The sequence below is a fragment of the Schistocerca piceifrons genome, chromosome 5, assembly GCF_021461385.2.
Source record: "Schistocerca piceifrons isolate TAMUIC-IGC-003096 chromosome 5, iqSchPice1.1, whole genome shotgun sequence".
Lineage (NCBI taxonomy): Eukaryota > Metazoa > Arthropoda > Insecta > Orthoptera > Acrididae > Schistocerca > Schistocerca piceifrons.
Window position 1 is genome coordinate 344,216,732 of NC_060142.1, and position 72,089 is coordinate 344,288,820.

The following is a 72,089-nucleotide window of genomic DNA, read 5'->3' on the forward strand; positions in this document are numbered from 1 at the left end:
AATCAAAAGCCCTGCAAGTAGGCACTTGTGAGAAAGCATGCTTTCTACCAAAATAATTACTGTGAGCCAATGATAGACCCACTTACTCAGATTTAAACCAACATGCCTGCACTGCATCGCAGCGTCCAACATCTGGCCACATAGTCTGAGGCTCTGTGTTCTTGAATTAGCTTTCAAATGTTATCTAGCCAAAAAGGATCCCTTTTAACATCTCGCACAATGCTTTTTTTTAATGGAACGCAGTCCGCCCTCTCCTACGACTCTGCTTAGTGGACATGGGAGGCTGCTATTTCCTGTGACGTGACCTGTGCAGTGATGGCTTAGAGTGCCAAACAAGTTGATGTCACTCGGGTATTTCTAAATTATCTACCCTGGCATGAGTCGGCTAAAGAAAGTCCCGAAGGCTGCAGAAAATAATAGGTCTTCCTCTCTGTAAAGAAGCGAAAGCAGAAAAAGAAGTAATTAGCAGAACATTTATTGGAAGTAGTGAATATTATCTGCCGTTTTCATGCAGTGATTGAGAATTTACTATACAGACATTTGGGATCTGCATATTAGACTGCTAAAATAGGTTGTGTGACAGTTTGGGCATTAAAAGCCATGAAACAAGCGTAATTTTGGAAGTACCCACTGGAATTGCGAAGAGACTTTCCACAATGTATATAAATGGTCTAGTACAAAGCGTCAGCAGCCCTTTAAGGCTGTTAGGAGATGATACCATTGTGTATTGGAAGTTAAGAATACCAGAAGAAAGAAAAAACTACCAGAAAGGGCTTCTCAGGACTGATGAAGAGTAATGGACTGCCAATTAACGCTGAACATAAATAAATGTAAAATATTGTGCACATGGCCATAGGAAAAGAAATCCACTATATTACAACTGCACTGTTGATTATCAACTGCTGTAAACAGAAAATAAAATATCTAAAAGTGTCTATCTAGAACAGCCCTGAAGTAGATTGACCATATAAAGCAAATAGCGGATGCCAGTCTGAGATTCATACTGTGATGTGACCATTTCTTCTCAACTATCCAGTGATTTATGTTGAACTCATAAGAAGGAGTCAACTCTCATCGGAATAAATTAATGCCCCATGGGTAATGAAATGTGAATCAGTATTTTTCATCAGTGTAGGTCCCCTACCAGAGAGGACTGATTGAGGAGGTAGAGAAGACCCAACGTAGAGAGGAAAGTTTCGTTACGGGATCCATCAGTCTGGTCGAGAGTGTTACAGAAGTGTTCAGCAAATTTCAGTGGAGGAACTACAAGAGAAGCGTTGGCATCACGGAGACATTTACTACGGAATACTTCGGGAGAGTACTTTCTGGGATGAGTTGGACAACAAACTACTTCCTGCTACTTACATCTCCCGAAATGGTCACAACGGGGAAGTTCAAAAATTAGACTTAATACACAGACATGCTGACAATCATTCTCCCGCCTTGCCATTCGCAAATGGGACAAGGAAAGGAGGTTCTATTAGTGGTGCCAGGAGTGTAATCTGCGTCATACCGTCAGGCGCCTAGCGGAACAGTGAAGTAAATGTAGATGTGCAAAGTGGAAAGCCCCCCATATCGTGTACTCATGCGTGGAGGTCAAGACTTTGTCGTGTACTCGTGATTTCATCGACCTTCAGGAATGAATACATATACGCTCGTGACAGCAGGACGTGGAAAGCTAACTAATTCCACAGTTTCCGATATGCTGGTTCTCAGATGCAGGCCACAATATGAAAATCGCTTGTGTAAGGAGATTTCTTCACTGTGGCCCGTATCGCGTAAGTACATGAATAACTACAGCAAAATAGCTGGGAGCAACTTTCGAAGTTGTATGACCATATAACACAAAAAAAGGCAAAAGCAGATGCCTCTGAAGGAAATGTAATTTATCCTTGAAAGAGTGGCTTGAAAAACACTTGTTCGACCGATTGTTGTGTAATGTTCATCAGTATGCGTCACTTATCAAGTGGGATTAATAAAAGACGAATAGCTATGTGTATAGGGAAATGGATTAATAATTGCTTGAATAACTGGAAAAATTGATTGGGAATAACAGTCGGAAAGAAACTTTGAAGGTAGTTTATGAATCTGTGCACAATTTTGGTTGAACTTTATTTGATACCAATATCAACAGACCTTTAATATCATTACATTCATGATTTTCAATACGTACTGCTGCTTCCAGTATCGTGCGGTACCACATAATCGCCTCACATATGGAAATTGTTGATCTGACAGATGAAGCACAATATTTTTTGTATACTTAAACCAAGTTCAATAGGTGCCGGTCAAGTCTGAGTCATTACCTTCACATTAATTCCATTATGTTCAGTCTTGATTGTGACAATGTAGATGCTGGAAGGCTCTTCCGGATACCCCGTAAATGATTCTTGTCTTCGCCTGTTGATGCAGGGTCTCGGCGGCGAGTGAAATGATGAACAGATAGGAGTTGACCTTATAACCATACGAATAAATATTCCTTTTCTAAAAACTTTTTTACAATACTTTTGATGAACGGATCCAAGCATACGTCCGTACGCTATCACTTCCCGAAACAAAAGGGGTGAAGATACATGAATTAAGAAATTGAAGAGCGCATTTCTTACTTTGTTTCACGCAGATAGATAACAGTGTATCAAAACATTATCCTTGCCACAAAACAACTCTCTAACTTACGATTGGCGGTGTCTGTAACTCTTTCAGTTTACATATAGCTTACATATAAGAAAAGAACGAAAAAAATATGATTCAATACAAAGAGATACAGAAGACCAACGAAAAGCGGCCCCCTTTCGTCACAGGATCGTTTGCTTGACGCGAGAGTGTTACACATATGCTCAAAACCCTCCAGGAACAGACGCAACAAGAAAGGCGTCACCCTGAGGTTTGCCGTACAAACTTCGAGAGCGTATCCTCCAAGAACAGTCTTCCCATGCCCCTTTCTTGAATCGAACGGGACCGGAGGATAAACGATTCTTGTACAAGAAGTACTCTAGGCCATACAGGGTAAGGTGGCTTATGGAGTAAAGTTGTTCATATAGACAGGCAGACTGGTGGAAATATAGAGCGAGCATCACGAAGGTGGGTCACTGTCTAGATCGAAATACGAAAAACGAATTGTTTAAAACTGACACGAGTAGTTTAATTCTGAATAACCGGTATTATCGGTATTTGTTTCTTCTCGCGGTTACACTAGTTTTTTTTTTTTTTTTTTTTTTTTTTTTTTGCTAGTAACCAGGCAAGAAAGCAGGTAGTGATTCTGACGTAGCAGCAGCGTTAAAGTTTTTAAACAAAACTTCTTTCGCAAACTAATAAGATTTATTCATAAAATTTCCAATGCTTTGAAATATTGGGTCATTACAGAAAATTGGTAAAACGACCATTGCTATTTTATTAACAACGCCAATAGTTAAAAATAGCAATAAGAACGTGACATAAGAATCGGTACAGCACTACTAACAGAATAATGTGCCTATTGCCATTTGGCATGGTCTAGCAGACGATATGTGTGTACGTACAATGTGCTAACCCTGCCCCCACTTGGTATATATGGTAGTTTCTCGCAATCGTCCTGCATAATCACTCCATTCCTTGGGTGGAACTATTTTACGAAATGTGGTAGCAACGAAGTAAATGCTCCATTTGCTGCATAAGATTAAAAAGGAGAGGAGGCACAACGAATTTGCGACACCTTATAAGGTGTCCTTGCAAGTGAAGGCAAATTTGATCGGTGTATCTGTAATTTTATTGATGCTCTGTAAACTTGAAATAAAAATGAACTTTTAATTTTGTGGTTGCATGAGGGCGAAAAATTGATACCATACGAATGTGACGATGCAAGAAAGTCATCAACTTGTGAGCTTTGGCTCTCGCCATCGAAGTCCTCGTCTCGTTCATCTTCCCCGTTTTTACTACAGAAACTGACACCGATTTCTGCCACAGCCTTCACTTCGCATCCATCGAGATCTTCTACCCTTTCACTTTCGTTTGGAAGTGTTTAGTCTTTCTTCGAAGTCTAGGATTATTGCTGGAAATAACAGCAATAAGGAAAACCGAAAATGGGTTATTTCAGAAACCGGTATTTTGAGCGGTTTTAAGAGGCAGGTTAAACTGGAGAAAAAAAAATCGGTATTACTGGAAAGCCGTTGTCTCAGCTGGAACGCTATCCCTATGCCAAAATATACGTAGTGCAAAAGTGAAATCAACTCGGCCTCGAGCTTGGAAATCTGTGAGTAGATTAGTTCCAATCAGATGTGTTATCACGCACCGAGTGCCACATACTGATACGGTTCGTTGGCTGACACGCACTGCTCCCCTATTCAATCTCCCTTATGACTGTGGATGTCGTTTCATACGCTTCGCTTCCTCCGGCTGCAGGAGATAAGAAAGCCAGTTAATTGTTTCAAATAGCCAGGTAGGTGAGGTTTCCGTAACAAAGGACACCCATTTCTAGTGTATCAGGGCGGCGCGCTCGGACACGCACCGCTTTATCGCCGACCAGGAGGGTGGGATCTGCCCCCTACCCCGTGCCCGGTCCCTAGGGTGGGGGAAGGGAGGCTGTTTACTCGTCATTACTGAGGGGACAGACGCCCAGCGCACGCACCTGCGCCGCCCGCTGCACGCCCCAGCCGGCTTCCCCGAGAAGGCAGTCCAGTCTTATCACGAATAATGGCCACTGCACTGCTACACGCGCTCTGATGGAGTTCCCGTGTCGGCAAGCTGTATAGCTATTCGTCGCGAAGCGTGACGCACGGTCACATAGAGGAAACCGCCTATACCTTCACGCTAAAGTAGTATCTAAACGAGGCACTGTGGAATATTAATACTGTATGGTGTCAAGTGATTATCAGCAATTGCAATGATTTGTAGAAGCGGCTTCAAATTTGTTATAAGGAAGGGTTCGTTATGTATGACAAACCGTGCGAGTTAATACATGTTAGTACATGTTACACGAGGTACAAATTACCTACAAAACATGTGAGAAAAGTAATGTGACTTACAACACTGGAGCGATCTGGAAACGCTATGTGTTCATCACTTCCAGGTGCTCAGACCGAGGTCCAATTCCGTACGGTCCTCACGTGTTGTTTGTGAGCGCCATCAGTGAAATTGTCATTCTGTTTCGTGTTAAGGAAATGGAACAGCGGAATTTAGAGCAACGTTATGCCATCAAGTTTTGTGTTAAACTTGGGGAATCCGCGAGTGTGAACTTTGGGAAGTTGAAACAGGCCTATGGGGAAAATTCCTTACCAAGAACACAAGTTTTTCGCTGGCACAAATCATTTTTGGAAGGCCGGGAATACGTTGATGACAAACCTTGCTCAAGAGGACCTTCAACTTCAAGAATTCAAGAAACGAGAAAACGTCGAACGTGTGCATGCTCTCGTGACATCAGACCGACATTCAACAATAAGGATGATGAGTGACCTGTTAAACACTTTCGCCGTTCCTCAAATTGTGACCGCAGTTTTGCACATGCGAGAAGTTTATGCCAGAATGGTACCAGGAAAGCCACACAAAAGAGCTGAAGGACAATCGAAAAAGGGTGTGTGTTTATCTTCTTGAGCGGATTGCAATGATCACGAATGTTTTAGTCGTATGATCACAGGCTCAGGGAAAGAGTGAATGGAGTGAGACTGGACATTGCAGACAAGTGGATGCTGCAACATGACGCCTGTTTCACCACGGAATTTTTGACCTCAAAAGGCATTCCTGTTGTTCCACAGGCCAACTATTCACCTAATCTGAGTATTTAAGTCTTTTTCTTTTCCTGAAATTGGATAATGTCTTAAAAGGACGTCATTTTGAGTCTCTGGAGAACAATGGAAAGAATGTGACCTACATGTTAAATGCCCTAGCAATTGAAAACTTTCAGTGCTGCTATCAAGACTGGGAACAAGAACTACTCCGGTATATAGCTGCCGAAGGAAACTACTTTGAATGGACAATATTATTGTTTGAAGAATAAACTTTGATAGATAAAAAATGAGTCCCGTTACGTTTCTCACCCATGTTGTATGCCTAGTTAAAGTTATGGTTGCAAAATAGTGTTACGAATTGCTTATAGAATAATGGCGATACTGCTAGAAGCCGACCTCGTGGAACGTTTGGAACTTCCTGACAGATTAAAACTGTGTGCTGAACCCAAACTCGAATTCCGGACCTTTGCCTTTCGCGGGCAAGTGCTCTACCGTCTGAGCTATCTGACAGGTAGTTTGATATCAGCTCACACTCCGCTGCACGGTGAAAATCTCATTATGGAAACATTCTCCAGGCTGTCACTATGCCATGTCTGCGCAATATCCTTCCTTCCAGGGGTGCCAGTTCTGCAAGATTGGCAGGAGAACTTCTGTGAAGTTTGGAACGTAGCAGACGACGTACTGGCAAACGTAAATCTGTGAAGATAGGATGTGGGTCGCGCTTGGGTAGCTCAGCCGGTAGAGCACGTGCGTCCGACAAGTGAAAATTGAATTAAAGAAAGATGTGCCATCCTACTTAGTCATAGGTGGCTGTCGAGCAATAGTAATGTACGACGGACAACCTCGTAAATGCTCTGGTTGCGGCTAGGAGAGTCATGTGGGCTCGGCGTGTATTTAACGTCGGGTTACACAAATTCCATTACATGACACGGCACCAGCTCCTGCGGACACGGCCCTCCCCCTCAATTATGCAGAGGTGACACGATCGACCGTCATGACAGACGACAAACCACTTGGAAGACAGGAAGCGTTATAATGTACACCTGTCGCCAGTCCTGGATTGACCAACAACATTACGGTGTCCGCAGAGATTGAAGAACGCCGCCCATCAACTCCACATGAAGATTCGGACGAGAGAATGCAACTCAACGCTAGGGTTGTACCGACCTCTGCCTTTCTCCCTGAGGGGGATGCGATACGGGAACCACAAACTCTTTCGGACACAGAAACCCAAGTCTGCAAATAAAGGTCACCGAGAAAACACAAAAAACGACGTCGCATACCCTCAGACGATTGCCTCTAGCGGACGTCTTCTCCAGTTGACGACCGGACGACCGATGAAACGACGAGGAAAATGGTTGACACAGGATCGCCCTCACCTGTCACTTTGTCTGATTTTAACAAACCCAATTCCGCAATCTCGGGCAAACAGATGGCAAGCACAGCGCCCGCCGTTGGTACACAACCAGAAACAACTGCGGATTCACCCTTAGTCACTCAGCCACAAGTGTTCTGCCGCAGCCACCGTTAACTTACGGACCTTGGGCGGATGACAGTCAAGATAATTCTACGCCCGCTGTGGCGGATGAGGAGAGGGGTCTCTCCTCCCACACCTCGGCCCCTCCCGAGTAGCAACAGATGACGGCGCGGACGTGGCCAGCAGATTACAGGCCCCATCTTTTACGACGACACTGACGGCGGCCCCCACCGCAGGAGACGATCTACAGACCTATCGCTTAACGACCATCAACATTAACACCATTCGGACACGTACGAAGTTGTCGCTGCTCCAAGACATGCTCAATGTAGCAGACGTTGACATTGTCTTCCTCCAAGAAGTCTTCGTCGCTGATTTCCCGGGTATTTATGGTTATACGGCTCATGCGTCCCATGCCTCGCCAACTAACAGTGGAGTCACAGTCCTCCTCAGAGAGGGCCTCGAGGCGGACGAAGTCCGACATCTCCCCGACGCTAGAGGAATGGCCGTAATGGTGCAAGATGTCCTGTTTATCAATGTGTACGCCCCTTCCGGGACGAATCGCCGTCGTGATCGATCGCTCTTCTTCGCAGAAGGAATAGCACCGCTTTTTCAGGGCAGGCACAATGACTTGATATTAGGGGGCGATTTCAATTGCACCCAAGCACCTAAAGATCAGCTGTCCGAGGAAATAGACCGGGATACACCCATTTCACGAGTCACTCGTCTAGTCGCATCGATAGGATTTACGTCTCCCTTTCTCTCGCGGCAACGGTGAGTGACGCTATGGTGTGACCAGTAGCCTTTTCTGATCACGAGGCCTATACATGTGCCGTCACCCTTCGTCGCCAACGGGTGTGGCGCAGCCGACATCCCTGGAAATTAAACCTTGCTCATCTCGCTCCTCCGGATTGTCGACTCTCCATCGAAGACAAGTGGAGTTTGTGCGTCCGCCGCCTCTCGACGTATCCTACGTCGACTAGTTGGTGGTTAAACTGCGCCAAGCCGGCCCTACGGAGAACCTTTATTGCGTATGGTCGTGAGATTGCTGCTTGGAGGCGGCAGACCTTCGATTTTTATTTCACCGTCCTTTGCGAATGTGCCTCCTTGCCACCCACACCGGAACGACAGTTGACAGTTCAGCGTCCGAAGGCACAGATCGTAGCCCATATGCGCCGACACCTCGAAGGGACGATCGTCCGAGCGCGAACACAAGACAGACTCGCAACGGAACGACCCACCATGTACCACGTCATCCGAGAACGTACACTGCGAAGACGGGCGCTGATACATGCCATCACCACTGAGGACGGCCGTCATCACACCACACAACTCGATATTGCTGCAGCCTTCTTCGACCATTGCGCACGACTTTATTCTGCCCAATGTTCCGACCCGACGACGGTGACAGCAGTCTCACAACTGCTTTACGGCATTGTCCCACAGGATTTACAAACTGAATTATTAACGACATTACGGAGGACGAAGTTATCGCCGCCATAGGTAAAGGAGCGGCGAATAAGTCTCCTGGCCCCGACGGGCTCTATGTGGAGTTTTATAGAACTTTCCAGTATTTAATGGCTCCCAAGTTGACAGGCATCTGTCGGGAGCTTATGTCCCCCGCGGTGACGCTCCCTGCGACCTTCGTAGAAGGAATAATTATACCGGTTCACAAACCTAAAGGTGGGGCTCGAATACAACATTACCGCCCGCTAAATTAGCCAACCGACTACGACCTACCCTGCCTTACGTCATCTCACCAGATCTGACTTCCCTAGGGGGTATCAACAACATCCACTCAGCACTGTGCCGATACCGTGACTGAATAGCACTAGCCAGGGCACAATGCATCCCGGGAGCGCTGGCATCACTAGATTTTAGCCAAGCTTTTGATCGAGTGGATCACGCGTACCTAACGTCCGTTCTCCAGCACATGCAGTACCCACAGCAATTCACAGCCGTCGTGATGCGCCTCCTCTGAGGGCGACTTCCAAGGTGCTCGTTAACGGGCGTCTCTCGCAGTCACTCCCGATTTTCCACTCCGTGTGTCAAGGCAGCCCCTTGTCGACGTTACTATATGCTCTGACACTGGAACCGCTGCTCTATGGCCTCCATCATCGCCTCACCGGTCTTACCTTAGGTGACGTACATTTCGCTGTACAGCATATGCAGACGACCTGTTTCTCGTTTTCCGCAAGCGAAACGATGTCATCAGAGCACTAGAATGGATTACTACGTACGGTGTGGCTTCCGGCAGCTGTCTCAACGTCGCCAAATCGGTCGCCATGGCCATGGGAGACGGGTTGACCCCAGCGTGTGTCGAACCCCTACAGCTTCGTGGCACTATCAAATATTTCGGAATAGAGTTTCACGACGACATACGGCGCAATGCGGCTCGTAACTACCGCCGCTTATTACAACAAATTCGGGTCCAGATCTTCAACCTTCGTCTGCGGACCCTCGACACTCTACAAAGGACCCACTTTGTCAATGTTTACCTCGCATCGCGCCTTCCACATATAGCGCGTGTTCTTCCAATACCGTTACTGATGGCTCGACGTCTATTAGCGGCATTCGGAGCCTACGTCAGTACAGGCATGCTCTTCAAAGTCTGTTATGAGTCGCTGACCTTCCCCCAGAAAGTGGAGGTCTTGGTCTAGTCCATGTCCACGACAGAGCTGTGGCCCTGTATGTCAGCTCACACATCAAGCTGTGGCGCCACCACCCGGACAGTTTGACAGGTTTGCTGTCGGAGTCCTTAGCTCCGCCCTTCCTTATGCCCCCACTGACGGCGCAAGACATACCCCCACCCTTCTACTACTTCGGGAACTTTTACATTGAACACAGCTATGTCCGTATCACAGTACAATCGACGAAACAGGCATCGGCGCGGGATGTATATCATGTCCTACAGCTGAGGCGCCCACCAAACGTTGTGGAGACCGAAAGCCCTCAGGATAATTGGAATGTGGTGTGGAAGACGATTCACGCGGTTACACTGGACACAGACGTCCGATCCACATGATACATCTCAGTCAATGGTAAACAGATCACCCGATAACGCCTCCACAAGATAAACATGGCGGAATCGCGTCTATGTGTAGACTGCGGGATGCCAGACATGGACGAACACCGTTTCACATGTGGTGCGACAGAAGACGTATGGCGGTTGGTGCGACAAATTCTGTCGTATTTTCTACGAGTGACTCCGGAACACATTACACCTCGGTTTCTACTATTTCCGGATCAGCAGTATTTCCCGCGCACCAAGACCAACGCCGTCACGTGGATCCGTGCGCATGCGGTACACTACTTATTTCACGATGGACCTAAAGATGTATTCGACTTTTGGAACTACCCACAAGAACGTCATTGCAAGATCGTACGGAACCCAAAATACAGACAGTATTTTTCTAATTACTTAGGGAGTGCACTACGCGACCCTCCACGCAGCTGGATCATCAACAGGTAGGAAAAGACACCCATTGTGTGAGCTGACAAGACTACGTTCGATTCTCGGTGGAATAACATATGACATACGTGAAGACGTACCTGGGTGATGAAGCGTAAGGAGAGTAGCGACACACCCTTCTGCATCATGTACGCAGTACTTTTTTTTTCGTTTTCTCCATATACATTACCTCGGTGTAGGAAAGTGCCGAGATATTGTTTTCTTTACTCAGAGCACGATGCGGCGCTAGGTACATTTATTTTTGTTGTGGTATAAAGTAAAACCAAATTAAGAATATATTAAAAACAGTAAATATAAATAAATAAATAAATAAAAATTTCCACAAAAGATTTCCCCTTACCATCCCTGATTCCTTGACGGGCGAGGGGACACTGTGACCAGGCCTCGGGTTACGACCCCTGATTGCTCTGCCCTCCCCGCCCTCCCCACCCTCCTTAAAAAAAAAGAAGAAGATGGATAGAGCGTCTGCCATGCAAGCAGGAGCTCCACGGTTCGAGTTCTCGTCGGGGCACACATTTTCAGCTGTCCCCATCGAGGTGTATCAACAACACCTGTGGGCAGCTGAGGGTTTCAATTAATTATCATTTAACGTAGAAAATATTGTCATAAAGGTTAACCAAAGTCTGCGTTTTATTGGCAGGACTCTTAGAAAATGTAACAGATCTACTAAGGAGACTGCCTACACTACGCCTGTCCGTCCTCTTTTAGAATACCGCCGCGAGGTGTGGGATCCTTACCAGATACAACTTACGGAGTACATCGAAAAAGTTCAAAGAAAGGCAGCACGTTTTGTATTATCGCGAAATATGGGGTTAGTGTCACAGAAATGATACACGATTTGGTCTGGGAATCATTAAAAGAAAGGCGTTTTTCGTTGCGACGGAATATTCTCATGAAATTCCGATCACCAACTTTCTCCTCCGAATGAGAAAATATTTTGTTGACACCGACCTACATAGCGAGGAACGATCACCACGATAAAATAAGGGAAATCAGAGCTCGTACGGAAAGATATAGGTGTTCATTCTTTACGCGAGCTATGAGAGATTAGAATAATAGAGAATTGTGAAAGTGACTCGATGAATCCTCTGCCCGGCACTTGAATGTGATTTGCAGTTTTTCCATGTAGATGTAGAGGCGTCGTATAGCATTTACCGGCGTGATGTGTGGCTTATGAGCAGCCGCTCGATCAAAAATGGTTCAAATGGCTCTAAGCACTATGGGACTTAACAACTGAGGTCATCAGTCCCGTAGACTTGGAACTACTTAAACCTAAGGACACTACACACTCCATGCCCGAGGCAGAATTCGAACCTGCGACCGTAGCAGCAGCGCGGTTCCGGACTGAAGCGCCTAGAACCGCTCGGCTACAGAGGCCGGCCGCTGGATCATGAAATCCAAGTTTTATCATCTCCCGCCTAACTGCCATAGTACTTCCAGTGGATCTTGATGCAGTTTAGTATTCCTGTGTGGTGGTCTGGATAGATGTCTGCCTATTACACATTACGATCCTCTTCAACTGTCGGCGGTCTCTGTCAGTCAAATTAGCCGAGCGGTCTAAGGCGCTGCAGTCATGGACTGCGCGGCTGTTCCTGGCGGAGGTTCGAGTCCTCCCTCGGGCATGGGTGTGTGTGTTTGTCCTTAGGATAATTTAGGTTAATTAGAGTGTAAGCTTAGGGACTGATGACCTTAGCAGATAAGTCCCATAAGATCTCACACACATTTGAACATTTTTTTCTGTCAGTCAACAGAACAGGTCGGCCCGTACGCTTTTGTGCTGCACATGTCCCTTCACGTATCCACTTCACTATCACGTCGGAAACAGTGAACGCAGGGATGTTAGGAGTGTGGAAATGACACAGACGTATGACACAAGTGACACTCAATCACCAGAGCACATTCGAAGTCCGTGTGTTCCGCGGAGCGCCTCATTGTGCTCTCTCACGATGTCTAATGACAACTGAGTTCGATGATATGGAGTACCTGATAGTAAGTGGCAGCACACTGCACCTAATATGAAAAACGTATGTTTTTGGGGTGTCCGGATATTTTTGATCACATAGTGTTCCATCAGGACTTAGTGGAGGACCTCTGTGCCTTTTAGGTATTTTGACCACAAGAATCGCACGGTCCCGCGTCCTTCAGTTTTGGATTACGTTTTCCATAGCCGTACCATTTCATTCTCTCACTGTGATGAACCTGTTATACCTACCGCAGCAGAACTACGGTTGGTGAAAACCCAAAACATTTTCAGTCTGCAGACAATGGGCCACTCTCGGCAAATTGGTCTTACCGTGGGACGGACATAGTAACTTACTTTTTGAAGTGCTTTCATTGTTGTACACTGAAGCGTCAGAATTGAAGAAACTGGTATAGGCATGCATTTTCAAATACAGACATATGTAAACAGGAAGAATACGGCGCTGCCGCCAGCAACGCCTATATGAAACACCAAGTGTCTGGCGCAGCTGTTAGATCGGTTACTGCTGCTACAGTGCCTGGATATCAAGACTGAAGTGAGTTTGAACGTGATGTTATGGTCAGCGTACGAGCGATGAGACACAGCATCTCCAAGATAGCGATGAATTGGGGTTTATCCCGTACGAGCATTTCACGAGTGTACTGTGAATATCAGGAATCCTGTAAAATATTAAATCCCTGACATGAGCTGCGGCTGGGAAAAGACCCTGCAAGAACGAGACTGACGACGACTAAATAGAATCGTTCAACGTGACAGAAGTGCAACCCTGCTACAAATTGCTGCAGATTTCAATGCTGGACCATCAACAAGTGTCAGCGTCCGAACTATTCAACGAAACATCATCGACGTGGGATTTCGGAGCCGAAGGCCCACTCGTGATCCTTGATGACCGCACAACACAAAAGTTTATGCCTCGCCTGGACCCGTCAACACCGACATTGGACTGTTGCAGACTGGAAACATGTTGCCTGGTTGGACGAGTCTCGTTTTAAATTGTATCGAGCGGATGGACGTCTACGGGTATGGAGACAACCACATGATTCCATGGACTGTGCATGTCTGCCTCTACAGCTTGAAGAAGCCTGTAGTGGCCCTGTAATGATATGGTGTGCAGTTGGAGTGACATGGGACCCGTGATAAGTCTAGATACGATTCTAACAAGTGACAAGTACGTAAGCACCCTGTCTGATCACCTGCATCCATGCATGACCACTGTGCATTCCGACGCATTTGGGCAATTCTAGCAGGACAATGCGACACCCAACACGTCCAGATTTTCTACAGAGTGGCTCCAGGAACACCTTTCTGAGTTTAAACACTTCCGCTGGCCACCAAACTCTCCCGGCATGAACATTATTGATCATATCTGGGATGCCTTGTAACATTCTGTTCGGAAGAGATCTCCACCTTCTCGTACTCTTACGGATTTATGGACTGCACTGCAGTATTCATGGTGTCTTTTCCCTCTAGCGCTACTTCAGACATTAGTTGAGTCCATGCCACGTCATGCTGCGGGCACTTCTGCGTACTCTTGGGGCTCTACAAGATATTAGGCTGATGTACCAATCGTTTTGGCTCTTCAATGTATGTCACAAAGGTTGTTTCACGGAACTCTTACTTCCGGCGGCAAGCGCAAATCCAGTTAGCTTGACTTTTTTCCTGATTAGGTGCAGCAGGCAGAAGACTTGCTTTGTTTGTGTTGTACGTTTTTCTCGTATCTGACTGAGATAAACTCGCGCTGCAGTGTTCTTCTTCTGTACGTCAGCGCAGAAATTGTCACAAAAATAGTGTAATTCATACGTTTATTTATACGTGATAGCCTATTTGATATTTCCTTTTATGACAAACCAATTTGTTATTCTAGATCCACATATTTTACGGTTCTTGACGTTTCTGCATGATCTTTCATTGACTGTATTAATACCCCTTTGTGACATTTTTTGAAATTTCTAACATTCGCGAGTGCCGGGATAGACTCCCACTCTTATCGTCCATTGGTGGCTTGAACTTATTTGTGCAATTTTGAAATTTTTGAGAACAGTAGGCCTATCCTCATTCAAATCAGAGTTCTCTAATTTTATTGTGTACTCACATGGGAAATAGGTTATTTTCGAGAGTTTTCCGAAGCTTACAAAATTGTATTGTCGTAAGTTACCGGTACGTGTGTTTTTTCATAACTTACTTCGTAGCATATCAGCGTTTGTAATTCACAGCTACTGCCAAAGAATAGATCACCCCAAATTCCACTGTATATGAATGTAACTAAACGAGCAATTTCGAGAACTTTTGGAAGTTGCCGTTGTCTTGTGCATAATCTAATTGGTAGTAAACTGGCATTTGGGATTGGGATTTAGTAACTGTAGCAGATGTTCTAACTAACATATTGTTTTCGATCTAAAGAGAAGTATACATTTATCTTCATTTGTCGGAAATTAACTCTATTTTCTAGTTTGCTAATAACTAAAATCAACCTCAAAACAATTTGGAAATTAGTTGTTTTACAACGGGTTTTTCTGTTGCTTCAATAGAAATTTCGTTTTGCGCATTTGCTTCAATTCTTATAGGGAATTAGTAATTTTTTTAGCTCAGCGGGTAGAAAAAATAATATCAGGTTTTTTTATGTTATTTATTCGCTAACCGATAATACATTACACCAGCCAAAAATCAGTCTTAGGGTGAATACTGTTCTCGAACACTGAAAAGTTGGTAAACGTTCGTAAGCAGCTGGTAATCGCCCTGTATACTGTCAAACGTTTGGCAGCTGCGGCAAATCGGTGTATTGTGAAACACGTATGTATTCATTACCAGCGATGGCGAGGCATGACAGAATCTCTGACCAGAGAGTTATTTATCGTTGCTAGTCTGCGCTTGACCGCGCGAGTGTTCAGTTGCGAGTTGCACTCTGTCTGCAGTAGTAGTCAGTCGGCAGTTGTGTGTGGCGAGTGGGCAGAGAGAGTAGTCAGTTGGAGAGTAGTAGCAGTCTGGTGTAGTAGTCGGTGCTAGTCTGCGGGAGTCGGCATGCGTCGACGGCGTGCTGTTCTTCCGAATCTAGTCAGGATTGTGGTGGACGATGTGTATTATTGTAGAAGGTAATGAAGCAGCATTGCGCTCAGCTAATAATGTACGGTGATTGTAATTAATTTGTTCAAGAAATGCCCAATAATAATTTTTTATAAAGTAAATCTTTTAAAGAAAAGTAATCATTTCAATTTAAAGAATTTTTCCTATGCATTTCCTCCAAGAACCAGAATTAAATATACGCCAGCATTGCACGAAGCTGTGCCAAAAAATAAGAGCAGATATAGATGCAGTTTTACTGAGGTAAGAATTTATCAGGTTTAATTATTTCACAGGGCCGAAGGTCAGCGCTGCTGCCCTTATAAAATTTATCAGGTTTAATTATTTCTGTTCAGATGTTACATTCGGTTCGTGCTTCATTATTTAATTAACATTATTGTGGGTTTAATGATCAATCATCATTCCTTAATTTTTGTGTGGAGTTTACATTTGGGCCATTGTTATTCTTTAATTTTTCAAAGAGGTTACGCTTGGATCATTATTACTGATTTATTTCATGCGTGGAGGCTACAATTGGAAGAGCTCCCGAGGGTCATGCCCCTGTGGTACCGGTACCAAAGGTACATCAAGTACTATCCTCTCCTGTGGATCCTGTCTCCTCTGTAGAAAGTACGGGATCTGGCATTACTCTTCGACTTGACAGCGAGTGGCCTTTCAGTGGTAGATCTAGGCATACTGTACAGTGTGAATGGGAACTATGGAGCGGCCACGTCGTTACACGATCCCCCTAACCAACAAGTTCGAGATGCTGTCTTCCACTGAAACTGAGACTGAGTCTGTCAGACTCACGTCACTGGTTGTGGGGAAATGTGTTACGTCCGGTGTCAAGAGGAGACAAACGCAAAAGGGTAGGGGATCTATAATTGTCTGCAGTACGGGAACCGCAGCGAGGGACAGGAAAAGATACTGAGTGAACGCAGTGTATATGGCTAGGTAGGTACCGCATTCATCATGCTCAAGAGGCTATTCCGGCAGCCATTGAAGGAACAGGATACAGGCAGCTGCAGATTGTGGCGCCCGTTGGAATAAATAATGCCTGTAGTTGGGATCCGAGCGACTGGTACAGAAGACGGAGAAGACCAGCCCTGCGTCCGATGCTTCAGATCACAATTTACAGCATTGTTCCCAAAACTGCTCGTTGCACCTGGCTTCTGAGACGAGCGGGAGGACTGAACCAGAAACTTGGAGAGTTCTATGATCAGCTCGACTGCTACTTCTTGGATTTGCGTCATAGGACTGAGAAATGTAGGGTATCTCGAAATGGGTCAGGTGTGCACTGCAATTCAGAGGTAGCTTACTGTGTGCGGGGTCCACGCAGGGGTTCTTTTGGATCAGGCGACTTTCCATCCAGTTCAGATAAAGACAGCTGTAGGGAACAAAGAAATACCAGTGTAAGATCGAAAGAAATGCTTCCCATAGGTGGGAGCATTAAAATCCTAAAGTGTCGCAGCATTTGCAACGAAGTGCCAGAGTTTGAAGCGCTCATGAGAAGCAGTTAAGCTCACATGATACTAGGTATAGAAAGTTGTTTGAAACCTGAAACTGACAGCAGTGACATCTTTGGGGATTATTTCAGTGTATATCACAAGGATAGGCTAATGGGAAATGGATCTGGTGTATTTGTCGTAGTAGATAAGAAACTCAAATTCACCGAGATAGACATGGAAGCTGTATGTGAGATTGTTTGGGCCAGACTCATTAAATGGTGATTGGGTCTCCCGCCTACCAGACACATATCTTGATGTAACCGAAAACTTAAGAGGAGACCTGAGTTCGCTTGTTCCGAAGGTCCCCAGGCACACTGTAATCATCGATGGGCACTTTAGTCATCCAACAATCGACTGGAAAAACTATAGTTTTGTTAGTAGTGGGCGTGATAAGACAACCTGTGGAACATAACTAAATGACTTTTCTGAAAACTGCCTAGAACAGACAGTTTGGAGCCCCACTCATCACGAAAATATATTGGAGCTAACGGCAACAATTAGACCTGACTACTTTGAGGATGTTCACATCGAAAATGGTACCAGTGATAATTTATGCGGATGTGGCAACAATGATTACCAAGGTGCAAAGAGCAACTAAAACAATCAGACAGATATATATATGTTCAGTAAACTAGATAAAAAACAAAATTAGCGTCATATCTCAATGGGAACTTGGAACTTCAGCACAGGGCAGGAGCATGTAGAAAAACTATGTATCATATTTGAAAGAATAGCTGACCATGCACTGTATAGGTATGTACCCAGTAGAACAGTTCATAGTGGGACGGACCCTCCATGGTATACAGAAATTTCTAAGGGAACAAAGACTACTGCAAAGTAGGTATAAAAGAAAACGTAGCACAACAGATACAGAGAAGCTGAGTTAAACGAGTTTGGTTGTTAAGAGGACAATACGTGAAGCCCTCAGTGACTACCGTAGCAGAAGGCTGTCAAAACATCTTTTACAAAATCCAAAAATTCTGATAATATGTAAAGACTGTTTTTGACATAAAAGTTAGTTGTTCAGTCCCTAGCGAATGTGACAGGAATTGAAACCGAGGGTAACAAAGCAACAGTTGAAACTCTTAACACAGTTTTCAAATGTTGCTTCACAAAGAAAAACCCAGGAGAAGTGTCCCAATGTAATCCTCGTACCACTGAATACATGAGTGGAATCAGTATGAGTTAATGATGTCTAAAAACATCTGAAATCGTTAGAACTGAACCGAACTCTAGCACCCGATGGAATTCCTATCACATTCTACAGTGCATTTTGTAGCTGAGGTAACCCCTCTTCTAACTATAATCTGTCGTAGAACTCTCGAACAAAAAAGCAGTGCTCAAAAGTTGGATGAAAACACACGTAACACCGGTCTGCAACAAGGGTAGTAGAAGTTATCCACAAAACTACCGTCAAATGCACTAAAAATCGATTAGTTGCAAAACCGTAGAGCTTATTCTGAGTTCAGACATAATGATGTATCTTGAACAGAATGACCTCCTCCACGCCAAACAGCATGGACTCCGGAAACATCGGTCATTCTTTCATGACATACTGAATGCTCAGGATCAAGATAGTCAGGTAGTTGCAGTATTTCTCTATTTCTGAAAATCATTTGACTCAGTACCATACGTAAACTAACTGTCAAAAATTCGATCTTATTAGGTACTAAGCGAAACCTGTAACTAGTTTGAAGATTTTTTTTCTTCTTTGTGTGTGTGTGTTGGGGGACACAGCATATTATCTTGGCTGGAGAGTCATCGTCAGAATTAGAAGTAATTTCGGATGAGATGCGCCCCAGGGAAGTGTGTTGGGACCCTTACTGTTCATGTTGTGAATTAATTACCGTGCTGACTGTATTAGTAGTAACCTCAGACTGTTTGCTGATGATACTGTTGTCTGTAATGAAGTACAGTAAGAAAGAAGATTCATAAATATTCAGTCAGATCGGGATAAGATTTCAAAGTAGTGAAAAGATTAGTAACTTGCTGTAAATGTTCAGAAAAGTAAAGATGTGTACTTCACAAAACGAAAAACTTATTTTCCTACGATTATAATAGCAATGAACCACAGTTGGAATCGGCTAGCTCATACAATATCAGGCTGTAATACTTCGTAGGGCTATAAAATGGACTAATCACGTAGGTTCAGTTGCGGGTAAAGCAGATGGTAAACTTCGGTTTATTGGTAGAATACTTGGAAATTCCTATCAGTCTACAAAGGAGATTGCTGAGAAATCACTAGTGCGACCTATTCTAGAATATTTCTGATGCGTGTGGAACCTGTATCAGATGGTCTGACAGGGAATAGTGAACGTATACGGAGAAGGGCAGCACGAATGGTCACAGGTTTGTTTGACCCGTAAAGGAGAGTTACAGTGATGCTGAAGATATTCAACTGGCAGACTTAATAAGATAGACGTAAACTATCCCGAAAAGTCTACTAACAAAGTTTCAAGAACCGGCTTTAAATGGCGACTCTAGGAACGTACTACAACCACGTAACTATCGCTCACACAGCGATCGTGAGGACAAGATTAGAATAATGACAGCACGCACACAGGCATTCAGACAATCATCCTCCCCGCGCTCTATATGTGACTGGAACTGGAAGAAACCCTAATAACTGCTACAATGAGACACAAACTCTGCATGCAATTCACTGTGGTTTGCATGATAAGGATGCAGATGTAAATGCACGTTTCTTCCTTAGCATACTGTGGTATTCTTTTCATACACACACAAGCACAAGCGCACACACACACACACACACACACACACACACACACACACAAACACTCACTCACTCACTCCCTCACGCACAAACAAACACACATATACATTGGAAATAATACCACTTTATGTATATCGTCTTTCTAAAACACCATATTTAAAAAGTTTCCTGTTTTGTCATCTCCATTTTTCCAACGACGCTCTAAATTCATGTAATGCTGTGAACTAGAAGTATAAATTCAGAAATATATTCCTCAGTTTCAGTTCATTAATTTATACAAATCGCTCTGAGCACTATGGGACTTAACATCTTAGGTCATCAGTCCCCTAGAACGTAGAACTACTTAAACCTAACCAACCTAAAGACATCACACACATCCACGCCCGAAGCAGGACTCGAACCTGCGACCGTAGCGGTCACGCGGTTCCAGACTGAAGCGCCCAGAACCGCACGGCCACACTGGCGGGCTTAATTTATACAATTACTTCTTTAAAAACTATTTCAACCCATGTACAGGGTGTTACAAAAGGGTACGGCCAAACTTTTAGTAAACATTCCTCACGCACAAAGAAAGAAAATATGTTATGTGCACATGTGTCCGTAAACGCTTACTTTCCATGTTAGGCTCATTTTATTACTTCTCTTCGAATTACATTAATCATGGAATGGAAACACACAGCAACAGAACCTACCAGCGTGACTTCAAACACTTTGTTACAGGAAATGTTCAAAATGTCCTCCGTTAGCGAGGATACATGCATCCACCCTCCGTCGCATGGAATTCCTGATGCGCTGATGCAGCCCTGGAGAATGGCGTATTGTACCACAGCCGTCCACAATACGAGCACGAAGAGTCTCTACATTTGGTACCGGGGTTGCGTAGACAAGAGCTTTCAAATGCCCCCATAAATGAAAGTCAAGAGGGTTGAGGTCAGGAGAGCGTGGAGGCCGTGGAATTGGTCCGCCTCTGCCAATCCATCGGTCACCGAATCTGTTGTTGAGAAGCGTACGAACTCTTCGACTGAAATGTGCAGGAGCTCCATCGTGCATGAACCACATGTTGTGTCGTACTTGTAAAGACACATGTTCTAGCAGCACAGGTAGAGTATCCCGTATGAAATCATGATAATGTGCTCCATTGAGCGTAGGTGGAAGAACAGGGGGCCCAATCAAGATATCACCAACAATGCCTGCCCAAACGTTCACAGAAAATCTGTGTTGATGACGTGATTGCACGATTGCGTGCGGATTCTCGTTAGCCCACACATGTTGATTGTGAAAATTCACAATTTGATCACGTTGGAATGAAGCCTCATCCGTGAAGAGAACATTTGCACTGAAATGAGGATTGACACATTGTTGGATGAACCATTCGCAGAAGTGTACCCGTGGAGGCCAATCAGCTGCTGATAGTGCCTGCACATGCTCTACATGGTACGGAAACAACTGGTTCTCCCGTAGCACTCTCCATACAGTGACGTGGTCAACGTTACCTTGTACAGCAGCAACTTCTCTGACGCTGACATTAGGGTTATCGTCAACTGCTCGAGGAATTGCCTCGTCCTTTGCAGGTGTCCTCGTCGTTCTAGGTCTTCCCGAGTCGCGAGCCATGGGCTGAAATGTTCCGTGCTCCCTAAGACGCCGATCAATTGCTTCGAACGTCTTCCTGTCGGGACACCTTCGTTCTGGAAATCTGTCTCGATACGAACGTACCGCGCCACGGCTATTGCCCCGTGCTGATCCATTCACCAAATGGGCATCTGCCAACTCCGCATTTGTAAACATTGCACTGACTGCAAAAGCACGTTCATGATGAACACTAACCTGTTGATGCTACGTACTGATGTGCTTGATGCTAGTACTGTAGAACACAAGCACCGAAGTCGACATTACCTTCCTTCAATTGGGCCAACTGGCGGTGAATCGAGGGATTACAGCACATACTGATGAAACTAAAATGAGCTCTAACATGGAAATTAAGCGTTTCCGGACACATGTCCACATAACATCTTTTCTTTATTTGTGTGTGAGAAATGTTTCCTGAAAGTTTGGCCATACCTTTTTGTAACACACTGTATGTATGTGACATATATCACATTTACTTCACCAATTTGTTACTAACTATTTAATTAGGAAAAATACAAGCTAAATTAAAACTAAAATAGTATGAAGCTGATTTCAATGTGCCAATGAAATGTTTATTTTAAGATAAGGATCAGAGGTTGTCATTTGGTGAAGACAACTAGCGTCGCCCGTGGTTCCCAGAACCGATCGTCGTCCTCTGGTTTATAGCAGAGTGTAAGATCTAAGCCAGAGGCTCCGACGATTCTGCGGAGGTAACGGATGCGTGTTTCTCGACCTTCGCTATCAGATGGAGAACTGTAGGAGTCCGCTTAATAGGTTCGAAGTGCACTACACGCAGGAAGCGCCTACTAGCATAGCAGAGTACCTGTGTAGTGCAGATTTTGTTTTTTTAAGATAGAGAAATCCTTCCACAAGCCCAATAAAATTCCTTCTGTGTCCAGATAGGGCAGCATTCGTCACAGCAGATTGTAGAAAGGAAATATTAATACAGTATTAGTTAACTGTAGGAACATCTATGGAAACACCCCGGAACAAATATCGCTTGAGAACAGTAGTAATGCCCACATAGTACCAGGAACAGAAAGCTGGCTGGAACCAGTTGTCAATAGCGATGAAATTCTAAATTCCGATTGGAATGCATATTGCAAAGATAGACTGCACGCTGTTGGTGGAGGCTTCCTTATTGCCATATAAAACACCATAATATCTAGTTAGGTAGGTACAGATTCCGAAATATTTTGGATGAAGACAAGTGTTAGAGGTGGGTCATACCTGGTCATTGGTTGAGTTTCTAGACCCCTGCTCAGCAGCAGAGTGGTTGATGTTGATGGGAGAATTTGGAAAATATCTCTCATAAATTTCCTCATCAGGTAATAGATTTATTTGAATGTTTTAGCTTATCAGCTGTAATCTCTGAGCCTCAAGTGATTAGGACGGGTAGTAGGGTCAAAGACTCTTGTGATATTGTTCTAAGTGCCCTACCTCAATATTCCCTTCAGCAGTTAAACAGAGAACCGTCTCGTGAAGACAAAATTCTTAGGCCTGCTGTGAATAACAGACACAAACAAGTAGTCAGTGATCATAAAGCCATTACAGCATCACTGAATACGGGTGTAAATCGGAAAACAAAGGCAGGAAGGTCCTTCTGCTTAGAAATAGTGCAAAAGACAGATTACAGATTACCTGAGCGGTCAGCACGGAAATTTCATCTGAAACACTAATAGCGTCGAGCACAAAGTGCTAGAGCATTGTACAATATGATTTATACAGGTATGTGCCGAGAAAATAGTATGGGTTTGGAGAGACCTGCGGTAATTCGGCAGCCTTGTTGGAAAGCTACTACGAAATCAAAGACATCTTCACTGCAAATGTAAATGTTGCTGAAGTCTCACACATAAATAAAAACCAAAAGAAACTAAAATCAGCGTAAAGAGAGTTGTGCGTGAACCGTTCAACGAATACTGTAGGTCGTTAGAGGAGCGAAGTGTTCCTGATGATCGAAAATAAGCTGGTCACTCCCATTTTCAAGAAGGCTCGTCTAACAAACGCACAAAACTATAGGCCTATCTCTCCGACGATGGTCATTTGCTGAATTTTGGGAGACGTTTTATGCTCGCATATTATGACATTTCGGGAAGACATCTCTGTAGGAATCAATATGACTTCACAAAACAACCACTGTGTAAAAACCTGCTTGCTCTGTTCGTCCTTGAGGGTAAGACAGCAATATATACAGGCGACCAGGTAGATGCCGTGCTCTTTGACTTCCGTGAGGCATTCGGTACAGTTCCGCATTGCCGCCTAATATAAACATTTACGAGCTCATGGAGTACCAGACCTATCGTCGATTTTACTTAAGAGTTTCTAGCAAACGGAACATAGCTTGGCATTCCGAACGGAGAGAAGTTTTCATAAGTAACAGTAACTTCAGGTCTGCCCCAGGACAGTGTTACAGGAACATTGCTTTTTACTTTATATATATATATATATATATATATGTATATGACCTAGTAGATAACGTCCTCATTTCCATGAGGCATTTCGAGGAGGATACTGTTGTATACAGAGAAGTCGAGATGCTACAAAACTGTAGCGAAATGAGGAAAGACTTGAAGAGGAAGGTGTGGAAATTGACCCTCAACTTAAACAAATGTAACTTATTTTTAATACAAAGAGAGAAAGACCCTTTCTTGTATGATTTCATTACTGTAGAACAATCGCTGGAAGCAGTTACTTTCATAAAATATGTAGGAGTATGGTGCGGAACGATTTGAAGTCTAGCGACCACATAAAATTACTCACGAGTACGGCGGATACGAGGCTGAGATTATTTGGAAGTATCCTCAGGAAATGTAGTCTGTCAACAAAGGAAGTGGCTTATAAAACATTCGTTCGACCAGTACTTGAATGTTGCTTGTCAGTATGGGATCCGTACCACATAAACCTCATAGAGGAAATACTGGAGATATAAAGAAGAGCAGCGCGTTTCCGTATAGGGTCATTTAGTAAGCACGAAAGCGTCACAGAGATGATCAACCAAATCCAGTGGCAGACGCTGCAAGAGTGGAGTTCTGCATCATGATGCGGTTTCTTCTTAAAGTTTGTGAGCGTATGTTCCTAGAGCATCCTACAAACATATTGCTTAATCCTACGTGTATCTCGTGGAAAGACCACGAAGATTAAATCAGAGAGATTCGAGCCCACACGAAGGGTTACCCGCAATCGTTCTTCCCGCCAACTATCCGCCACTGGTACAAGAAACAGGGGAAGGTGACAGCGGTACACGAAGTACCCTCCACCACTCACTGGAAAGTGGCTTCCTGAGTGTAGATGTGGACTTCTTTCAACTTATTTTGTTCAAAAAATGATGAACCACTATGTGGCTGAAACATTTCCCAGAAATTAAGCAACAATATCTCCCAAGTTATAAATTTAAGTTTGTAAATGATTTCAAATTTATGAAAAATGCATAGTCGTGGATAGAAAATAGTTTGAGGGTATTTGTGGGAAATGCAAATGCAACACAGGCACAAATGCACACAGTTTCTTATTACTAATCAACATAGTAGTAGCCACGGGAAATGACCAAATCTTCTGCGTTAGAAACATAACAGATGTCATGTTACTAGAAGACAGATACCGGTCGCCTATGTGTGACAACAGGCAAACCTTAGAGGTGCGTTATATAAAATTCCAGAGGCTCACAAACGCTGTGAGGAAAATACTGGCAGAAACACCAAAGTGGCGACGGTCGCGTATAGCAATAACACTATAATCTTTAAAACCAAGAGTGACATAACTGCAGACAAGCAGTGTGGGTAAGAGAGGGATAGTGAGAGAGAGAAAGGTCATCTGTACGTCATGAAAGACCTATAGCAGGCCTAAGACAAGATTTAACAACAGACTCCTCCCACTTTCCGTTCAGCCTCCGAAGAATAACACACATTTAGAACGAATGAGATGATAAGGGCCCTTCAACATGTCCGGTAATGGCGGGCGCGGAGGGGAAAACTGAATGAAACTCAGAGGCAGGACGCTGTGAGAGGTCTATTTAAGTCAGAGTAGGAAGTTGGTAGTAGTGTCAGCAGAGAGCCAGCAAGCCAGGCAGGGCCAAGGCGAGTTACCTGCAGTAGTTTCAATGCAGCAGATGAACTCCTAGTCATTTAGCTAAGGAATTCGGTGTGTCGTGTCATAGGTACGGGCTCAGTACAGACAGATTCGCTTTAAGCAGACAGAATGGTGCTAGTCAGTCGACGTCTTTCTGTAAGGACTTGATCTTCTCCTTTATAGCGAGTACACCAGGAATGGATACAGCTTTCTGAATAACGTTGGAAGTTGTAAGACACTCATAATGTTTGTTGTTTCAGAATTTATTCCAAGGCTTATCTTTCGTAGTAAGGGAATATTAACAATATATTCACTTAGGGCAAATATTAACAATATGTTCACTTAGGGCAACCGACAATTTTCCTTCTTCCCGAACCATGTCACCCAATCCCACGCAATGCTCACGTCTGGAACGTGACAGCACGGATTCTGCAAACAATTCTGGTGTGGGAGCCAGCTGTCTCTGGTCGTCCTCGAGTCACAGAAGGCAGTACATATCGTGGCAAGAAGTATGAGGAAACAAAAGGTTAAACAGAAGGTTTATTGAGTAAGATTTCTACAGTGACAGTGGCAAAGAGCAGGAAATTGTGGCGACTCGCAGGTTTCACATAAATAGAAATTCGCTCCACGATAGCAGAGTCCGAACCTAAGTCCTAGCAGGTTACTTGGCAACGTATGGCGATGGCAGCACGAGGCAGAAGTGTAAGAGACAGCATGCCTGACAAGCGAATGTCTGTGAGTTCGACACTGAGGGACCGGTGGCGGCCAAAGAGACGCCATCTCAGGCGAGCTGCAGAGGTCAGGCGCAAGACCACGCCTTCACAAGTCCAAGGCGAGTGTCCAGACACACAAAGCAGTAGTCACAGGATCGACACGATGTTGTCGACTTGTTGCAGGGCATCTCAAGAAATCTGTACTTATTCAACCGATTTGTAGCCATCGTAATTTTAATTCTAAAACTCTTCTTCATGTTATTTTAAAATCTCAGGATGCCCCTAGCAAATCAAGTTCATCAAAGAACAGTACAATAAATACTAAAGGAACATTGTGTATTATGAGGTAACTTTTCAACAGTAACAAGAGGGAGTTAATGGAATATATTGATAATTTAGTTTCCGCATTTGGGTTGCTGAAGCCAGAAGAACGTGAAGCCCTGTTTAAATTTGGTAAAGCAAAAATTACGGGTGTTGGAAGATCGGGACTGTAAGTACGTAAGGGAACGAGTATGTGGGACGAGATAAAACTTGGTTAAGAAGAGAGTCACCTAAGAAAGTGGGCGACAGGCTATTATGTTTGCAGGATATTTTAGGCAAAGTGAGACCACTGGGAACCAATCTCCTCATGGGCAAACAACACTGACGAAGTGCAGGAACACTTTCGGGGAAGCCGTTGCCAGGGTCACAAGTAAAAAGAAGAGGAAAGGTGCCATAGAGCTGCTAGATTCTTTAGGAAGAGAGCTGAGCAACGATCGAGTACTAATAATACTGAGATGTCACAGTGACGAAATGGGATTACCTGTAATAATGGAATTAGCATTATAGCAAGAATATGCTCTATTGTCAATGAGAGAAACAAGAATAGCACGCAAACGAAACGGTGAAGTCGAATGAGGTCACCTTGGTTAACGAGAGTGTGCGGGTAACCGCGGCGTATCATGCACCAAGATAAAAAGTGTGACATGTTTCAAGTGTAAACGAACAGGGCACAACGCTAAGGATTGTCATGAAGCGCCTTGGCGTGTATGGAGAAACGGAAGAGTGCCAATGCCAAATAAGACGGGAAAAGCGCTGGAAAGTAAATGGTGAAGAAGCCGCACAGTCGGGCATTGTCACGTTAAACAAGCCCATAGTTAGGGTAATAGTTTATGCTACAAAACTATGTGCTAGTGTTATACGGCGTAGAGTTGAAGAGGAAATTAAAGCGGTTAACGGATACGATAGCACATATGTGTTCGTTAAAGAAAAGGAGTATTCCTGTAAACTGTGCCGTTACAATATATGAAGTGGAAGGCTGGCTGAATGGTGTCACTGGTGAAGCCGTCAGTACATAAAGTGCGGTGAAAATAGACCTAAGTGTGGAAGGTGCTGGAGCAGTCGGATACAAGATTCATGTATGTGGGTAAGGGTTAGACATCACATGTGACAGTTTGATCGTTAGAGATTTATTAGCACAGCATCAAGTTAGATAAAGCAGGAAAAGTGTTACGATTACAAGGGCGATATACAGGGGATAGGCAAAATAATGTGCACAGTGGTACTAATGGGATGGTTGTATTTGGCAGTCAACAACTATTTAAGCCAAGTGTCGTGCTGGACTGTGCTTATTCAGTACGGACTAGGCACCAGTGCAGGTTGTTTACGAGTAGTGCACACTTCGTGTTGGCATTCAGAGGCCGAGGTCGACGTGCAATGAAAGACCTAACAGAGTTCCAAAGAGCACAGATTGTAGGGGCCCGATTAGCTGGAGCCTCAGTAACCAAGACAGCCAACTCATTGAATGTTTCAGGTGCAACTGTTTCAACAGTCATGACAGCCTACACAAAACATGGAAAGATATCATCACGTAAGCGGAATAGAGGGCGCAAATCAAAACGAGATGAGCGATATTGTCGTACGATAAAACGAATTGTGTCAAAACAGCACGAAACTCCGGGAGCTAAAATTACTGCAGAGCTCAATAGCCGTCTTCGAGACCTCGTATCTATCGACACTGTCCGCCGAGAACTCCATAAAGCGAATATTGATAGACGAGCTGCTATACCGAAAGCATTTGTGAGAAGAACCAACGCAAAGAAGCCTAAAAGATTGCGTCAAGAGCATAAATTCTGGACGGCTGATCAGTGTAAACACGTCATATGGTCGACGGATCAACGTTTTCGTTATTAACAACATCGGGCCGGATTTACGTCTGGAAAATGCCAAAAGAAGCTATAGTCCTCTTTGCATGATTCCAGCAGTTAAGCATGGAGGTGGAAGTGTGATCGTGTGGGTAGGCTTATCATGGTATTCTGCTTGTCCCGTCATTACTCTCAAGGTCCGTGTCACAGCCAACGATTGTGCTAACGTTGTTAAGTTATCAGTAGTATCCCTGATTCAAATGTTGTTCTCCAACAATGATGCCATTTTCAAGACTATAATGCACTCATTCACACAGCCAGGACAGTACAGTAGCGACATGAGGAGCACGCAACTTATAAAACCTCCCCTGAGTACAATTATACAAGACTGTGCTTAAACTGACATACAATATTTATAGCGCAACGCAATCTGACTTTCAAAAATCCCTACAAAAGAATGGCCCTGACTAACATTAACCTATACCTTTCACAAATCACTTTCCTCACCAAAATTCTTCGTTACTCGAACTACTGCAATACAGCGAGCGCCACTACTGCCAGCTAAATAAAAGATTCAAACTACTGAAGGCACTAACTACTAATAGGCATAGTTAGCAAATGAAAGATTTTAATAGAGAACAAACAATGTATTTACCTTAATAGTGTTGAAAAAATCATAATATACATAGCAGTTCATGACATCCAGTCTTACAAATTTCAAAACTCCGCCATTTCTCTCCCCACATCCACCACTGCGGGCGGCTCACCTCCAACTGCGCGACGCTATGCGCTGTTAACATCCAGCTGCCCAACACTACAATGGCAGACAACAATGCAAACTAGCCACAGACTGCATACCGCACAGCCAGTGATTTTCATACAGAGCTCTGCGTAACGTTGCCAATAAGAAAACCTAAACAGCCTACTTACATAGCCCCCATCCTCCCTACAAAAAATTTTACAAATTGTTTCGGGCAGTGGCCAATAATGCTCTGATAAAATTTTTCATAATTACAATAACAAAGATATCAAATGCACACATTTATTGATACAATGTTGGTCAAAAGCTAAAATTTTCTCACAGTCCATAAAGACAGTCCAGATTGTTCATCACAGTAAAATGGCAGTGTTTTTCTCCAAGTCTGAGCAGTAAAAAAAAATGCACACGAAAGTAGTGGATTTCCATGCAGTCTTGAAGAATTAGCGTTGTCCTTCCAACAGAAAGACTATGCTGACTCTTGACATGCTGACAGGTAATGGGTCACAACAGAGCAAACCCACAGCAGAGTCATTCGAAGTTTTGAAGAATAGTGGTAGGTAGGTCATCACACAGTAGACCCACTGTAGTCGCGGTAGAGATTACGGTATTGGTGGGCCACCAGAGGTGCAGACCCACTGCAGTCCTTGTAGAAGTAATGGTATTGGTGGGCCATCAAAGACCCAGACCCACTGTAGTCCTTGTAGAAATAATGGTGTTGGTAGGTCATCAAAGGTGGAGACCCACTGTAGTCCTTGTAGAGACGGCCAGCAGCCATCTGTTGCAACTGTGCAGGTGCACAATCACCATCGAAGAGTCTTGCGGACAATATACCAAGAGTTTTTGGAATTATCCTTAGAACCAGAATTGCTGTTATCCAGTCCTTTGCTGAACTATTAACACACGTGCAAACACTATGAGTCCCTACTTCTCACATATTGTCCATATACTATGACCAACAGAAACGTGTGCAGTGAAATGTAACTTACAAGTTACTTAATTTGATGAACTGGTATCAATTACAATTTTATAACATAAGAATACAATAACAAAGGTACAAAATACATCATTAAGAATATAATAATACAATCAAAATATCCAAGGGTATGCTGCCGGTATATAGAATCACATCATAATAATACAGATAACATTTGTAGTAATAGGGGCTTTATAAAAGAATAGAAATAAACATATACATCAGTGTTACAGGAATTATGACATAAGTAAATACATAAAAGATCAGAATAATTATTGAAACATCAACTTCACACATGAGCATTAAAACAGAACAGAATAAAAAATGTCTAAAAATCTTTACAAAGAAAATAACATATTATCAGAAAAATTCTACAATGTATCTCTCATCAGATAAACATATAAAGACAGGAAGAACATATTTACACAAGGGTACACTAACACATAGTGGGATAACACAAGGAAAGGACAGGGTTTGTTTTACTGCAGTATTTTGCAAACAAAACTTTCTTTACTTCTCGGAGATCTCCCTTCGTTCTTCATTATTTCCAATAAGTCCTATCTATACCTGCTTTCTGTACTTTTCTCGAATAACCTCTCAGTGCATTTCTTCAATTTCATCGCAACTCATTTTCTTATATAGTCTACCCCCTTGTAAGCTAACTTAAATCTACTGAGCTCAGATGCTAAACTAAGGAATGAGGCAATGCAGCAACACAAAACAATTAACACAAACATCAATGACAAAAAATTCAAATTGGCAAAGCAATTGCAATATTACAACTAATATAAGGCACTGTGCAACAAACAAGAAAAATAAATCCGTATTAAAACTGGCTTAACAGCATAATACAAAGTCAAATTCAGTAACATTATGCCCGGCAAACAGCAGCAGCAAATTCAATAACTTATATCTAAACATGCGAAAGCTCAGGCAGAAAAAATATTACAGTAAAAATGGCCATGTTTAATACCTATGTCACATCTTAACACTAGAGTGATGCATCACTGTAACTTGCTCTAGCAGACAAGTTACCAAGTCACTGACAAAAGTTATGTATGCAATTCCTGTGAAGTGGAAATGTCTTTTTGTGTTCCCTCATTTTTTTTGGAGTACATCCATCATAAAGTTATTTTTTACTGGATCTGTAGGCATAAAATATTTATATTAGTAGATCTATAAAATTTTATTTTAACCAATGCTGCAGTGCAGCTACGAACTAGACATTAAACAAAATTGGCAAAGCAAGGCGTGAAACGTCATACACTAGCCATATGGCATTTCATAATGCAGTAAACAATCTTTCAACTAGCAAGACAATAGACATGAAATGTTTCTCATCATTTCATTTCAGTAAATATCATAAATTAAGAACTCTACAGTGCAATCATGTTTTCAAGTTTGAGGGTGTCGTATTTACGATGCTTTCTACAAAGGAATGTCAATAGCGAGGATAATGGCCTCTTTTATTTTCTCCACCTGTGCCTCTGAAAGGCACACACTAATGGCTTTTTTCCAGGCATCTGTCGCGCAGCTTGGTTCCCACGACGCATTACGTGAAGGTGGTCACTTAACTTCCTTACCGAAATATTTACGACAGCAGTTTCCGCTACAGTGACAGTCTCATATAAAAATATTTCACAGGTCAAGAATTTGCGTTACAAATCAGTAGAAGCAAAATCCTATTGATATAACAGTGTCCAAAAAATTTTTGTCGGCATTGTAATACATTCACACATTTTAATACATTTCATAACTCTTAAAGTACAATTCTTGGTTTCCAACAACCTTTTTCACAAACCAGAGTCCCTAACCACTGCTCATTATTCCTTACCTTATTCTTCAACACTTCTTCAATATTTCAACATAACAGATACGTAGCATAATCAAATAACTCATATAGCATCAGCTTATTGATCATAAACATACTGCAACAGCATAATACACATAGTCATCGTAATAATAACATCATAAACACTCAGCCAAATCTCAAAAACGTCGTAACTTTCAGATATAATGTCAAAACCTAAAAAAAGTTCTCTGCTCATTTCAATAGTGTCATCTACCCAAAACATACTTTAAAAATCATGATCCCATACCAAATACATAATTCAAAGCTCTCATAGTATCACAATGGTTCCGAAAAATATGAACAGTCACAAAGTACAGACCAAATACAAGTTCATAAGTGTGAAGTTACCCAACTGTGTAATTGCTTAAACATGTGTCACTGATGTAGTAAAAAAATGTTTATCTCTCAGTTAAATGATCATATAGCTGCGTAATTTGTGTGTTAGAGAAATATGGTACCGATATTTAAAGTTGTATAAGCAAATACCATATTAGCTAGGGCTCCTTGTGCTTGCCAAACACATGGTACACAAAGTAAACTTGTACCCCCCTGATGATTAATGTAATTATACCCCCAGGTGTTACAGATTACAGCGATGGAATGAAATGTATCACGGAAAACTTTCTTTGTAATTAAAAAATCTTAAAAAATAAATGGTTTAAGTGCAAAATTAATCACTCAGATGCATGTCCTGTAGCGCTAAATGTGTGTCTTGCTGTAAGATAATTCTGTGGAAGTGTCGTAGTTATCGTTCTCTGTAAGCAAAGTTCTGCTGAAGTCAATGTACTTCCCTCACGATAAACGAAAGTGAAATGATTTGCGTATATATATCGTAGTTACTACGTACCTTACCATGATCAAGAAAGTACTATAATGTGACGTATTGTTGTGCTACGAAAAAGACTGTCTCATTGTAGCTATACCACAAAGGATACTACTAAAACATGTTTTACTTTCCAGAATAATACAGAAAAACTGTGCAGATATAAAACAGAAACACTGCAAAAGCAACATTGTAAATTGTCACTCATTAGTAGCGTCGTGATAAAATCGTGTAGCTGTCACATAAACTAACCACTGTGTCATCTGGTATCTCACTGAAAGTACTTTAAATCCAGAATGTATTTTCAAGTAAACCAAAATGTTGCATTAAAATCTCATTAGCAGTATAAGTTGTAAGTGTGTAAGCCTGATAGTCGTTACATAATCGTGCAACTTGTTGCATGAATGTACAACACTGTGTCGCCTGTTCACTATAACAATGCATTCGTAATTACTGTCTAAATAAGTTCTCTTGGTTCTTGATTGGATATTTAACTTCAAACATTGTTGCATGGTAACAGTTTCTAAGTCTGACAATGCATACTAGAAATGTGAAGTGAAAAGTTTTATGGCAAAGACAAAGTTAAAAAGCAGATTATCTCTCAATAAGCGTTTTTACATGTGGAGTGTGGTGCTATCCTTTACTCTTCATAGTACTCACAGTTTGATTTGAATGCAATTATCATGCGGTGTACATCGGTAAAGAATACTGGAATTTTTCTCAAGGTTAGCGTCTATGTTATTTTTCTCTGAGCCAGCCGGCGCACGTGGCTGCCTGCGGTGCGAGTCATTGTCTGTCTCTTTGTTGGCAAGAGTCGTTATTGGGATTATGAGACCTAACTTCTACAAATTCACCTTGTCGAGAGTGCCCCGTTCTGTTTGAATCCCAGCAGTTCTGATGGAATCCAGGTCTGTCGTTTTGTCGGTAGTTTACATAGTTTCTTGTTTGTCGGTCATGTGGTGGAGAATTTCTCCCGGAATCGTAACTGCGCGCTGAACTGTTGCGTCTGAAGTTATTCTGTCTCCCTTGATAATAATTTTTTTTGTTCTCATATTGTCTGTATCTATGGTAATCTCTGTCATATTCATTACTACGGAAATGCGATCTTTCTCTGTAACTATTATTACTCTGCCAGTGGTTATCATATGAGTGGTGTCTGTTTTGGTCACGATTTGCGTTGTAAGAATAGCCTTGTCGTGTATTATTTCTATCATCGCGGAATTGTGACAGATGTGACCTGTAATTGTTGTGCTCCTGTTTTCACATTCCGCGATTGTCAGTGTCAATTTCCAGTTCTTGTAACAGTCCCTGAAAAGCTTCAATGTCGTCTTTGCAACGTTCTGCCAAAATAAGATGTCGTAAATATTCAGGTAATTTGATGAAGAAAATGCGAATGAGTTCTGAGGGGCTGTATGGGTTTGACAGGTACTGATTCTTGTGCAACATGTCTTCAAAGTATTTCACAAGACTGGAAAATTCAGATTGTTCGAAATGTTTCATCATTATGATGCTATGTTTTACTCGGTCTTGTGTCGCTTGAGACCAATATGCAGAGAGGAAGGCATAATAAAATTCTCCGTCACTGTGGCAATCGTGAATGACCGATCGCATTCTTACAGCTGGTTCATTCTCTAAATAGCCACACATAAATTCTAATCTGTGCTCTAATGACCAGTTGGGAGGAAAACAATGAGAGAATTGATGGAGCCATGCTTGTGGATGAATGTCGTCGCCAGAATTCTTAAATGTTTTGGATTTATGTGTAGTAATGAACAGCTTATAGTCAAAATCATCATGTCGGCGAGTCGCATGTCGGTCATTGTTACGTCGTTTCGGCGGTTCCATCTCAAAATTCGGTGTACCTTGCCAATTTCTTTCATAATTTCCGAAGTGCCCTGAGTTATTATTTTGTCGCTGTTCCGTATTCCTATGTCCCTCTTCCCGTATTGGAGCACGAGTGGCCTCTAAAATATTTAATTCCTGTATTACCGGTGTCAACTGATCTTGTACTTCCCGGATTTCTCTTTGGTGTTGCGTATTAATTTGATTCTGATTTTGTTTGAATTTCCTAATTTGTTCGCACACTTCTGTCATTAAAGACTACCAGTTTTGTGTCATTCAGATTGTCATCTACCTTCGTAGATAATTTATTTAGCTGATCCGAAAGTTCAACTACTTTCTCTGATAATGAACTAATTTTCTCCATGTGTCTTTCTGAACCAATTTTCAGGGTAACTACTGTGTTCTTTAAGTTTTACTGAGATTTTGCAAGTTGCGTATTCGAATCGGTACATGGAACTGAGTCTATTTCAGCTTGCAAGGCGTCGTGATTTTCATGAACTATAGTTTGCAGTTCCTTTATGGCTGCTTCGTGATTTTGTAATGCATTTTCATGACGCGAAAAAATTGGTTGGAAATGCTCACAATTTTGTGTTTTTACGTCGTTACAGACTTTTTGACATTTCGATTCGATTTTATGTAACTCAGTAGTTAAATCTTCACGTGTTTGTTCAAGTGTTGTGTCTAACTTCCGAAGATTTTGTTCCATTGTGTCTAACTTTTGAAGATTTTGTTCCATTGTGTCTAACTTTTGAAGATTTTGTTCCATTGTGTCTAACGTTTGAAGATTTTGTCCCATTTGTTTCTGATTTTGTTCTAGCGTTGTGTCTAACTTTTGAAGATTTTGTTCCATTGTGTCTAACTTTTGTAGCCTTTGTCCCATTTGTTGCATTAACTGTAATAACAATGCACTGGTGTCTGAAACATGTTCCTCAGTGCTTTTCGGCAGCGAAGTTGCACCGGCAACATTCACATTTTGACAAGCAGAAAACGTGTCTGGACTTATTTGAGAAAACGGTGAGGACCCAAAACCTGAATCTGCAGTATTTGCAAAATTGTGTCCTGTCATTCCCGATTCCTGAGGCGGGCTGTTGCCGACCGATCGATCGATAATGCTTCCCTGTTCACTAATTGTTTCACTGTCTACACCATTGTTTGCCGCCCGCTCCATTTCCCTATGCACAATCACCAAATTACTACTTTGAACTTTAGTTAATTCATTACATGGTGGTGCTAACACACTGCTTTCGTCTTCACTGTCATTTCTCAGTTTACTTTGGAGCCTAGTATTACGTTTTTCACACGCCATCATTGTCACAATATTTCACACGACCACACAGAAAAGCACAATTTGAAGAGCAAAATAAGAAAACACATTAACATAGCATTGAAAATGATATCTCGTTAATTGCAAGCGCAGCTGCGAAATACTTGGTGCAAATCTACATGCATGCCACAACAACAATGAAAGACTGCAACTACAAAGGAGATTCTCTCTGCAATTACGCGCTGGCAATAAACAATAGCTACACTAATTACACAAACTACAAGAAAAAGTCAGAAGATTCCAGTGAGGTATCTTCGGCTAAGGGTCGACATATAAAACGTCCCCTGAGAACAATTATACAAGACTGTGCTTAAACTGACATACAATATTTATAGCGCAACGCAATCTGACTCTCTAAAATCCCTACAAAAGAATGGCCCTGACTAACATTAACCTATACCTTTCACAAATCACTTACCTCACCAAAAATCTTCGTTACTCGAACTACTGCAATGCAGCGAGCGCCACTACTGCCAGCTAAATAAAAGATTCAAACTACTGAAGGCACTAACTACTAATAGGCATAGTTAGCAAATGAAAGATTTTAATAGAGAACAAACAATGTATTTACCTTAATAGTGTTGAAAAAATCATAATATACATAGCAGTTCATGACATGCAGTCTTACAAATTTCAAAACTCCGCCATATCTTTCCCCACATCCACCACTGCTGGCGGCTCACCTCCAACTGCGCAACGCTACGCGCTGTTCACATCCAGCTGCCCAACACTACAATGGCAGACAACAATGCAAACTAGCCACAGACTGCACACCGCACAGTCAGTGATTTTCATACAGAGCGCTACGTAACGTTACCAATAAGAAAACTTAAACAGCCTACTTACAAACTGAACTGAGCGTTATGCCTGGCCACCACAATCCCCGGACTTGAACGTTATCGAACCCAGGTGAGCGGTATTGGAGAGCAAACTCTGGAGCCGATTTCTGCCTCCCTTGTCACTACAGGAGTTAGAAGGAGTTCTTATCGAAGAATGGCATAACATTCCACTGGAGACTACATAATCACTATATGCCAGTATTCCAAGAAGAATCCCAGCTGTATTACGGGCCTACGGGTCAATGGGGGGTGGGGGGGCGGGGGGGAGACTCCTTGTTAATAACCCATTCCCAAGTAAGTACAGGTGTTCAGGAGGCTGGAACGTAAATTAGGCCACGCAATGAAAAGATATTGCCGGTTAAAATGCATTTTTAAGTATCACAGGATAGCGAAAGTGAAGTGGTTATTCTGAAACAGGGAACTAGGTAAGGGTTTACATTCCGCAGTCGTCAGTGAAAGTGCGAGATGGCAGGTGTATAGTAAGCGTGATAAATTGGTCATTGTTCAATCTACAATAACAACGCCAGGTAAGCGAAGAAAGAATTAGAGCAACCAGTAATGCGTGAAGTAAAGGCAGCGAGGAAGCCATAGGGAAAATAGGAAGTCGTGGTAGCGTTTTGGGAAAACAATTCATAGTAGAGCACTTAAATGTGGAAGAATAGAAGGCATTAGTAGAAGTTTGCACAGAGTATGTAGACATATTCCGCCTGTCTGCCGTATACATCCACAGTGATGCTCTGACTCCCGATAGCACCAGGAAATGCAGGGAAAGTGATAAACGCTAGACTACACAGAATACTTGAAGCACAGAAAGAGATTTAGAAAAAGCTGATAGAACAGATGATGAAATGTTCAAATGTGTGTGAAATCTTGTGTGACTTAACTGCTAAGATCATCAGTCCCTAAGCTTACACACTATTTAACCTAAATTATCCTAAGTACAAACATACACACTCATGCCCGAGGGAGGACTCGAACCTCCGCCGGGACCAGCCGCATAGTCCATGACTGCAGCGCCTGAGACCGCTCGGTTAATCCCGCACGGCAGATGCTGAAAGATAACATAGTTCTTGAAAGCAAAAGTGCATGGAACGCACTTCTGTTGTTAGTCCCCAGGAAACGAGACCCTAGCGATAAACAAAAGTGCAGAATCGTAATGAGCTACTGGCCATTGGATGACATTACTGTAGGCGATGCATTTACACTACCAAATTTCTCCGATATCTTGGACAAAGTAGGGCAAGCAAAGTACTTCTTGGCACTGCACCTTGCAAGCGGAATCTACCAAATATTGACAGACGAGAGGGACAGAGAGAAGATGGCGTTCAGCTGAAACTATCAACACTACAAATACAAACGAATCCCCATAGGACTGAAAGGAGCCCGAGCTTGTTTTTAATGATTAATGAAAACACTCTCAACAGGTCCGCAAGGAATTAAATGTTTTGTGTACCTAGACGATATAATGTGTTATGGAAGGAACCAGCAGGAGCATAATGAAAAGATCCATTTAATTTTAGGCTACAACTGGATAAGTGTCAGTTCTTAAGGAAAGAGATGATCTTCTTGGGTCACTGTATTACAGACATGAGAATCTCACCGGATATGACAAAGGTGGAAAAGGTGAAGTTGTTTCCACAGCCAAGAACAACGAAAGGTTTGACATGGTTTGTAGGTCTGATTAGGTACTGCTGAAAATTGATTGCAAAGTTTAGCAAAATCGCGAATTCATTCCATGAACTGATAAAGAAAGGTATAAAATGTGAATGGAGTGAAAACCAAAGCAATGATTTCGAGGAATTCAAGGATTCATTGGCTAATCCACCATTATCCCGTATCCACATTTTACAAAGCCATTCATACTGTCGAGAAACATGAACAATGCAGCTTTAGGTGTTGCTCTATCCCAAGGAAAGAAAGCTGCAAAGATTTGCTAATTGTAAAACCTTCCCCTTCATTAAACACGGCGGAATTAAATTATACTACTTCAAAGAAAGAACTGTCAGCTGTAGTATTTGCAACAAAGCTATTTCGATCGTACATACTGTGTGTGGATGAAGGTTTACAACGATAAAAGACCACAAGCCATTAACATGGATATTGAGCGTATAGGTCCTAGTCCGAGCTCATGAAGTGGAGACTTAAAGTCGAAGAATGTGACCATGAAGTAATCTACAAGCCAGGTAGGCTGAATAGCAATGCAGACAAGTGAGCGCTGAAGTGATAAGAAAACATCAGTACACGTAAAGGCAGATGTTAGAGAAAGCAGGGTTCGTATGCAGGGAGGCAACAAATTCTACAGTAAAAGACATTCATGATAATCCATTGCAAGGGCATCAGGACATGCATAGATTGCTCGAATGAATTAAGCAATATGAGGAATGAAACGCCATGTAGCAGGATACATATGTAAGTGTTCATCGCGACAAAAGAATAAGCTTATGTAGGCAGAGACATAAATGGCATTCGAAACAACATACACGTCAGAATTTATATTCGAAAAATGTTCAACAGGCATTGGAGGGCCCCTGTATGTAACAAGCACATGTAAAAGAAAAATGCTGACATACCAAGACAGTTTTTGTAAGTTTACACGAGGTTTCCAAAAAAAAAAAAAAAAAAAAAAGGCGTTAACACAGTAGCAGAACCGTTTGTAGAACACATTGTTTTAAGACATAAAATTCTGTCAGCGGTTCTAACTGAGCAAGGTTCGAACTTTTAAATGATGTGTTTAAGAGAGTTTGTAAATCGTTGCGTACTAGCAACATAAACCCAACGGCGTCCCATCCAGAATGAAACGGTGCATTAGAGAGAAGTCACAATACACGGATAGCGTATTTGAGGCACTTCGTGATAGGAGATCAGAGTGCATGCGGCAAGTAGCTAAAATACGTAATTTTTGTGTTCAATACGACACAGTACAATAGAACATGGTACACGTCTTTTGAGTTGATGTATGGCAGAAACGTAAACATCCCAGGAAAAGTGAACTAGAATCAGCAAAGGTAAATGATAACTACGAATCGAAGGTGAACAAATTGGAGTCCAGAATTCCAGAAGCACACAATGTAGCAAGACAATCAATAATATAACACAGAAAGGTTAACAGGGAATAACGTAATAAACGAGATATTCCAGAAGACTTCAAAGAAGCGAGGAAGTATTATCTTACGAGGAAGTAGTAATAAGTGGCAAATCTAGGAAATCATACTCACAATGGCGACGACCATAAGAATTAATCAGAACAGGCATGCCGATTGTATTTGCAAAATTAAGATGAAACAAAGAAATGAATGTACATGCAAACAGATGAAAACAGCACTTCTAATCTCAGGTATGATACATGCAGGAAGGGTACTACTACTGCTACTACTACTCTACTAGTACTATGAGCAATCACAGAAAGGGCAAAAGCAGAACCTCTGACAACGGATTACGAAGTTTCAAAAACATTTAAGTCTTTAGGATTATATAATGACAATTTATGAGAAATAGAAATAAACAGTACCACATAGATGTTTGTAATACATCCAAATTTAGATGTTATAACTAAACGACTTCAGAAGGCTGAAAGCCGTGGCAAACTATCAGTACAGAAATGCAGGGACACACTGAAAGACTTACTGTAGGTTTAACAAATTGTAGCATATTAGGCCAACAGGTAATACACACTACATAGAAAAGATAACAAAGTTGCAGAGTTGGCACATCAGTTAACAATACATGTGATTAGAAAGAAGAGAGGTCTCCTTAACTTCGTTGGTAAGGTAAGTAAATCACTATTTGCTACACTAGATGAAGCTGATGCTATGAATTACAGAGATTATATACCACAAGTAAATAGAACACCAAATGCGATGAAAGAAAATGAGTGGATAGAAAGGCTACAAAGGTTCTTTAACTCGTATATTAAGGAGGCAGACATAGGATTTAAATGAGATGTAGTGTTTGAAACCATATGTGAACGAGTAATTACCAGATGTATTTTGTGATATAGAATTAGAGTATGAATAAATGATAAACGGTATAGTCAACGGACAGAAAGAAATATTGTATCCTGACATGATAAACCTGATACAAATTGTTAAGTTCTTCAGCTTAATGAGACACTAATTGAAGGATGTAAATCTCCCCGTTCCTCTGGCCGAACCTTTAGGATACCTCTTGTTAAAGTTAATCGTTGTAGCTGTATTTCTAGCAGGAAGCATGTTAGGATACGTGATAATGTCTCTTTATTAGATTATAACACGATTACCTTGTAAAAAATGTTCCTTTTACCGCAAGAAATTCCTCAGTCCAAACTGAAGTACATTTTCATTCAGCCAGGAAAGGAGATTTTACTTTTAGACGATTCAAAAACATAATGCCGAAAACTATCAGCGGAAGAACTAGATAGTAAGGAATTAAATGGGAACAAAAGAGTTAGTAGACAAAATTTGAAGTCTTGTCAACATACTATCAGGAAGAGAGTGAAGCAAAGTTGCTTCACCTGGCAAGTGTAATGCGAAATGATTATGAAAGAATTTCACTTTTACAGGAAAGTATACGGACACATTTAAATAACAATGATTGGTTTACGTAGTTCCTAAGGAGGAAGGACTGCCAGTAATACGTAGGAGACAAGCCCAAAATGAATTAACACTAAAAGGAGACAAAAAATAAGGTCCTACAGTAATGTAAGGAATATGGAACAGTAGGTTTCATACAAGCTGACCAAATGACACTCTCCAACACTGTTAAAAAGGACGTAATACCACAAACAGAGTTGGAAACTGATTGATGCATAGTAAACAGGAAAATTACAGACATTTGTTTGCTAAACCTACAGTTACCATTAGCTCACGGATCACACAACTAGATGAGTTAAAGATCGCAGGAAAGCCTTCGAATGGTTTAGATAAGGTGATCTCTGAACAGGAAGAAAAGATGACCCACTCTAAATATCTGATGTATATTCAATCACTACATATGTGAGCATAACATGAATTATGCTAGTTTTATTGACCTATTGTTACAGACAGTGTAAATGTTATAGAGAATGTTTTGGAATAATTTGGAATTATTTCGACGATAAGAACTACTGTGCAGAATACATATACGAAATGCCGTCATAAATCAAGATTCAAACTACGCAATAGTATGAAAACCATCAACAGAAATCCTGAGGCAGTAGTAATATAAGAAAATAGAGTAAACCAATAAGAAGACAGAGCATACTTGAAAAATAGAAGAATTTGTTTCTTTCCAGATTATCAAAAGGTAAATGTAAAGTGTAGATGTAACTAACCTATTGTAAATATAATTGTATCATCGAGAGGAAAATGTAAAACTGAATTTAATTGTTTCATTTTATAAAAGGACATAGAAATGTAGACCTGTGCAACAAAACTGGAAGTAAATGCAGAAAAAATTTGGTAATAGTGAATTAAGATTTTAATTGACGCTACTCTGAGAAGTAACATCAATTACATTGCCATAGGATATGTAGCACACAAGGGAAACTGCCAAGTCTTGTGAGTTCGAAACGTAATAAAAGGAAAGTTAGGAGGCAAGAGATACTGATCACATAGGCGTCATAACAGTAAGACTTCGGAGGGAGGTTACATAAAAAGTAAGCACCTAAAAGTACTGGAAAAAACCACTGACCAGAGGCACTAGGTTGGGACGGTCGTTCATAGCGGTAACAGTATAAGCTGTAATAACGAAGAGTGATACAACAGCAGACAATGAGCGAGGCTAAAAGAGGGATAAATGGAGTCTTTTGAAGGGCTACCTAAACGTCATGAACAGTCTATAGCTCTTGTATGACATGATTTAACGACAGACGCCTCCCTCCTTGCGCTCAGCCTCCGAAGAATGCTGCACATTTAGAGCCCATGAGATTGTGAGAGCCCTTCTACAACACGCCATATTAGTTACTGGCGGGGGCGAGGGGAAAAACTGAATAAAAATTGGATGTAGGTCGTTCCGAGAAGTTTATTGTTATCAGAATAAGAAGCTGCTAAGGGTATTATGAGAGGCAGCTGATGGAATCGTAGTCTTCTGCGAGACATGTCATGAATACAGGCTCAGTTAGTACTGGCAGTTTCATTTGAAGTAGACTGAACGGTTGTAGTTAGTCACCGCCTGTGTGTGAGGACTTGGTCATTTCATGGGTACAGTTCTTTCAGAGCAAGTATATCAAGATTTGATACTGTTTTCTGAATAACGTCAGAAGCTGTAAAACACATATATTGTTTGTCATTTCAATATTTATTCCCAGCCTTACCTCTTGTAATAAGGGGATTTTACAAAATAGTCATGTCAAGACTCCCTCTCTCTTAGACCAAACGACTATTTCTCTTGTTCCCAAACTATGTCGCCCAATCTCAAGCAACACTCATGAATTGGACTCGACAACATGGATTCTGCAAACAACAGTGGTGTAAGACCCAACTCGCTATGGTCGTCCTCGAGTCACAGAAGGCAGTAGATATCGAGGCTCTGGTTGATGCGTGGTCCTCGACATGCAGGGGGTGTTCGACAAAGTTATGCACTATCGCCTAATGAACAACATAGGAAGCATGCGGAATACCATACCAGCTTTGTTAGAATTTCTAGCAAACAGAACACACTATTATCCATATTCTTAATGGGGAACACACGTCAAACGTAGAAGTAAATTCAGACACAACAGCAATGAAGCGTTACAGGACTATTACTTACAACCTGTATCTATAAAAGACCATGTCCCGACTGACGGACTTATCATCACCCAAACAGCTGAAAACAGAAGCTTTAAATTTGGAGTAAGTGTTGATGTTGTATAACAGGTGTCTTTAAAGAAGGGACCATTCGTAATTCTAAATGCTTCCCATAAGGGAGTGGAATAGGAGATGAATACCTTTTTTTTTAAAAAAAAAGGCGCTGTTAAAGGAATGTTGAAGATAGACCTACGAAAACGGTTAATTGGTTTCTCGGTCAGACGTAATAAAAACGTGTTTCAGCATTCTTGGAAACTTAACCCCTTAGTGGGTGAAATAGTGGGTAAATTACTTTGAAAATAAATCATAATTGAAGAAGTACTATAGCATTTTTAAAGCTACACGTATGAAAATTTTGTGTTACACTTCCCGGTTTCAAATGAAATAATACATGTTTCAGTGTTTTTGGAAATTGAACCCCTTTGGCAGTGAAATATGGGATGAAATGTTTTGTAAAGTATTTCATTACTGAGGCAGTTTTGAAGCTATATCATTGAAATTTTGAAATTGGATTATCCTTTACAAATAAAAAAAAGTATTTCATTGTTTCTGGAGATTCAACGTGTACGGGGTGAAATGTGTTTTGAAAATATTTCATTGTGAAAGCATTTTTAACGCTGTATCTATGGAAATTCGTATTTGGCTTCTCGCTTGGAAATGAAAATATACGTGCTTCACTTTTTTTGGAAATTCAAACCTTAAGATGGTGAATAAGGTCAGAATGATTAAAAAAATGTTTCAAATGGCTCTTAGCACTGTAGGACTTAACATCTGAGGTCATCAGTCCCCTAGAACTTAGAACTACTTAAACCTAACTAACCTAAGGACATCACACACATCCATGCCCGAGGCAGGATTCGAACCTGCGACTGTAGCGGTCGCGCGGTTCAAGACTGAAGCGCCTAGGACCGCTCGGCCACTGCGGCCGGCCAGACTGATTCACTGACTCATTACTGCCCAACCCAAACTGCTATGCATAAAAACTTGAAATTTGGGGAATCTGTGACTCTATAATCTAGGCACCGTTTAAGAAAGGGTTGTTCGAAATTCTACTCCTAAGGGGGTGAAATACGGGATGGAAGGCGTTTTGAAAATATCTCTTTATTGAGGCCATTTTGAAGCTAGAACTACGAAAATTGGCATTCGGTTTCTCAATCAGAAATAAAAAACACATAATACAGTATTTTTGAAAATCCGACCACTAATTGGGGGGGGGGGAATAGTGGATGAAAGTTTTTGAGAAAACAAATCATTATTAAATAACTTGTAACGCGTTTTGAAAGCTACGTCTATGAAAATTAGCATTTGACTTCTCTGCTAGAAAGAAAAAAATGCATATTTCAGGGTGTTCTTCGAAATTCAACACCTTTATGAGTGAAATAGGGGTTGGGAAGTTTTATGCAATTATTTTATTATGAAATGTTTGTAAATCTAAATCTAAGAAAAATTGTATTTGGTTTCTTTGTTAGAATTTTAAAAAATAATGCTACGATGTTTCTTGGAAAATTAACCCCTAATGGTGTGAAATAGATGATGATTACTCTTAACAAAGTATTTTCTTGTATTAAAATTTTTTTGAAGCTAATTGTATGAAAACTGGTACTTCACTTCTCGGTTAGATATACAGAAATAAGTGCTAGGGTATGAAAGTTTCTATGGAAATATCACCAAAAGAACACAAAAGGCACGATTAACAAAAACTTTGTACTCCAGCTACAAGAGTCGCTTTTTGATCAGAATTACATTCGCAAAAGACCATGCCTTTATGGCCTTAATTAGCGTGAAAAGTTTGAAAGGTTTTCCAGTTTGTGAACAACGTAAAATCTCGATTAAAGGAAACATACAAGTCTGTGTCTAAGCGAGCAAAGCGGCGGGCGCTAAGCTAGTATCTATGTGTAAGAGAACTAGTGGATAACGGCGAAAGCTCCACGAGACTTTTCACAAATGGTGCTGTCATACATAGAAAAGTCGTGACATTAAAAATCCTACCGAATTTCAAGAAGACCTGGGGAGGATTGGCCGTTTTTGCAGGGACTGGTAGTTGGTTCAAATGGCTCTGAGCACTATAGGATTCAACTTCTGAGGTCATCAGTCCCCTAGAACTTAGAACTAGTTAAACCTAACTAACCTAAGGACATCACACACATCCATGCCCGAGGCAGGATTCGAAACTGCGACTGTAGCGGTCTCGCGGTTCCAGACTGCAGCGCCCAGAACCGCATAGCCACTTCGGCCGGCCTGGTAGTTGGTGCTCACTGTAAACAAATGTAGCACACTGCACGTAACTGGCAGAGACAGCCATTATTTTATGATTTCACGATTGTAGAACAAATACTGGAAGTAGTCGCACTTGTTAAAGATCTGTGTGCACGGAGCGATTTCAAGTGGAAAGCGAAATAAAGCTGAACGCGATTGAAAGTAGAACTATCACGTAAAAATAATCGCAGATAAGACGTCAGGCTATGATTCATTAGAAGAATTAACAGGGATCACAGTCTACCCAAGCAGGAGTAAGTTTTCAAAGCCCTCGTTCCAACCAACCTTTAAAACTGCAAGTCACAGTGGGATCCTTACCAAACAAGAATGACAGGGGAAACAGAGATGATCCAAAGAAGAGCAGAGCGTTTTATCACAGGTTGATTAAAAAAGGGCGAAAGTATTAAGGACCTATTCTTCCGACTCCAACTGCGGAGCAACAGTGAAGCGTTGTGCATCACAATGTGGTTTGCATTTAAATTTTCTAGAAGAATCAAACAATGCATTGCTTCCACTTACCTGTGTCTGGTAAAAAAAAGCTCGAAAGTAATATTAGAGAAAGTTTCGATCTCACACAGTCCTATCGAGATTCGATTTCCTGTAGACCATTCGTGACTAGAGGAGGAAAGGGAGTATGTGACAGTTGTGCATAAATTACCCACCACATAACACCATAAGGTGGCTTTCAGAGAACGCATGTACGTAGATGAAGTATTCATTGCACAAAAACATCGTCTATGGATAACATCTGGTGCCCAACTGCTAATTTCATACAGCCGAATTAGGCGTGTTAATAACAGTTCGTCAATACATTTAGCATTAGTCTCTCAAGCATTTTGTTGTGAAGATCAGCAACAATAAGAAAATCGTTGTAGAGTTCACAAACATAATGCTAATGAACAAAAAAGCTTCTGTCATCCACACCTTTATCTTAGTCCTCCACAGAAAAGAGCGAAATATTTACACACATCCCTTACGAATTAAATATACTGGCAGGTAATGGAATATTTCAAAACAAATTGAAGTATTTCCAACTTGCTCACTCCACTTATGAACATCTGGAATGTACAGTATCTTGTGTTTGTGTCACGTTTATCAAATATGGTTGTAATTTAAATTAAAACATCCAGTTACATGAATGAATCTTGTTTCTGAAGACAAAAATCATTTTTTTCTTAAATATATGGAAAGATCCCATACCATAGGGAGTTCTCGTCAATATAATCAAAGGAACACGCATATTTTAAACTAAAAAAAATATAAATGTCGTGTGTCTAGGGCCTTCCGTCGGGTAGACCGTTCGCCGGGTGCAAGTCTTTCGACTTGACGCCACTTCGGCGACTTGCGCGCCGATGGGGATGAAATGATGATGATTAGGGCAACAGAACACCCAGTGAATGAGCTGAGAAAATCTCCGACCTAGCCGGGAATCTAACCCGGGCCTTTAGGTAAGACATTCTGTCGCGCTGACCACTCAGATACCGAGGTCGGACAGATTTTAAAATCAACATACTCCCACATATCGACAAGAGATGCACAACTGATTTCTGAGACATGTCATAATACTCGCTCAACGGACGCGTAAAATGAAGCGGAGAAATGTATTGGAAATACGGTAACACCTTGTAATTCTAACCTCTGCAAATGTTAGAAGCAGTAGTCTACATTCGACCGGTCCTAGACGTCATGCACGGGTCGCGCGGCTCATCCCATCGGAGATTCGAGTCCTCCCTCAGGCATGGGTGTGTGTGTTGAACTTAGCGTATGTTAGTTTAAGTTAGGTTAAATAGTGTGTAATCTTAAGGACCGATGACCTCAGCAGTTTAGTCCGATCTTACCACAAATTTCCAAATTTCCAAAGTAGTCTACAGTGATGTGACAAAACATTATGGCAGTATGCTGAATAGCGCGTTGGTCCACTTTTGCAACGCAGTGCAGCACCGATTCTGTGCAGCATGGATTGGACAGTGCTTGGTAGGCAGGCGGGCATACATGGTAAAGGCTGTCTACGCACAGGTCACGCAGTTCCAGTAAATTGCGGGCTGGTAGTTTGTGCGCGCGGAGCTGGCGTCCGATAGAGTCCAAGATTTGTTCCATGAGTCCAGATCAGGCGAACTGATTGCCAAGACATCGCAGCGAATTCACTATCATGCTCGTCACTCACTGTTCTGGCCACTGACATAAACAATTATCCTGCTGGGAGAGGCCAGGTCCTTTTGGAAAGCCATCATACATGAAGGGATGCAGATGGTTTGCAGTAATGTTCACGTAATTCACACCTACGATGGTGCCTTAGATTATTACTACAGGTCCCTTGGAATCTTATTCGAATATTCCTCAGACCATAAAACTGCCCCCACCGGTTTGCGTTAGTGGCACTGTGCTCTTTTCGTGCAGCCGTTTGATTCGATGGCGGCACTCCAGTACGTTGACCTCGTGTAGCTGTTCCCATCAGACAACACGTTTCCATTGATCCTCGATCCAACCTGGACGCTCGCGTGTCCACTGAAATCGTAATTGAGGCTGTCGTTAGGTCAACAAGGGAACACGTTGGAATCGTCTGCTGTTGAGCCAAATGTTCAACAAAGTGCACTGAACGTGTACTTTGAAACAGCCTGCACTACCATCGAATTCTGTCGTCAGCTCTGCCACATTTCGCCGCCTTTCCTGTTTTATAGACATAGTAAGCCTCCAACCTCTAGGTTCTATGTTAGGCGAGGACTTCAGACCAATTTTCGCCTATTCGTGGTTTCACCGTCCGTGAACTACTTTCCACGGATGTTCACGACATTAGCACGCGAACAACCGATCAGCTTCGTAGATTCTGAGATGCTGCTTCGCATGCATCGGGCCACAGCAATGTTTCTTCTGTCGAAGTCGCTTACGTCAGTGGATTTCCTCATTTGCTGCTCAGATAGTCGATGTGATGATTCCCTGTTAGTCTCTATTCCTCCTGGGTGCTTTCCTTGCCCCGTGTAGCGTATGCAACGCGATCAGGTGGTATTCATTATCGAGGTGGACAGTAGTCATAACGTTTAGGGTGACCAGTTTATTTAGCACCAGATCGCGGCAAAGTAAATTTATCCAAAGTATAACAGAATATTACCTCCTGAACGACGATACGAGGCAAACAGCGATGGTCCACTCTCCGAAGACTACATGTCAGTTTTGCGCACCCAGTTTTTGCTACCTTTGTGTAATCACCGATAAGCAACAATGCCAGAATGTGAGCTAGCGTGTCTGAACACTCCAGTAAGGTGTCATTTGCAAGTTCCGACGTCATGGAAGACTATAATCAACGAACAACTTCCTGTGACTTTTAGTATGGAACTGAATCTCAGTTTGTGAGGAATACAAGCAGAGGCTTGATTCCTCTTTTCTTAAGAATTATTACATTTAGTTTACATCCGCTTGTTATATGAATGAACGTAGAGAAAGTAAATGCCTCATGTATAACGGCAGTTTGTTTTCAATTGGTTCTTTATTGTAAAGACAATGCCTGCTGCCGTGATGGAAAATCTTGTCACGAGGCTGTGTTTACTAGCCGTTAGTCGAAAGGAGCTGCTCATCTACAATAATATGTGGAAAACAAAAGAGTGCATACTGGCAAATATTTGCTTTATTCTGACCGGTTTCGATCGTTATGATCATCATCAGATTTATCTGTCTCTGTGAAGTTAATAAAAGAGGCAAATAAAATTACAGCCATCACTGGAATAGTCACAAGGAAAAAAACATGATAAAATTGTAATAAATGCTAAATTTAAGATCCACGCCAGCATACAGTCAATCTCAGATACGTACTTTGTTACTACGACGTCTGACGGATATTTCTAGATGGTCTGTTCACTGAAAAAAGAGCTTTTTCTACAGACTTCCTGAACAGCTTTTGTGTTGAAACGGTGTGCTCTTGATGGTTTCTGTTGGCGGCAGCTTTAAGAGTATAGAGTGAGTAGGAACCTTAGAGTTAAATGTCCGCACACAAATCAGCGTTTCGGCTGGATCTATATTCAACGCATTGTAAGAGATACGTGCTGTATTAGCGAATAAAGCACCACAACACTCCTGCAACACTAGTAATAATGGAATCGGACACTTTCTTGACTGTAATTTTGCACTTCACAATGAGGGTTGATACTTTCCCTCCATGCCTAAGTGACCTATCCATGCCTATCTACAGCAACCTGTACAAGTGGTCGACAGCAACAGTTCGGGTATACACTGATGACAAAAAAATCGCTACGCCAAGGAGTTTCGCTACATAAAGGGAAGTTGGTAGGCGTGTTTCTACATCAGAAAGACGATCTCTGATCAAGTTTCGCGCCAGCTGCGTAAGAGTGGCTGAAGTAGCGCCAGTATGAGGATGCAAATCATATTTGATTTAAACACACGCTGCAACGGTCGTGTTAGTTAGCTCGAGATTGGACGTTATCAGTTGATGTTAGAAAAGAACGCCTTTAACGCGACAAAGACGCTATTATCAGCACCTCACTGATGGCAGGGAGATGGTCTGTTGTGTTTTCTTATGAAACTGGTTCTGCCTCGGTGTCAGTGATTGCTGCGTGGTGGTTAGAAGGAGGCCAGTTGAGTACCTACAACCAGACTCTCTGCGTGCTAGACGCACAGGGCTTACCCCTGGTATTACGGTCTGCATTGCGATCTCGTTTTACGTGAGGAGCGCTAGCGTGGTTATCCCAAGCACCCTGATAGCAAATTTGTAAGCTAGTCTCGTAATTCGACTTCTTGTGTTGCCATTCATGAACAGCGTTCCAGGGAATGTTTCCCGACAGAATACCTCTCGCACTCATATCTCGTTTGTAATCCAACACGCTCTACGGAATGTCGGCATGTTGCCTTGGTGTGGTAGATCACCAGACATGTTTCCAATCGAGTAAATGTGGCATATCAGTGGACGATAATTCTAGCGTTATCCACAACCAGCATTATCCGTCCTTGTATTGACCGACCAACTGTAACAGGGATGGATATCCACCCCACAATCTGACATCCGGCACCTGTACAACATAATGCATATACATTTTCAAGCTTGCATTCAACATTCTGGCAGTTACACCGGTTATTAATGTACTAGCATTTCACCTTTGCAATGGCTTATCTCGCGCTTACATTAGCCTGTAATCTTCGCAATGTTAATCAGTTAAATATGTTACCGAGACAAATCTACTCCCAAAATTTCGTTACTGTACATTAATAGATTTTTTTGGTGTTGTTATTTTGGCCTGTAGCGCTTTGTGAGCTGTATCTGTGTGAATGACGATACCTAGAGTAAACACTATACGCTTTTCAGTATCAATCTTACCGTAACAGCAAATACAGCAGGTTTACTTCTGGAGCTACCTTAAAGTGTTGTTTCTTCGAGCTCTGGTTCTGTTACGTCAGTCAACAGTCTCAATTATACGTGCTGAGCGTTCATTTCACTCTTTTAGTCAAATTTCACAAAAAGGAAACTATAAAACAGATGGCAGATAGAAAGGCGATGAATACTAATTCATCCCACAGATCTAGGCAGTCCTTATGTTTTCGAAAAGGTATTTTCGCAATTTCACTTATGTATTGTGTTTATTTCACCATCTGGATTTCTGTGTAAAGCAATTTTCAAGTGTTACAACGTCAATAACCGTCCGACTTGTGTGAAACACAAAAAATGGTGGAGAAATACCAGATTTTCCGACGCTGATTTGTGGGTACTGATATTGTAGTGTTAACATCCATAATTATATAGAATAGTGCATTGCAGTTACTCGTTCAGGTAATATCAAAGAACGTACAAACAACGGTCATAGAGGTCTTATACACTCCGCACAGTACATTTTGCCTCACACAGACATTCACATACGAAATATATTGTTCATATATCCCCAACAGATATATTGCACAACGATTCGCTCATCCAAAGACACAGACGAATTTGGGGTCAAACCTGGGCGGTTCTAATTTTGGAATAGGGCGTTACAACTCACGCGTGTGCGCCTCTTTGTCACATACAGACGCCAAAAAATACCAGTTTGATTAACCAATATGTCACAAAGAAGTGTTATTTACAACAATACAGTAGTTCTTGAATCGAGAGTAGCCGTTGCCTAGCAACTAACGGGACGGAGCGGAGCGTGCACCCTGAAGGTAAGCAGCCTCCAGGTATTCCTCTTAATCGCAATTAGCGACACGACAAAATACGTTCACCTAACACCGTAAACTGCGACGCACTGCAGTCTCATGTTAAGAAACGGTCTTCATTGCTGTTTCTCCACACTGTCTCGGACGTTCTTTTCCACACTCTGGCTATGTGGCCAGTAATTTCATAATAATTTAACACGACGGACATTGATTATGTTGTTTACAAAGCAGTATTTTTTCCTCTCTTCCTTACATGTTTTAGGTTCTAATCCTGCCTCAGGCGTGGATGTGTGTGATATCCCTAGGTTAGTTAGGTTTAATTAGTTCTGAGTTCTAGGCGACTGATGATCTCAGAAGTTAAGTCGCATAGTGCTCGGAGCCATTTGAGCCTTACATGTTTTATGGCTCAGTGATTATAAACAAGATGTTAAGATGGAATTTAAATTTTTCAGTTCCATAGATTCAGAAGAATGGAACATGGTTTTCTTACCCTTGATAATTTTACTGTTCAGAGCGTTTTCTCCGAGATTTAGTAGCCTGATGTTCCTTCGTCTTGGATTCAAATTCAGAAAGTAACGATAGAAAACTAATTAATCTTCTGGACAATTAGCAAAAAGGACAATTAGGATACAAATTACAGCGATCGAGATAGCACTGAATATTTTAGCGAACGGCTTGACTGCCGACTTTTAGCTTCAACAGAGTTATCAGTGTTGAAGAGACTGCGCAGGTCAAATGATAGTTTAAGAACTAAGGACTGATAACTGATGTTTTTCGACGTTAATTCGCGAAACTGTGCTCGTGAAATACGTGCGCCTCTTTCCACCGTGGAGGACACATTTTCGGGAATTATTAATGCTGGCGCTGCCTTTGGTAAACGATAGGGAAGAACTAGTTGCGTAAAAGGTTAGCTTTATGCTGAATTCCCAACTTTGATCATTTGTCTCGTCAAGAAACAGTTATGTAAAGTGCAATGGTCATTTCATCAATGAAACCGAAGTGAAGTAGTACTGAGATAGCTTGGAAATCGATACCGTGCTGACTGTTTACAGACTATAAATTATGGAGGCGCTGCAACAAAAGGCCAGAAGGCTTGTCATTTGTGGCTGTACCGCACGAAAAGGATTGGACTCTGAGCTGTTCAGTTTCAGGATGGTAATTTACTTTCATGTCACGCATTTGGTACCTGCATGATATATTTATTCAAATTTACACACGTACAGAGTAGGCAATCGCAGTGAGAGGTCTTACACTTCTTTACTACCGTCTTAAAACAGCAGACACCTCTGTTTATATTTTAACACAAATATGTGAGAAACTTTCTTCTGACTAGAGCCCACTGCTCATGTCGCCTATGTCGACCGAAGTATCTAGTAACATGAACATTCAAATTTATTACACCCTTGATCTACATAATTCTATAATCACTATTAAATCCTTATGCCGATCACCCCTCTCTAATGCAGTGCAAAATTTAAAGGACGTACTAGGACACTTTAAAAATCAGTAGCTATAGTTCCACTTCCTTGACGTGTGACCACACACAACAGAAAAGGATGAATAAACACAATTCTCGCTCAGAAATGTATTGACATCCATCAAAACGACCAATAAAGGTTCTGTTTTATTTCTGTGTGTGGGTCGAGATGGTCAATAAACCTAGTTATTCATTCATAATACTTACTTTTCTGTAAACAACAAGGACAGTAGGAAATAGCTAACGTCATACATAATGTTTAACCAGTATGGGACACGCATCTAAGTCTAGAGGAAATATTCCTAATGACAGAAACGAAAGAAGGCACAAAAACTAACTTAATAATTATTTCTTGCAATTTTTAAAACTGTTCTGTGAGTCAACTGTAATGAATAGACTCCACTGGGACAACTTTCAGGTTATCGTGAGTGTCTGACAATGATCAACATGGTCTGATCATAAACACATTTAAAACGTATGCCACCGGAGTGGATCTCGTACAGCCACTCGTCGATCCAGATTTTTGTTTGCAGTTATTCCCCCAAATTACTTATTATGAATGACGCAATGGCTATTATAAAAAGCTTGCGGGTGGTTTCATCTCCCATACTTGTCAAATCCGAGCTTGTGCTCAATTTATATCAAGGCCGCTGTTAACTAGACGAGAAAATCAAATTTTTCTTCATGGAATTCATTGCTACACTGATGAACCACAACGTTATGGCCACTGTCCACCGCAATACTATATGGCACGTGCTGACGTTGTAGCCACGTGAAAGTCTAAGGACAGTACATACACGGCCTTGGTAACCTTCCCAGCGTCGACAGGGCCGCAAATGGGGGAATCCACTGACATAACAACTTTAACAATGGGCGGACTGTTATGACTCAGGTGTTGGGAGCGATCATCTCGGAAACGACGAGGCTGGTGGACTGTAATCGAAGAAATGTTGTGAGAATCTATGGAAAGTACATGTGGTGTCTGTTCTTTCGGACATGTTCGAAAGAACAGACACCATTTTTTGATCAAGCAGCCACTATGAATTAAGAAACAAATGAAATACAGACTTCGACGATTGGATACTGCTGTAATTCATTTGTGTCTTGATTCATCAGTCGATCAAAAAATGGTGTTTTTTTGGGGGGGGCGTGTCCGATAGAACAGACACCACATACATACAATTAAGACCGAGCGAGGTGGCGCAGTGTTTAGACACTGGACTCGCATTCGGGAGGACGACGGCTCAATCCCGCGTCCGGCCATCCTGATTTAGGTTTTCCGTGCTCCAGGCAAATGCCGGGATGGTTCCTTTGGAGGGGCACTGCCGACTTCCTTCCCCGCCCTTCCCTAATCCGATGAGACTGATGACCTCGCTGTTTGATGTCTTCCTCCAAACAACCCAACCCATACAATTAAGGTGAGGACACCAGACAACACAAACATATAATTATGGCGAAGACGGTCCACGATATCTTCAGTGTGGACGCACAGGGGGCTCTGACTCTTTCAGGAATCGGTGAAATGCCACGAGTAGTGAGGATAATGGCCACTACATTCGTAATGAGTGGATAAGTTGAGAATTTTGGTCTGACGGGAGACGTCCTAGGACAGTCCGAGCAGTTGAGATGACCAGTTTCTCAGGATGGCCAAGTGGTCAGAGCAGCTTCCCAGTAAGCAGGAACCCAAACCCGACCGGCTTGCCTGCGGTCTATCGCACTGCTTTCAGGGCGGGAAATCGCGCCGGTCCCCGTCACGAATCCACCTGGCGCATTAGTGTCGAGGTCCGGCGTGCCGGCCAGCCTGGGGATGGTTTTTGAGGCGAATGCGGGCTGGTTTCCCTTATTCTGTCTCAGTTATACTGTGTTGCCGATTGCTGCGCAAACACTTTCTCCACGTACGCGTACACTATAATTACTCTACCACGCACACATTGGGGCTACACTCGTCTCGTGAGAGACGTTCCAGGGGGGGTTCACTGGGGGCCGAATCGCACAATAACTATGGGTTCGGTGTGGGGCGGCAGTGGGGTGAGTTGACTGCTGTAGCCTGTTGTGGGGTTGTGAACCACTGAGGGCTACGGCGATGACGAAGCCTCTCCGTCGTTTCTAGGTCCCCAGTTCCATTCAACACAAGCAGGAGACCCGGGTTTGAATCACGGTCCAACACAAATTTTCAACTTCCCCATCGATTTACATGAAAGCACACACACAACCAAAGTCTTTAATTCATTTGGTCTTAACCTATGGAAAATGGTTAAAAGACGGTGAAACTACGACTAGGGGATAACATGTTTGCACGTTCACGCCTCATCACACAATAGAATGTAGAGTTTGGAAGATTTCTTGCTTCGCAAAGCAATATGGGCGGATTCTGAGGCAAAGCTTACCGACAGGATACAATTCTTCTAAGGCCACAACTGTTCCGAAGCACTCAATACAGCAAACATTTTCGGACAATGCACTCTGCAACTGACGTGCTCCCACGTTAACTGAACGACATCGTGAGTTACATTTGGTTTCTTGAAGACTGGAGAACGGCTCAATGGAAACACATCTCCAGCTCAGTATTTTTATTTTCCACCTAGTGGACAGTCGTACTCGGATACACGGTCATATATACGAACGGCTCTTCAGATAGTGCGTTGCCAGACGGACTCAGGCTGGTGGGTACAATGTTACACTAAGGGGCACATACACCTGCACTTCTGTAGGACCTGTGGTAATTGTCGAAGGCACCATGGCAGATGTAGCCTTCATGAAAACCCTTACTGATAGCACTGTACCGATGCTGTTGTTCAGAATGTCTCTTTACGCAGTGTTGAGTTCGGGGTTCCGTGACTAGAGGGCTTCTTACACGGGAGTGAGGAAATTAAAAGCTGCAGCGCCTGCACTGGTCGGGCAGAGGGCCACTACGGACCAGGACGCCAGTGAAGAGACGCCAGGTGAAGTCAGCGGGCAGGACAGGGCAACGGGTGAAAACGACTTGCTGTTCGGCGCTAGAGGAACACGCGAGGGTCGTCGCTGACAATGGTGTGTCTGGACACGAACGATAAACTGGGTGTGTCTGCCTGTCTATCCCCTGTTGCTCACCTACGGGCTTGCCAGCACATACGGACTTCAATTTAGAAACGGTGAGGATTCCTGTTAAATTGTGCTCGCAGTCTCTTGCCAATGTGGTAACTGGTCACCAATGACGTGTTATGCTGCCTTTATTACGTCCAAGGTGGTATTTAACAAGTGCTAAGCTGGGGTTACGAACTACTGCGGCTTATTAATGGTTTAATCTTTTAAAGGCAATGCTTTCACGACGTTCATTCACTAGCGTTGTTCCTTCAGCTTTGAAAGATGCAGCGTTTCTCTCCGTGTCACTGAACACTGAGTTGATTTTCAAGGTTGATTGACGTTGTAAGGCAAGCTGCTTGCCAGCAATCAATTTAATTACGCGGTATCTTTTGTACCGCGCATGTTGTGCAGTTTCGGGTAGTTAACGCTCATGTTTTCTAAAGCCAAAAGGGTCGACGCTCCCAACATTAACTGTACAGCATTTACTTTTCGAGCACTTAATAGTTATACGCTTGTGATTAATGTTCTCATTCAAGGCAAAGACAAAGCGCTGCCTATCAGTAAATGTACCTGTGGAATAATTTTCACCGTGCACTAAAGGGCTATGTTAACCATAGTTGTTTGTTAATGAACAAGATTGTGGGGGCAATATATATGTGGCTTAGTCTCTTACCTTTTAAGAGTGTTATCAGCAGTGAAACTGATTGGTCCTCCTGTGTTTTAGTAAGCATGTTTCCTTACTGTTATCTGCCTGTTCTCTGGGGCAGCGGGTTGTTAGTACAGTGGCACACAGTGGAAGTGGAAACTGGGCCTCCTGAGTCTGAGTAGTATGGATTTTTTGCTGGGATGCCGTGTATTTCAAGTTTTTTTTTTAAATCTTAATTGTTTAATGGACTTATCTTCATTGCTCGTGGGGTATTAGTTGGTTTTCCCATGGCGCTTGAGTTTTTGAAACATAAAGGCTAAGCTTTGGATGTTGACTATAGTGTAATCGTGTGAAGATGAATGCGGGGTTACTTTAAAAGGAAACATCAGTTAATTAATTAATTTTTTAAGTTAATATGTGTGTGTGTGTTCGTACCAGGACGTAAAGTTTTAAAACTGATAGTGATACGTTGTTTTCTCTGATATATACACATCAAGAAATGTTTTGCATCACCTCGGATCCGACAGTTCCGGAACCTGTACAGAAAATTGGGATACAGATCAACATAAGTATCATTTCTGCCCTTTTTATTGCTCATGAAAATTACACATTGCATGTTGTACCACCATTCGAGTCTTTCAGAGGTGGTGGACCAGACTGCTGTACACACCGGTACCTCTAATACCCAGTAGCACGTCCTCTTCCATTGATGACCGCCACGGTCGCAGGTTCGAATCCTGCCTCGGGCATGGATGTGTGTGATGTCCTTAGGTTAGTTAGGTTTAATTAGTTCTAAGTTCTAGGCGACTGATGACCTCAGAAGTTAAGTCGCATAGTGCTCAGAGCCATTTTTCTTCCATTGATGCATGCCTGTATTCGTCGTGGCATACCATCCACAAGTTCATAAAGGCACTGTTGGTCCAGACTGTCCTACTCCTAAACGTCGTTTCGGCGTAGATCCCTCAGAGTTTTTGGTGGGTCACGTCGTCCACAGCCCTTTTCTATCTGTCCCAGGCATGTTCGATAGGGTTCACGTTTGGAGAACATGCTGGTCACTCTACTCGAGCAATGTCATTATCCTGAAGGATGTCATTTACAAGATGTGCACGATGGGGGCGCGAATTGCCGTCTATGGAGACGAATGACTCGTCAATATGCATCCGATATGGTTGCACTATCGGTCGGAGGATGGCATTCGTGTTTCCTACAGCCGTTACGGCGTCTTCCATGACCACCAGCAGCGTACGTCGGCCCCACATACTGCCAGAAATCAGAACGAAACCTCCACCTTGCTGCATTCGCTGGACAGTGTGTCTAAGTCGTTCAGCCTGACCGGGCTGCCTCAAAACACGTCTCCGACGATTGTCTGGTTGAAGGCATATGCGACACTCATCGGTGAAGAGAACGTGATGCCAATCCTGAGCGGTCCATTCGCCATGTTGTGCCCATCTGTACCGCGCTGCATGGTGTCGTGGTTGCAATGATGGACCTCGCCATCGACGTCGGGAGAGAAGCTGAACATCATGCAGCCTATTGCGCACAGTTTGAGTCGTAATACGACGTCTTGTGGCTGCACGAAAAGCATTATTGAACATGGTTGCTGTCAGGGTTCCTCCGAGCCATTATCCGTAGGTAGCGGTCATCCACTGCAGTAGTAGCCCTTGGGAGGTCTGAGCGAGGCATATCATCGACAGTTCCTGTCTCTCTGTATCTCCTCCATGTCCGAACAACATCTCTTTGGTTCACTCCGGCCGGCCGCAGTGCCCGAGCGGTTATAGGCTCTTGAGTCCGGAACCAAGCGGCTGCTACGGTCGCAGGTTCGAATTCCGCGTCGGGCATTGCTGCGTGTGATGTCCTTAGGTTAGTTAGGTTTAAGTATCTCCAAGTCTAGTATACTGAAGCCCTCAGATGTTAAGTCCCATAGTGTGTAGAGCCATTTGAACCATTTTGGTTCACTCCGAGACGCCTGGACACTTCCCTTGTTGAGAGCCCTTCCTGGCACCAAGAAACAATGCGGACGCGATCGACCCGCGGTATTGACCGGCTAGGCATGGTTGAACTACAGACAACATAAGCCGTATACCTTCTTCCTGGTGGAATGACGGGAACTGATCGGCTGTCAGACGCTCTCCGTCTAATAGGCGCTCTCATGCATCCTTGGGCGGGTTTAATGACATCTCTGAACAGTCAGACGAACTGTGTCTGTAATACAACATCCACAGTCAACGTCTGTGTTCAGGAGTTCTGGGAACCGGGGTGATGCTAATCATTTTTTGACGTATATGTATACTGTTTTCACTTGCGAGCTCACGAGTACTTACTGCTAGCGTTTACGCTATAATTGTTGTGGGAAATAAAATTTGTCAAGGTTATTTGCTTATATGGGCTCAGCGGTTTCTGCTCCTGGCTCCCCGTGTCCTGTTAACACATTTCAGTTACTGGTGAGCTGCAACTTTCCATATATGATGTCTTCCCCAACTGCGATGGTATTTCTTAACGGGATAATTGCGGATGTAACAAGGCCATGCCACAAGGACAGAATCGTACTGGGGTCGTTTAAGTGACGTATAGTAAACTTGGGATGATGTTTTGGCCACTAAGTTCGACTGATGTGAGCCCAGTGGAACGCATCTTGAACACTATCGGAGATCAGCTCCACACCGGAACATAATTTACGAGGGTCTTCGGATTTCAGTTGCTGTTGATCATACTACGCAAATTAATAGCTTTTAAATATATTAATCATTATTTGCTTCTGGTTCAAATTTAGACCAATGTTAAATGATGCATGTAACTAAAACAAAGAACCCGTTAGCATCTGATAATCTGATTAGATGAGAACTTCTTCAGCACAACAAATCATGTAAATTTTTAGAGATAATACAAAGACGTGATATGAAAAAGCACGATGACGTAAAACTGGTAATAGGGAAGATGGATCAAAGATTTAAAATTGTCGAAAGTGTTCTGGGGACACTCACTGTATCTGTAGGGGAAATCGTATACAAGTTGCTAGTGAAAGCAAGTCTAGAGTAATGTGACAGTGGTTCAAGTCATTATTAAGTTGTCATGACAACAGACATCGTACTTATTCGATACAGGTTGCTATGATCATAACAAATCGGATTATCCCTTACGAATGTGTAACAGATATGATCGTGTCTCTTGTATGGGAAGCCTTGGAAGAAAGACGACTAAGTTCTCGCGAAAACCGTTTTTTGTAAATTTAGGGGTCTTATTCAAAGAAGAGTGTAAAGCGCTAATGCTGCGACCACCACATACCTCGCGTAGAGATCATGAGAATATGATCTGGGAAATCGCGTTGCGTATTTAGGCATACAGACAGCCATCGACCATCCTCTGTATATGCGAGTGGAATAAGAAAGAAAACCGATATTCAATTACGGTTATAGCCGACTATCAACAGGAGAGATATGTCGCAGGAAATGCATGACACAGAAAAGGTCCGAAATTTCGTAAAAAACAAACCGGTTGAAATTTCCACATTCCGCTTTGAGATAATATTGTAAAACTTTTAGGGACGCCAAGCACGCGTCGTTACCTTCCCCTAAAACATTTAAAGCTGTGCCCTGAGCAGGTGAGGTGTTGCTCACCGTCTTTCTTCGACGTTCGAAGTCCGATATTCCTCGAATTCTTCGACCGTGGGAAAACCGAAAACAGTGACTTGTGCTGTAAGACATTCTGTAACCTATTCAAGTTCATCAAGAGCAAAAAGTCCAGGGCTACTCTACGATAACTACCGTCCACGTGACTTCAACGTCATAAAAGTGTAATGGCCAAGTTCAAGTGGTAACAGCTTGGCTCTACGGCCCGGACAAGTCGCCCTGTGTCTTCCAGGTGTTTGGTCTGTCAAGAAAAAATCCCGAGAGGAAGCGGTTCAACTTGAAAGACGAAATGAAGGACAGAGTGGAGGACTGCCTTCTGGCACAGCTGCGGCATTTCTGGGAACAAGGAATTCCTCGGCTCGTGAAACGGTGAGGTAGTTGTGTTCAGGCCTCTGGTGATTTAGAAAAAAGACTTCAGTTCATATTTATTACGACCAGTTTCGGTCCGTGACCATATTCCCAGAAGCAAGAAAGGAAATTATGCTTTCACATGTCATACATCACGCAACATGAGATTAATGTTCTTGTTACAGTCGCAGTTTTTTGTGCTCGACAGAATCAAAAAGCATCTCAACGAGACGATGTGGCACATTCAGAAGCTGTTTATCTTTTCAATGGAAATGAATAGCGTTTCAGCACAGCTGCAAAATAGAGGTATGAATAACGCCATTTTCATTCTGTATATAAAGGAGGATTAAGTTGCTTTTTCAGAAGTCGCGTTTAAGCTTTGTCTGATAGCGAGAACATCATTTTATGCTCCGCGTAACGAAGCGAAACTCCTACCATTGCGTGTCGGTATTTTATAGCTGTGGGATCGTTGTCTTTCGAGTCTGCGGTTTATCAGTCCGCCGTATTGGTAAACGTGTTGTTCGACAGTCCACGACCTTGATGCAAATGTTTGATCGATGTGCTAGATAGGCCACACCCAATGACATCCAGGATATCAACACCTCCACTCGAGTAGTGCAGGGAGGAAAGACTAATTGTTCATTCGGAACTGCAGAATTATTCAGCCACGTTGTATATCTTCAATTAGAAAATGAACGGGTTTGCAGCGAGACATGTAACCATATTGCGTACCGACGATTGTAGAAACGCGTGGTATGACACGGTGACGTATGACGCGGCAACAGAGAGAGGCCCGTCGACGGTGGTGCTCCCAATACACTAATACCAAAAAGTATAATAAATAATAAACAATAAAAATAAAAATAAAAATAAAATAGTTAAACAATGCACGAGGAAGGAATTGTCCGAATGAGACGGATATCGGTCGATGGGAGCACATATACGGACTTACAAATGGCGAGAATTTCATAAAAATTGGATAATTTGTTCAGTACAAAGAGCTTCACAAATTGAGCAGGTCAGTAACGTGTTGGTTCATCTCTGGTCCTTACGCAAGAAGTTATTGAGCTTGCCCTCTTGAGGCATGTCATGCCAAATTCCGTATTTTTGGTGCGTTAGATCGGTAAAATCCCAAGCTGGTTGACGGGCCCTTCCCATTATGCCCGAAACTATCTCAGTTTTGGAGAGATTCAGTGACCTTGCTGGACAAGGAAGGGATAGCCAAGCCCGAAGAGAAGGTGTGGAAACTCTTGCTGTGTGCGGGTGGGCATTATCTTGCCGATATATAAGCCCGGTATGGCTTGCATGAAGAGCACCAATACGAGGTGTAGAATATCGTTCACGTGACGCTATGCTGTAAGGATATCACCGACGACAACCGACGGGGTCATGCTGTTAAATGAAATAGCACCCCACACCATCACTCCTGGTTATTCGGCCATATGGCGGACAACTCTCAGGTTGGTATCCGACCACTGTCTGGTGCGTCTCCAGGCACATCTTCGGCCTGGAATATCAGTGTTTGGGGTATAACTATGCTGAGTGAGCAGCCTCGATGACCAGCGATAACCTGGTAGCAGTGGCATACCGACCTGCCTGCTGCCCGTCATACGGCCCAAGAACCAGGAGTGATGCCCTGGGATGCCAATACTTTTCATATTTGGCCCACTATGGTTGTCATCTGCGGCACCTTTACAGCACAGCTTTACATCGGCGATATTCTATGCCTCGTTCTGCTGCCCTTTATGGCAAGCCCCCGAACTTACATTTCAGCCGGACAGTGACCGTCCCCACTCGGCGAGAGTGTCTGCTACTTATCTTGTTGTGTGCTGAACCCTACCTTGGCCAGTAAGTTCGTCGAATCTCTACCCAATTGAGAATGTTTGAAGCATTATTGGCAGGGCGCTCCAACAAGCTAGGGATATTCACGATCCCTCATGGCAGGGCGCTCCAACAAGCTAGGGATATTCACGATCCCTCAGGGACCGCTACGGTCGCAGGTTCGAATCCGCCTCGGGCATGGATGTTTGTGATGTCCTTAGGTTAGGTACGTTTAATTAGTTCTAAGTTCTAGGCGACTGATGACCTCAGAAGTTAAGTCGCATAGTGCTCAGAGCCATTTGATCCCTCAGGAGGACATCCAACAAACCCGTCTGTCAGTGCCCAGTGGAATAAATGCTTGCATAAGGAGCAGAGGTGGTCTGACGCGTTACTGACTTGCTCAATTTGTGGAGCGCTTACTCTTGAAGATATTGTCCAATTTCTGAAATTGTAATCACTTGTTTGTCTGAACATGTACACGACATCTACCGATTTCCGTCCTATTCGGATAATTCCTTCGGTGGAGCGTCATTCCTTTTTTCCCCTTAGAATGTATAGACTGTTGAGCCAGGATCTTGGTCTTTCGAGACTGTGGTTTACAGTCACGCAATACCGTATTTCATTCAACCATCCGAATAGTGGAATGTCAGTTATGAAGAGTCGAACGTGAGGACGACACCCAGACCAAGAGTGGGGAAAATCTAAGATCCTGCCGGAAATCGAACGAGGACCCCTTCGAGTAGGAATCTGACGGGCTGACCGAGAAGCTGCCGTGTTGGACACCCCCACGATACTGTTGCTCGTGTTGGCAGGCATCCCACGACTGTCACGCGAGTCTGGGAACCATGTATTTAGAAGGACAATTCTCAGCTACTTGCAGAATTTCAACGGCCCCACTCGACTAGCACAGCCAAGAAAGACACATTGTTCGCTCGGAGTTGCAGAATTGTTCAGCCACGTCGCATGTCTTCATTTAGGAATTGGCGGGTTTGCTGCGAGACAAGTATCCACATAGTACTACGACGTCTGGACCAACACATACTGTATCACAGAGACAATCAACGGGGCAACAGAGAGGCGCGTCTACAAAGGTGGGCCAATCTGTAAAACTGGACACACGAGTGCCACTGCATCGCCTTATCGTATGAGTCACAACATTGAAACACAATATGTGAATATGTGTGTGGCGTCTCCGCGGAGAACGAACGTTGTCACGTAGCTTTCATCACCATCATAGGGGTTCATCACCTGACGTGGTGGTATGTGTGACATTTGGTACACAACACAATCACCACTGTTTTGTATATCCAGTAAATCGGACACCAGCTCTTACATTTACATCCAGTAATTTGGACAACAGTTCTTACATTGGCCTATGGCTCAGCCTTATCTTCAAGGTCGCCGTGACGTTATCTTTCAACAAGATTACCCGAGACCACTTGTTGCTCGTGTCTGACCTACCTGCATAGAGAGGGATCTGGAATGTTGTCGTGACTGGCATGTTCTGCAGATCTCTCACTTGCTGAAAATATATGGTCATAGGCTGCTGAGTCACTACTGTTGATGAAGTCTGGCCCAGAGTTTAGGGAGAATGCACTGACGTACCCGTACATGACGTCTAAGCGCAGTTCGACTCTACGTCCAGCCGTATAAGAGTTATTCTTGCTGCTAGGAGGCAGTTCGGTGTACTACATTTCGCACCCTGTAAAGCACCGTTCACCTATATATTTAATCGTGTATTCGTCGTGCTATACTATATCCGTTCAAACTCACTCAGAGCCTTGCAATCTGGGTGCTTATCCATCAGTGATAAATACTCAGACTGTCCGAGAAGCTTTACAGCACATCCAAAAACAAAGCGTAGTGTTTGTATTCTGCTGGGTGCCAGAGCACTCTGGTATGTGGAGAACTGATGCAGCCAACAAAGCAGCCAAAGAATTTTGCACAAGATACATTGTTGCTGTTGTTGTTGTTATGGTCTTGAGTCCGAAGACTGGTTTGACACAGCTCTCCATGCTGCTATGTCCTGTTCAAGCCTCTTCATCTCCGAATAATTACTGCGACTTACATCTTTCTGAACCTGTTTACTGTATTCATTTCAAACTCTCCATCTACAATTTTTACACCCCCACACTTTCGTCCATTACAAAATCGGAAATGTCTTCATGTCTCACAACGTTATGATTCAGAATTCTGTCGCCATGCACGCTCTCACCTTATTCCAGGACAGATTCTGTCTTGGTGGTCTAGCGGCAATGCGCTTTCGTTGAAATCAAAAGGTCGTGTATACGAATACACGGAATAATGCAGGCTGCCTTTAACCTAGCCTCCATCTCTCAACGATATGAACATTTTCCAGGAACGACACGATGTTCGGATTCCACATTAAACTATAAGGCACCTTACCTAGTGCGTTAGATTAGGGACACAGAATTCGCTGATGCGGTGAAGTACTGAAAGACTTCCACCAGGCTGCTGAATCACACGGAGCTGTTATTATTACAGAACAGGAACTTCAAGTATTATTGGAAAGGCTAGTGGTACACAAAATACTGCGGTCAATGAAATCAACCACGCGGGCATGGCGAATCCTCATTCCGGCCAAAGTGATGGAACAAAGTGATTCTCCCGTGGTTAAGGACAGAAAACTGTCCATGGATACGCAGTTTTCTCCCGAAATGATCCATCAGTATTTGAAGGCTATAGGATACCACTTCCCGTGCAACAAATTTTAATTACGTGTAGTTCATATGCTGATTTAATGGCTACCCTCTGCTTAATTGGAGAGTTGTGCATCATCCACCTTACAAATGTATCAGCGTATCACACATTTAGGAGTGTCAGGCTTCCCACCTATAGTTTTGGGAAGACAAGGTCAGTGAGCTCCAAGTAATGGTTCGATCTTTTCTAGATTTTTTTAAATTAATCAATCATACGTCAAAACTCAGTGGATTATTAAGACTTTCTTACAAACAGTTGGAGATATTTAATACATTCTAACAACATATCTGTGTCTGCGTATCCAGACAAGCAGAACAATTCTGCCACCTTGCGTTCTTAGGGTATCGTACAGCAACTTTGTCTGTGAGATCAGACGTCATTCAGATCACGAGATGGGTCTGTTGATAGCAGGTAAGGGCGCTGATAACCATGATATTGAGCACCCTATATGTGACATCACTGTAATCCTTAGCATCCAGTTCAGAATATAAAAGATTTCTTGGAAAAAATCTCGATATGTCTCTCTTTCAGACAATATCCATGCTGTTCCAACAGGTATGGCATTAACCACTTTGAACAACTCCGTAGTGCCCTGTAGAAGTATGAAAATAAGTAAAATTTTAAGAAAAATTTGTCTACTCGTAATTTTTTTCGTTTTCAGCAACCCAGTGTTTAGATTTAAATCTGTTTCGTTTTCGTTAGTAACGTTTCTCCGAAACATTTCCATACCATGGTTCCCTTTATCAAGCTGATACATTTATTCTTCATCATCCACTCTGAAAATTTACGTCGTCGTGGAAACAGATGGCACAAGCTCCCTATTCTCTAATGTTATACTCAAACAAGGCAACCTTTGAACGGAAACGTCAAACAATGTTGCCTTTGGACCTACTAGATTCATACAGATCTCCTTATGTGGAAGTTAGGCCTTCTTGCAGCACAGCAAACTCAACCATGTCGATGCTATGATCACATGAGATGGTTTGCGATTCAGTACCGCTACGGGAAACATTGCCTCTTAAAGCACCACATGAATCGGCCCACCGAAATACTTTTTTCCCTAATTGATACACGGATTAAAGTTGGTTTGTGCTGTTTATAAAGGGAATTACGTAAGTGAAATATAAAAACCAATAAGCAGTGGGAATTACAAATCTGGGAAGCACATAAACAGTAGACATTTAGCCATATATGGTTCATAATGTAGTTATGATGGCCACATTGAAAATATGTACCGACTCGCAACGTGAAACATTGCGCATTTGAAATTTAGCGTTCACAGTTCGCTGGGAATGGCGCGGTACAAAGACAGACACTGATAACCCTAGGAGGTATTTCTGCTTTCCATTGACCACAAACAGTTATGTGAAAAATAGGTACAGCAGCAGTTGGATAGCGTAAGACGGAATAGGGTAGTGCGAGATGCCACATTAGAATGTGTATATATATTACTAAAATCTCCTCTATTATCTCCACATATGTACCCACTGTTACACGACTCTTTGGAATCTTTGAGAAAAATAAATATGAACTACCACCGAAATAACTGGAAGAAGACTTACTTTTAGCAATGGAAGAGCAGATAGGGTGAAAATGAAGACGTACATAAAACATCATCACTGACAGTCAGAATTAAAGACGTATGTTCCGTCTTGCTGGAACATAACTAGTAACGCTTGCAATTGTAATTACTAAAACGTTAATTATGAAGGCCAATTTTACAGTGGTATGCAATAATGTAGTTAAATACCACGAGAAAGCTATTAAAACGTTGTCCTTCATGTGAGTATTTGTAGTTGTTCGCAAGTGCGAAGTTCCACGAAAATCTATTTTAAAAAATTTGACAAACATGTGAATTCTGTGGAACACATTTCGTAAGTGGAATTACATGCATGCGGAAAAAAGTCTTTGATTCCAGATTTTCAAATGCTGAAATAACATTCCAGTTATATAGCAATGAAACGGTATTGCTCATGAAGCTAACGTGACTAATTATCAGTTACACTCACCGAAAGGAACCTAGCATAAATGTTTGTAGCAGTCAAGCGGTTTGAAAACAAACGAAACGATAAAACAGTAGCACTGGTGCCTCACTTTCCGTGTTATTCCGTGTTTGTGTATGCACCGTTTAATACTGGTCTCCATAACAAGAAATGCTTGGCATGTCACTTTTTCGGCTGTATATTCCTGGAATTTCTGAAAGTGGATACACATGCGTTTATTAACTGTTTGTGACGATCTGCTTGCGTAGCAGCATTGTGATATGAAAAGTTAAATTTGCTCTCAGGCGCTAGCACAAGGAAAATACCACAAAAACTTCAACATAAGTGCATAACTGAAAAATTGCAACGTAATTACGTAAGTGTACAGGACGGCGAGTGCGCTGTGGGTACAATGGAAGTTAGGTTGCCAGGGGCGACTGAAAAACAAAAATACAACGAAAATAGTGCCTGCTTTTATTGCAGTCTCCATTTGACAAGCGTGCCTCCAACAGAGATAGATTTGTTCTACAACCATCGATTCGACACTCATGTAATTGCAGTACGTGTACCAGTCTACAACAAATGGAAACCGAATGTAAAATCTTATCACGAAAACACAATAAGTATACACATTATTATTATATTATATTGTAATTATTACATAAATTTATTAGGACAACAAAATTGTTCTACATATTTAACCTAAAACATACATTTGTAACTATTTACACTCTATAAATATTTAAAGACACAGATTATGCATCAATGTCAGAAGATTTCACAGTTTGGTTGTTAATAAGTTCATGGTACTGAATATTCATCGCCTGCCGTTCATATGATTTACAGATGAAACAAACATTTCAGTCATTGGCAAATCAAATACAATCTTAGAAACATCTGTTAATGAAAATTTAGTGGATATTAATTACAGCTCCTAGCCATTTCATGCTCTCTAAAATATGACGACAAAGAGACGGAAGAGTTTGGCAGTGTTAAATTCTTGTGATTATAGCTTGTTAATTCACCAATTTGGTACTGGAGGGCAGCGTGGAGGGTAAACATCGTAGAGGGAGACCAAGAGATGAATACAGTAAGCAGATTCAGAAGGATGTAGGCTGCAGTAGGTACTAGGCGATGAAGTAGTTTGCACAGGATAGAGTAGCATGGAGAGCTGCATCAAACCAGTCTCAGGACTGAAAACCACCACAACAACAACAACAACAACAATGAATTCAACTGGAAGGAGGGTACCACTGAGCCCATGAAGTGCCTAAACAAATCTCAGTAATTTCCAAGAACAATTGCCTACGGAAGTCGCGGGGTCCAAACGATACATATCGAACGCGCGATTGTAGATCGATCATGCGACTTTGGTAGTGGGTGTTAGGATCAATAATTTGTGATCGTCATTTTTATCTGTTTCCCGAAGTTCCTTTAGGTGGTCGAAATTACATACCTCCGTAAATTATTTGTGAGTTGCTTGGGAAACCCGGACGATTCCTGTCGATAGTGAGTGTGATATCTGGTGTTCTCGGCGTTTCTTCAGCGGATTCTCTCACATGGAAAAATCTAATTCCATGCTTATCCAGCATAGAAAATTGTTTCACTTTTTGTCATATGGAGTACTACCGGCCGAGGAAAGGAGGGACTGTGTACAATGCGGTGTTGCAAAGTGTGTAAAACTTCGTAAGAGGAGTTTCCATGCTGAAATACCGTTACAGTTTCATTTCAGACAGTGCGGAAAACGAAAGGGTATCATGAAGAATACGTGGTTCGATTCTTCCAAGTTATCGATCCAGACCAGCGTAATTCTTCTATGTTGATGGATTCGAGACTACACCTTGCAATCAACAGAGTCGGAAACTGACTTATCTGCTAATACCGTGTGTGACTATTTCGGGTTTTACAGAGAAGTTTTTTTATGTGATAGTGACAAACGACATTGTACCAATTGGTAAACCGAGTAAAGTTGTGGAAGGGGACGAATCTCACATAGCTAGAAGGAAGAACCAGAGAGGACGACCTTCAAGGAGTGAAATCGATCATATTTAGGTATTCGGTGGAATAGAAGGAGAGTCCCGGAAGTGTTTCGTCTGAGAGTATTGTCCAGAAACAAGGTCACTTTAGAGGGATTGATGAAGCACTTCATACTGCCTGGTAGTAAAGCCATTAAAGACGGAATTTAGTCCTACAAGACTCTGAAAACTGAAGTATTCGACCACGAGTTCGTCAACCCCTCTGTAGAGTTCGTGTCTGCGGATAACCCCAGTGTGCACAAGCAGAACATCGAGCGACTATGGAAATCTGTGGAGTCTTCCATTAAAAGAGAAGGGCGTCCAGGACAAAGAGACGAACTGTACTTGTTTCAGTACCTCTATTTCCACAACTTGCGTTTGCAGGGAAAAGTTAACGCATGTGACACACTCCCGATATTCTTGCGTGATATTGGCAAAGTTTACCCCGGCTATGGCAAAAAGGGAATTGTCCCTGTAGCGTACACATCACATGGACTTTCACATGACAACACCGACGAGGAGTAAGATAAGTCGTCTCCTTTGTAATTGCAAGTACATTTGTAACGATCTTCTTTTGTTGTTAGTGTAGTGACCAATGTAAACATACTCATATCGCCCACCACCAGAGTCGCATGATCGATTTACAATCGGACGTTAAATATCTATCATTTGAACCCCGCGACTTCGATAGGCAATCATTCATGGAAATCACCCAACTCTCTATCTGCAGTACGAATTTTGTCAGACATAAGTGATCCAAAAATCAAAAGCTAGCACAGTATTCTTAATGTGACTCCATTATGTCATGTGGGATTATTTTCTTTTTTACTACTGTGATGTGAACTCAAGAATATCCTGCAGTGGTCTGATTAGGGAACTGGAGACACTAACCACTACTTCAAAATTATATATATATTTATATATATATATATATATATATATATATATATATATATATATATATATATATATATCCCTTAATGAAATTTGTCATTAAAAATATATCTGTTTCTCAAACTAACAGCTGAGTTCATGCAATCAGTACCTGAAATAGGAATACTGTACACGAAGTCTAAAAGTCACTTACTTTGATCCAATAAGTTGCCCATTATTCAGGAATACACAATTTCCATAACTTGTCACCTGCCATAAAAAATCCAACCACAACTAAAATCCAGTTGAAAATGAGCCTAAGCGATTTATTGGTCGCCAGATCCCTCTACTCCAATGACGAATTTGTAAGTAGTTTCACCTTATGTTGTTGTTGTTGTGGTCTTCAGACCTGAGACTGGTTTGATGCAGCTCTCCACGCTAATCTATCCTGTGCAAGCTCCTTCATCTCCCAGTATCTAATGCAACCTACATCCTTCTGAATCTGCTCAGTGTATTCATCTCTTGGTCTCCCTCTACAATTTTTACCCTCCACGCTGCCCTCCAATGGTAAATTTGTGATCCCTTGATGCCTCAGGACATGTCCTACGAACCGATGTCTAGTCAAGCTGTGCCACAAACTTCTATTCTTCCCAATCCTATTCAATACCTCCTCATTAGTTACTGATCTACCCACCTAATCTTCAACATTTTTCTGTAGTACCACATTTCGAAAGCGTGTATTCTCTTCTTGTCCAAACTATTTATTGTCCATGTTTCACATCCATACATGGCTACACTCCATACAAATACTTTCAGAAACGACTTCCTGACACTTAAATCTATACTCGATGTCCTCAAATTTGTCTTCTTCAGAAACGCTTTCCTTGCCATTGCCAGTCTACATTTTATATCCTCTCTACTTCGACCACCATCAGTTATTTTGCTCCCCAAATAGCAAAATTCCTTTACTACTTTAAGTGTCTCATTTCCTAATCTAATTCCCTCAGCATCACCCGACATATTTCGACTACATTCCATTATCCTCGTTTTACGTTTGTTGATGTTCATCTTATATCTTCCTTTCAAGACACTGTCCATTCCGTTCAACTGCTCTTCCAAGTCCTTTGCTGTCTCTGACAGAATTACAATGTCATCGGCGAACCACAAAGTTTTTATTTCTTCTCCCTGGATTTTAATACCTACTCCAAATTTTTCTTTTGTTTCCTTTACTGTTTGCTCAATATTCAGATTGAATAACATCGGGGACAGGCTACAAACCTGTCTCACTCCCTTCCCAACCACGGCTTCCCTATCATGCCCCTCGACTCTTATAACTGCCATCTGGTTTCTGTACAAATTGTAAATAGCCTTTCGACCCCTGTATTTTACCCCTGCCACCTTTAGGATTTGAAAGAGAGTATTCCAGTCAACATTGTCAAAAGCTTTCTCTAAGTCTACAAATGCTAGAAACGTAGATTTGCCTTTCCTTAATCTTTCTTCTAAGATAAGTCGTAA